Source organism: Mustela lutreola, chromosome 2 (assembly GCF_030435805.1).
Source record: "Mustela lutreola isolate mMusLut2 chromosome 2, mMusLut2.pri, whole genome shotgun sequence".
NCBI classification, from domain to species: Eukaryota; Metazoa; Chordata; class Mammalia; order Carnivora; family Mustelidae; genus Mustela; species Mustela lutreola.
In genome coordinates this window covers 109,691,523-109,745,159 of record NC_081291.1, presented here as the reverse complement: position 1 = coordinate 109,745,159, position 53,637 = coordinate 109,691,523, and the positions used below count along the sequence as shown (strand labels likewise).

The following is a 53,637-nucleotide window of genomic DNA, read 5'->3' as shown; positions in this document are numbered from 1 at the left end:
GATCATGTTTATGGCCTTTAGTGGGCTTTGGCAGCCAGACTGGTTGGTACAGTGTCACAGTTTCTAGGTGGGGATAGCTCTTATTATCAGTCTTTCTTGTATCCCATTCCCTGGAGTTGCCTCTAGCAGCCATATTTACTCCAAGTATTGTTATACATATATATAAGTGGATGTCTAGTTTGGATTGTCTTCTTTTTAGAACTGAGGTGGGATAGATGACCACAGAGTTTTCTAGAAAGAATGATTTTTCTAGGTGTGGCAGTCTCAACCACCTTCCAGTTTGAGAGCTTTTGTAATAGGGTTTCTGCCCATCAGTTTTGCTTGGAACAAAGAAGATGGAGAATTTGAATCAAAGAACTTGGACTTCCTAGTATAGGTCATTTCCATTGTCAATGCCCTATAGTCAAAGACCACTGGAAGCACACCTATAGTTGAACAAGTTGGATTTATCTCTTCAAGTGAGGGAGACCATAGAGAACTGTGAGATATTTCAGTTAGAGGGTGTCAGAAAGGACTTAGAGGACTTGGGCTTTGGGAGAGGGTCCAAGGAAATGTCAGTTTGCTCTGTATTGTGTGCTATCAGAAGTGGGCACAATTCTGTGATTGGGTCTCTTAATAAACTTTATCAAGATGGAGGGATGGCTATAAAGCAAGACTATAGCTATAGTTAGTAAAGAAGCAACATTCATTTGTATTAGCCAGGAGAGGGGGATGTTTGATATTTTGTGGTATGCACAGTGATTTTGCTTTTGTCTGTGCCCAGAAAATATTATGAAGTGGCCATGTTTAGTTGCAGTTGATCATGGTCACAGCATGACCTTGTCTGATGTTGGCATTCCAAGAGATTGTGTCTAAAGGGAGAACACATGGCCTAGCTGTGAGCAGTTAGGCAACTTCTAATAATACTGAGGCCATACTTTGTCAGGCCAAGTCACTGTGTCAAGGGCTGTTTTTCTCTTTCTCACCAGGCTTGTCACAATGTTCCTTTGTTTGCCCTTGTTTGAGTCAGGGAGCATAATTCACTCTGATATTTTCAATGAAGAGACTTTAATGAAAGTACAATCAGAGATATGGCCAGGTTAAAGAAAAAATAAAGTCAAAATTAGGCACTTGGAGGGGTGCCTGAGTGACTCAGTCAGTTAAGTGTCTGATTCTTGGTTTTCGGCCCAGGTCCTAATCTCATGGGTTGTGAGATCGAGCCCTATGTCTGCTCGATCATGCTCAGTGTGGAGTCTACTTGAGATTCTCTGTCTCTCTGCCCCTCCCCCTGCTCACACAAACACACACTTTCTCTCTTTCTCAAATAAATAAATACAATCTTAAAGAAACCTATTATATACCTGGATATCAGCAACAATGGCAATCCATTACCACCAGTAGCACCCCTCTCCAGAGTTGACAGATAAGGAGAGTAATCACTTAAAGTGAAACCCAGTGAGAACTGGAACCCCAGAGGAGAGGCTGCCTTCTAAAAGACAGAGTTTTGGAGACATGAAGCCACTTTCAGAAATGCTTTGGTGAAGCAGGAGTATTGGGGGAAGAAATATCCAACTTTTTCTCTCCTGCTGGTGATTATCACTGCACGAACAAGAGCTGGTCTGCAGAGGAGCCTAGATTATGAAGTCAGAACTTCCTAGGGCATATGGCAGGGCAGAAAAGAACAGACAATCACTAAGGAGATGGGGATGGAAAGTAGAAAATAACTGGAAATGTTTTCATATCAAGAGAGAGCAAGGTGGATTGGGGTGAGCAAGGAATGATCAATTCATAAGTCAATTTATAAACTATGGCTGTAGAGGGGCACCTGGGTGGCTCAGTGTGTTAAAGCCTTTGCCTTTGGCTCAGGTCACTATCCCAGGGTCCTAGGATCAAGCCCCGCATCGGGCTTTCTACTCAGCAGGGAAACTGCTTCCCCCCCATCTCTCTGCCTGCCTCTCTGCCTACTTGTGATCTTTCTCTGTCAAATAAATAAATAAAAATCTTAAAAAGGCTGTATTCCCCACTTTTAAAAAATAAAATAAAATAAACTATGGCTGTAGATACTGTGGAAGAACAACAGCGTGTGTCCTGGGTTGTCATAAAGGGATTAAGATATACAGAGAGTTGATGGCCTGGTAAATGTCAATTTTTCAGGTTCAAATATATGACTAGCATTGCCTTGCCAACTCAATGGAATTTTTAAAACATAAGCTCTGGGGTGAGTGTGAAGTCTGAATACTACCTCCACAAAGTTCTTTCTTTTGCAAAGCTAGGCCACTGGAACAATTTGTTGATTATATTTGAAAGGTGTAGGGGATGGAGACTTCAATATGGCTTCAAGATGGAAAAAGAGTACGGTTAGGCCTTAGAGAAAGAAGCACATAGTGGTTGGTTTTGCCCTTGTATTGGGGGTACCTGTATTTCAGGTACCACTGTGTTGCTAGTTAAAGATACGAGAGGCTCAAGGGTAAGAGTTCACACATGAGGAGAAGGGGGGATATCTGTTAAGCTATGACAGAAATGATAAGGATTTTTAATTCCAGATCAGAGATTGTTTTCGAGGAACAAAACTTTCACTATGGGAAAAATAACAGAACATCTTACTCAGTGATGTTTTACGGATGGCTGGGATTTGTTTTTAATCAGATATGGTAAGAAACACAGACATGGAAATGACAATAATGAAGGAGGAAATGTATTACATTTATAGATCCCTAGAACAGAACATTCAGCATGCTATGCAGGGGGACCACATGGAGAAGCGTCGGGGTCAATCAGGAGGCAGAGGGAGTGAGGGGAAAATGCAGGCAAGAGATTTCTGTGGGAGTGAGGGTAAGCAGGCTTAAGTTTGGCTAGTTTGAGTAAATTCAGTGGGCTCTGGGGTTTAGGGGCTGTTTCTAGTCATCTGGTACCTCACTGGGACAGTTAATTTTGGGGGTCAACTTAGCTAGGTCAGAATATCCAGGTATTTGCTCCAACATTATTCTGGATATTTTTGTGGAGGTGTTTTTTGTTTTTTGTTTTTGTTTTTGGTGAGATTGACTTTTACATCCCTGGATCTTGTGTATAGCAGATTATCCTCCATCTAACTAGTTGAAGCCTTGACTAACACAAAGATTAACCTCCCCTGCATAAGAAGGAATTTTGCCGGAAGACTCCTTTGGGAATAAAACTGCAACCCTCCCTAAATGTTCAGCTTGCCAGCCTGCCCTGCAAATTTGGATTACTAAGTCTCCGTGATCACATGAGCCAATACTTTAAAGCAAAATCTCCTTCTCTCTCTCTATCTCTATCTCTATCTCTAACACACACACACATCCATCATTTTGTTTCTCTCTCTGGAGAAGTCTAATTCCCTGGACCTTGGGTGATTGGGGCAGATGCGCAGTGGCCAGGAGTGTGAGAGCTCAGTAAAGGTAGGCAGGGATGTGGGCTCTGGGATGAATGGTTTGCGTTTGAAAGTATGGATGTGAGTGGTTGACTTTCTCTAAGAATTGACTAACTCTAAATAACTTCCCTCCAGTATCAGGAAGGTCTTAAATGTCACAAAACACCAAAATACAGTGGGTGTGGGAGACATATGGTTAATACAAGTGAGAAAGGAGGAAGCTGTGGGAACTGATGGAATAGCTTGGGGACCATTCGTATCTCCAAACAAAAATGCTACAGTAGCGGGGACTGAGAAACTTCCATGATGCATGAAGACAGGCAAGGCTCCTGCTCTCAATGTTCTTACATTAGAATGGAATGAATGCCTGGAGATAAGCTGTGGGCATTTTCAAATGTAAGAAGCCTCCTAAAAGGGTGGCAAAGAAATAAAGTGTCTGGTCATGGATTGAGGTTGGTAATTAAAGTAGAGGGAGGTTTGGCTGGAAGAATCAGAGCTCTCAAGAACTCCAGGCTTAGACCATTTATTTAGAACAGATCCCTTTGGAACAGAAAGATACAGAGCACTCTTGGGCAACTCCCTCACCACCACACTCAGCCAGACATTCTCTAAATAAACAGAGAAGCACAGTGAAAAAGAATCAGTTGAGGTAACGCTACCAGAAGCATTGTCAGGTTGTAGCCCTAGGAGGAGGGAGACAGAGGGGTTGGGAGGCTGCACCAGTGACTGGAAAAGTGATGAGTTTAAAAAGGCACTGCCTTTTAATGAATTTATCTATAGGTCCCATAATTTCATATTGCTTTGTCTAATCTCTGTGGTATAGGTGGCTAACTGTTCAGCACATTAATTTCTTCTAGCAATTAATATTCCAGGGCAGATTTTTCAGACGCTTGAAGGTCCATGTGGCCCAGTGTCTGAATCAATGGGCTGTGAGCACAAGTAAAGGGTATTGTTTCCAAGCTAAGGCTTTTAAGAAACAAGAGTGTTTTCTCCCTGCTCTTTTCCCTTTATAGCTAATTGGGATAGCAACCTCACTGGGTGATCTTATAAATCATAACTTACAGAGGGCAAATGCATTGGTGGCATGGCTCCTTGGATGACTGGGGGGCCGATAGCAGACTGGCAGAGCAGGAACACCCACTTTGGACTCTTACGTGAAACAGAAACAAACTTCCACTGGTTTGGAGCCATTGCTTATATTAGGTCTATTTCACAATCCTAATATAAAGGTAAATGAAAATTATTTTCTCCATTTATAAAGGGCAAAGAGACCATTTTCCCTTTTCTTAGTATTTCCTTGGAGACATAATAAATCTGAGGTTTTGATAAGATAAATCTTGCTAGGGATTAAGCATAGTCTCCAGATTTATAATATAGACCTATTTCTGAAGGCAAGAGCCAAATAACCTCTATTTATGTAAAATGGTGCCTTTCGAATGGGCTCAGAAGCCTCACGAGATGAACGGAGACTGTCACAAGCTTCAGCCCCTTTGTCTCTCAAGGAGATAAAATAAGTCTTAATTGCTCTTCCTACCACTTTACTGCATAAATTTGAGTAAAATGCTTCCCAGATTTGGTAGTCATTCTTCTCTAGCTCATGCAAGTGTAAATCTATTAATGGTTACTCAATAATGAATTGTGTTTTCCCTCTCTCTTCTATATTGATATAGAAAGGTCTGTTTGTTGACAGGGTTGGATTATTTCTCCATCAGATAAAAATGAAAAGAAAAGAATGGCTTTTAGAAAAAGCCAGTTGTTTGCATGTTTGCACATGCACTATGACTGTTGGTGTAGTTAGCAAGATATTATAAAGAAGAAATAAGCATACAAGGACTGGCTGATTTGAAATTAGAAATAACGGTGATAACAATCTAGAAATTTGGGTCTGAGAAGCCCACTGTTTCCAGATTCTGAAGAGCAGGAAATATAAAGGCCTTTAGCAAAGAGGTTATGTAAGAATTTACCAATTTAATGAAGAAACTCAGTCCTGCAGCGCAGGTCAGATTAAGAATGTTCCCTTCCTGCCAATGCCTATTGTTTTAGAATGCTATTATGTTGGGTGAACCCAGAATGGCTTTGAGGAAGTAACATACCATGGAGGGGAAAATTTTGGGGTATGGTCCTGGGAACATAGAATTGACAGGAAATAAACAGATCAGAAAGAAACTTTCTGTTTTTTAGGGAAACGCTTTGCTATAAGAAATGATGAACCTGGCTTTAAAAGCTCTTGGCTAGAAATCTTTGAGCCTGCAACTTCCCAGACAGCAAAGCTAGGACATAGAAACAATAGACTAGAGAGTTCCTCCCTAAAACCAGGTCCAAGATTTATTAAGAATTTCCTCTACTAAAGAACAAGAGTTTGGGGTGCCTGGCTGGCTTAGTCAGTTAAGCATCTGCCTTTGGCTCAGGGCATGATCCTGCAGTCCTGGGATCACATCTGGCTCCCTGCTCAGCAGGGAGTCTGCTTCTTTCTCTCCCTCTGCCTCTCTGCTCCTGTACTCACTCTCTCTCTCTCATCACTCACTCTCTCTCTCTCAAATAAATAAAATCTTAAAAAAAAAAACAAACAACCAACCAACCAACCAAACAAACAAACAAAAAACAGAGTTCTTCACAAGACCCATCAGTATCTCATCCTTCCCTTGGACCACTGCCTTAGACCACTGCCTCTGGAGTTGGCAAAGGGGAGCTTTAGTCTGGATGTCCTGTCCAGGCCTGTCCCTGACTGGTGGCAGGAATTTATCTTTCCCATATTCCCAACCATAAGTTGCCATATCCAGAATCGATGGAAAAAACGTATCACCAAGTGATCCTGGCCTTGGAGATGGTAAGATGGGACTTTGGATTGTCTCCCTTTGGGAAGAAGGCAAGTGGAAATTTGGGGAACAGATGGGGAAGAGTTTAGGAAGTTTTGCTTCATATATCCCATTCATTCCTACTTTTTCTCTTCTTCAGGTCTTCAGCACACACTTAGAATATTTTTCAAAACTTTCAGAGATAAATTTATTTTTATTTTCTTCCCAAACACAGGTAGATTTTAAGGCGGGAGCAAAAGTTTGAGATAAACTGTGATAAGCACATCACTACTCTTTTGGCAGGGGAGGCGCTAATGAAGCACAGCCTAAGAAAGACAGCATTAGTAAAACAATCTTCTTAAATGAGTATTATGCTCTAATATCTTACAATTTGGATTTGACTCTGAACCCTAATAGTAACTGATTTATTTTCCTGCCTCCATGAAGGAATCCAGTTTAATCGGTATATACATAGGTTGTCATTTATATTTAATTCTGGGGTATTTATGCCATGAGCTACAAAGCCAAAGAAAGCTACAGTGTCCTTACAGAAAATGCATGCTCCTCTTCCACTGTGGGGATGAGGTGGTCCACAGTTGTGCTGGCTTGATCATGCCTGCACCTGGCAATCAATCACTCTTCTGGAGACTGCAGCCCATTAGGCATCAGCACAAAAAGGACTCTTGCCAGGTAGAAACAGGAGCAAAAAATGCAATTCCAATATCTGACAGTGATTGAACATAGATAGACCAAAGCTTTGCCCAGAATCCCTGGACTCGAAATATGCACAGAAAAGTTGCTCAATGCGTGGCTCATGCTTCCTTCAGAACAAGACTGCCCTGATTTTTTTTTTTTTTTTAAATTATACAACTTATCTACAGCAAGTACATGGAATACAAAACTAGATCTGTATGTTCTCTGGAAAATGTGTATTATGGTATTAGAGGTATACTCCAAGTAGACAGTTCAGTGACAAAGAATTGGGTCCTGAATGCCCCACCCATGTATAAGACTTTTCTAAGAAGATAAGAATCTTACAAACTTAACCCTCTCCTCCTGCACATCATGCCTGAACTGCCTACTTCATTTAGTCCCTTTCCCCAAAGGGTTCATTTAAACCTTGGCCCAATCTAGATCTTTCCTGGAATCACAAAAACCACACAGTGCTAGCACAGGAAAGCTGCATAAGCAATTTTCCTTCATCCCCTTATTGTAAGTACTGGAAAACTAAGCCCAAGAATGATGAAGCAATTTATCCACATTCAAATAGCTAATAAACACAGGACTCAGAATTAGGTCTCCAGGCTCCCATCTCCTGGGCCAGAGTTTTTCTCTTGTTTACAAACACTTTTCCATTCACATTCAGATTTCTGAATGTTGGTAGACATCAACTGAATAAAAGACATTTTTATCCGTTACTATTAGATAATCAAGTACAATTCTAAATTTTAACACTGGTGAAAAGACACATAAGAGGCAACCTCCATGCTCTGTTTGAAGAGAAGCAAACAGTGCTCCTGAATTCCATTATGAATTGCATCCTTTATAATCACAGATCTTCCTCAAACAAAGATTTATTGCTTGATAATCTGGAGTGAGAAGTATTAGCTTGTCAAAAGAAGAGATTTATCCTGGAGAGAGGGATGTAGTAATTATAGAGCAACACATAAATGACAGTGAAGACGATTAAGGTTGATAATTATTCAGTTAGTTATCTCATTCTTCACTCTTTCTGTATGTATATATTTAGTGCCTGTGATGTTTGCAAGATATTGTGCTAAGGTCCATGGGGAATATAAAAGCAAATAAGACCTATGTCTACTATCAGTGAACTAGCTACTGGTCTGTTAAGGAGAACTAAGTAATGGTATTAGACATGGTATTTTGATTCTGTAGGAGGAGCGAAAACTCTGATGTTTCTGGAGAAAAAGTTCAGCTGGCATGTTTTCCCCATGTATCCATTTAAAAACAAAAGCTTTATTATAGTATGATTATCAGGAAAAAACACATATTTTTACAGCAAACAATTTGATATACTTTGACACATTTTGCATTTTCACTAGCAATGTATGAGAGTTTTAGTTGCTCCACATACTTGCCAACACTTGATATGGTCAGTCTTTTTAATTTCAGCTTTTCTAAAATTATCCATTTACATTCACTGACTTACAGAAAGGCTGGTAACCTCTATTAAAAAAAAAAAAAAAAAAAAAAACCTTGAATCCATTCTACCATTTGTTTTCAGAAATACATGCCTGATCCTGCAGAGAGAAACAAAATGCACCATTGAGGGGAAAAGAAACTTATTATGAAGAGGAAAAAGACTGTTTCACAGGATACCAGATTTAGCAACAAAGATAGAAGAGACTAGCAATCTTGAAAACTATGGTTGGTGAGAGCAGAACTCATCTTATTTCAGTTTTGCTAGCATTATGCATATGCACAGGGGGGAGAGTTATTACATCCCTGAAGCCTGTAGTAACAAAGTATGCAAGAAACCTTGCTAAGGGTCTCTCCTCTGCACAAGTATCACAAAAGATGTGTTGTCTTTTTCACTTCATAAGAGTAATGCGGGGACCTCTGTAGTTGAGTTGTTCCCATTCCACCAAGATTAGGTATGGCAGCTTACCATTTTTGCCAGGTTCCATGTGATGGCAGTGGTGTTGGTAGGTGCAGAGTTCCAACTCCAGGAGACACCACTGAGGAACTATTGGGCTCAGGCTAGTTAAGGGCTTGAGGGCAATTGAAAAGGGACTGAATTTCTGGTTGTGTCTCTGAAACAATCAAGTTGAGGGTCAGAGTCATTGATACTTGGTGGAATAGATGGGACAACACTTATACTCACTGAATGCTGAAGCCTGAGACATTCAGGTAACAGACTTAAGTAAAAGCCAGAATTAAAAAGAGCTATAAGAAATGGATAACGATAGCAGACATTTACTGAGAACTTAATGATGTGTCAGGTAGTATTCAGAGTGCTTTAAATGGATGAATTCATTTGGTCTCATAACACAGGGCTTTTACATTATGGGTTGCAACAGTAAAAAAAAAAAAAAAGCACTAAAATGTCCTCATAGAAACTACATGTTTTTCTTCTTTAATAAAGGTATGTGTTGGGTCCGCGGCTCTGGGAATGCAGGAGAAACAATAAAAATGACCACCGGGCCGCCATCTTCTAGCCCCTCCCCCTTTCCTTAACTCTTTACTCTCCCACCATAAGGATGTATGCCCAGGTCACATTTCCACAAGTAACCTGATACTTATGCAGGAAACAGGAGCATCAAGACTTTCCCAAACCTCCGATCACCAAATACCTTACCAGATATGGATGTGAACCCATGCCCTGCCTTGGCCCCATAAAAGACCCCACCAACTCCCTCCCAATGCGACTTTCCTGACTCTTCTCTCCAGAGTCACTGAACATCACCTGAGGGCACCTTTAATAAATCTACCTCGCCTGGTGTTGTGTTTATCTCGCCTGTAAAACCTTACAGTACCTAACTTCTAGTTTCATATAGTAATATGGAATCTAAATAAAGTAGAACAATGTCTCCTCTATTCTTACAGTATAGTTGAAAGCAAAACAAATAATATTTGGGGATTCAGGAACTAAAAACTACTACTTAAATGTAGGGTACTCCTTTGCTGTTATTCTTCAATAAGAATAGTGTCAATTATTAGCACACTACTTAAGTTTAGTAAAAGGCAACATCCATTATTCTTAAGAATGGAATGCTTTTCTCTTTACCTACCTATAAAAGATTCTGATATTTATTAAGTAGAGATATTTATTTTGGCATATTACAGTTGGTTGAATTTCTTCATGCAAATTTTCATACTACCTTCTCTTTTGAATACTTATTTAATTTTTCCCACTGTTCAAAAAGCAATGAAAACAAAACATTTTATATCGGCATTTTAATGATCTTTGCTTTAATGATGAACTCAATGTGAAGTTAGTCACACTTAATTGAGTTACAAAAATAGAAAATATTCAGATGCTTGAGTTAAGGGTACAATGGTATTCAGGTACAACAAAATCCTATTTGACTAAACTTACCAGATGGTAACTTTCAATTAAGTTTCATTTTAATTGTTTGTTTTGGAAAATCAGAGGAGGGAAGAAGGGACTATTATCAGGTGAGAAAAATAAAACATTTTGTTTCAACATTTATCCTCTGTCCTGAGAAATTCAACTAGTGACTTTTATATATATTGTATATATATAGTTGAGGAAGGCCCAGAATATACATATACTTATACACACACATATACATATACACATACTTTGATATTTTAGGTACACCACGAAATGGTCTCATTGGTACCATATTCCAAAATAGACAATCCTAACTCACCTAAATTTCATATATCTAATAAGGAGAAAACAAATTCTCTATTTTTCTCCTTAAAAAAAAAAAATCCAATCAGTTAACATACTACGTTATATTAGTTTCAGCTGTAGAATTTAGTAATGCATCACCTGGTGCTCATCACCGCAAATGCACTCCTTCATCTGTATCACTTATTTCACCTATCCCCTCTGGTAACCATCATATTGTTCTCTGTAAATAAGAGTGTGGGGGTGTCTGGGTGGCTCAGTGGGTTAAAGCCTCTGCCTTCAGCTCAGGACATGATCCCAGGATCTCTGCTCACCAGGGAGCCTGCTTCCCCTTCTCTCCCTACCTGCCTCTCTGCCTACTTGTGATCTCTGTCTGTCAAATAAATAAATAAAATCTTAAAAAAAAAAAAGAGTGTGTTTCATGATTTTTCTCTATCTTCCCCCCCCTTTGCTCATTTTGTTTCTTAAATTCCATATGAGTGAAATAATATAGTATTTGTCTTTCTCTGACTTATTTTGCTTAGCATTATACTCTCTAGCTCTATCCAGGTCTTTGCAAATGCTACGACTTCATTCTTTTTTATTACTGAGTGATATTCCACTGTATATACATACCACATCTAATTTGCCCATTCATTAGTCAATGGACACTTGGGCTGCTTCAATATTTTGACTATTGTAAATAACACTGCTGTAAACATAGGGGTGCCTATGTCCCTTTGAATTAGTGTTTTGTATTCTTTGGGTAAATACCTACTAGTGTGATTGCTGGATCCTAGGGTAGTTCTATTTTCAACTTTTTGAGAAACCTCCATGCTGTTTTCCGCAGTGGCTTTACCAGGTTGCATTTCCACCAACAATACACAAATTTCCTTTTTCTCCACATCTTTACCAACAGCTGTTGTTTCTTGTGTTGTTGATTTTAGCCTTTCTGACAGATGTGAGGTGATATTTCACTATGATTTTGATTTGCATTTTCCTCATGAGCAGTAATGATGAAAAGACTTTCATGTGTCTGTTAGCCATCTGTACATCTTTGGAGAAATGTATATTCATGTCTTCAGTTCATTTTTAAATTGGATTATTTATTTTATAAGTTCTTTATATATTTTGGATATTACTCCTTTATCAGTTACATCATTTGCAAATATCTTCTCTTATTCTGTAGGTTGCCTTTTAGTTTTGTTGATTGTTTCCTTCACTGTGCAGAAGCTTTTTATTTTGATGCAGTCTTGTTGGTTTAAATTTGCTTTTGTTTCCCTTACCTCATGAGACATATCTAGAAAGAAGTTGTTAATGGCCAATGTCATAAAAGTTACTGCTTGTGTTCTTCTCTAGGATTTTTACGGTTTCAGGTCTCACATTTAGGTCTTTAAACAATTTTGAATTTATTTTTTGTGTGTGCATAAGAAAGTGGTCCAGTTTCTTTCTTTTCCGTGTAGCTGTCAAATTTTCCTAACAGCATGTGTTAAGAGACTGTCTTTTTCCCATGGATATTCTTTCCTGCTTTGTTGAAGATTAATTGACCATATAATTGTGGGTTTATTTCTGAGTTTTCTATTCTGTTCCAATGATCTACATGCCTTTTTTGGTGCTAGTACCATTTTGTTTTGATTACTATAACTTTGTAATATAACTTAAAGCCCAGAATTGAGCCATCTCCAGCTTTGCTCTTCTTTTTCAAGATTGCTTTGGCTATTTAGAGTCTTTTGTGGTTTCATACAAATTGTAGAATTATTTGTTCTAATTCTATGAAAAATGCTGTTGGCATTTTGATAAAGATTGCATTAAATGTGTAGATTGCTTTGCTTATTATAGACATTTTAATAACATTTGTTTTTCTAATCCATAAACACGGAATGTCTTTCCATTTATTTATGTCAGTGTTTTATAGTTTTCAGAGTACAGATCTTTCACTTCTTTGGTTAGGATTCTTCCTAAGTATCTTACTATCCTTGGTGCAATTGTAAATGGGATAGCTTTCTTAATTTCTCTTTTTGCTGCTTCATTATTAGTGTATAAAAATGCAACAGATTTATGTACATTGATTTTGTATTGCACTACTCACCTGATTTTGTTTTAGGCTCTAGCAGCTTTTTAGTGGAGTCTTAGGTTTTCTATATAGAGTATCATGTCATTTGCGAATAATGGATGTTTTACTTCTTTCTGACCAATTTGGATGGCTTTTATTTCTTTTTGAGGTCTGATTGTTCTGGCTAGGGTTTCTAGTACTATGCTGAATAAAAGTGGTGAAAAGTGGACACCTTTGTCTTATTCCTGACCTTGGGGGAAAATTTCTCAGTTTTTCACCATTGAATAATATCATGTTAGCTGTGGTTTTTCATATATGGCCTTTATTATGTTGAAGTATGTTTCTTGTAAATCTACTTTGTTGAGGGTTTTTATCATGAATTCATATCATATTTTGTCAAATGCTTTTTCTGCATCTATTGAAATGATCATGCGGTTCTTATCCTTTCTCTTACTAATGTGACATATCACATTGATTGATTTGCAAATATAGAATCATTCTTGTAACCCAGGAATAAATCCCAAGTGATTGTGGTGAATGGTTTTTTTTTTAATGTATTGTTCCATTTGGTTTGCTGACATATTGTTGAGCATTTTTGCATCTATATTCATCAGGGATATTGGCCTGTAATTCTCTTTTTATTCATATCTTTATCTGGTTGTGGTATCAGCATAATATTACTGGCCTCAGGGAATAAATTTGGAAATTTTCCTTCCTTATTTATTTATTTATTTATTTGGGGAGCATAGTTTGGGAAGAATAGATATTAACTATTCTTTAAATGTCTGATAGAATTTGCCTGTGAATCCATCTGACCCAGGAATTTTGTTTGCTGGGAGTTTTTTGATTACTGATTCAATTTGTTTGCTGGGTATGCTCAAATTTTCTATTCCTTCCTGTTTCAGTTTTGGTAATTTGGATGTTTCTAGGAATTTATCTATTTCTTCTAGGTTGTCCAACTTTCTCACATGGTTTTTTTTCATAATATTCTCTTATAATTGTTTGTATTTTTCTGATATTGATTGTTATATGTCCTTTCTCACTTATTATTTTATTTATTTGAGTCCTTTCTCTTTTTTCTTGCTAAGTTTTGCTACAGGTTTATCAATTTTATTGATTTTTTTCAAAGAACTAGTTCCTGGTTTCATCAATCTGTTTTGTTTTGTTTTTTTTCTTTTCTTCCCATATCTTTTATTTCTGCTCTAATCTTTATTATTTCCTACCTTCTGCTGGCTTTAGACTTTGTTGTTCTTTTTCTAGCTCCTTTAGATATAAGCTTAGGTTGCTTATTTGAGATTTTTCTTGCTTTTAGAGGGAGGCCTTTATTGCTATAAACTTCCCTCTTACCCACCTTTCTTCTTTTAACAGGGAGCTGAAAATCACTCTAAGGCTTAATAGACAAACCTAATGTAATTGTCTGGGAATAAAAGGAGCAAAAAGGTGGACATTTGCAGCCATCACACTTGACAGCTATAAGCGGTAAGAACACATTTGAGCTCCTTAGCAAAGTGATCATAACTTTTGGTAGTTAATTGCAGATTTCTGTAGTAGTCCTCAATGAAATTATTTAACTATATTTAACTACTTCTTAAAGGATTTAGGAAATTTTCAGTTTACACACAAACACAGAAAGACAAACACAAGCACTCACATGTATGAACATGTACACACCAATAACATGGAGAAGCTAAAAACAAATTCAGATGAAAGTTCCAGGTAGAAGAGGGCAAAGGTGAGGTGTCAAGAACCTGAGTGATGGTGGAGGTGATAATGATGGTGTATTCTCATGGGAATGGTGGCTATTATTTTTTTAGTTGCTTATAATGGCTAGTCATGGTGTCAGGAATTTTACCTCAAAGGGACTTACTACATTTAAACATTACATTTATTAAGCTCTAAAATTTTTGTATCCAGGTCAAAAGAAGGAAGCCAAAGGTGAATATAATTTAGAAATTTAAAAGCAGAATTGGAATTTGTGGCAAGAAACAATCTGCCTAAATGTAATTCAAATATCACAAACTCTCACTTTTATTACCGAATTTTCATAGATATTCTTAAATAGATATTTCTTCATTTCCTTTTTGCTCTTACAATCATTTCTAGGAGCTTTAATTTTTTTTGTCTTTTAAGGATTTTTACAAGTTTCACTGGGAAATGTATCACTGGAGTTTCTCATGCTGTCATGCCAGAAGTCAGTCTCCTCAGAACACTTTTTAATGGATATACAACTGACCCTTAAACAATGCAGGGGTTAGGGCCACCAAACCCCCATGCATATAACTTTTGACTCCCTCAGAACTTAACTACTAATAGACTACTGTTGACCAGTAGGTTACTGATAACATGTACAGTCAATTAACACATATTTTTTCATGTGATATGTATTATATACTATATTCTTATAATGAAATAAACCAGAGAAAAGAAAATGCTATAAGAAAATCATAAGGAAGAGAAAATACATTTACAGTACTGCATTTATTAGAAAAATATTGCACATATGTAGACCCAAGCAGTTTAAACCAGTGTTGTTCAAGGGTCAACTATATTTTACAATGTTCTGAGACATACAAAAGTTGAAGGTGTTTAAGGAATACGCTAGGGTTTTGTAAATTTCATGATTTATTTCAAACATAGACAAATCCCAGTTGGACTTTTTGATCTTCAGTAATCAATCTACACAATCAGGCTCAGTGTGGGTGATTCAGGTAATTTATTACATACAATAACATAAAGCCCCACTGTGTGCCTATCTTGGAGAGCACTGAAACTTAAAATAGGTTTCTTCTCTTTCTTTTTTGTTGGATTCAAATCCAATTAGATCTAGAAAAAAATTAAATCTCCAGATTTCATTTTAATCAATAAATTCAGCTTTTTTTCTACTTAAAATTTCTTTTTTTGAGTTTTATTAAAATTTGAGCAAAATGAGGGCTGCCTGGGTGACTCAGTCTGTTGACATCTGTCTCTTGAGTTTGGTTCACGTTATGATTTCAAGGTCGTGAGCTTGAACCCAGTGCTGGGCTTTGTGCTGGGCATGGGACTGCTTTAAGATTCTCTCTCTCCCTCTCCCTCTGCCCCTCCTCGCCACCTCCCCCCACCCCCCACTCTCATGCACATGTGCTCTCTCTCTGTCTCAAGATAAATAAATAAAAATTTCTAAAAATGAAGCAGAGTGAATACAATTTATAATACAATTTTCTGCAGTTGGGGCACTGATCTAGAGTGAAAGGTCTATGAAACACAGATGAAACCAAAAAATTTCCAAGTAATCTTCATATTGCTTAGGATTAGTTTTGGCTGCATGTAAGAGAAAAACTAAAATAACTTCTACTTAAACACTGAGGATTTATCTTTTTCTAATATAAAAGGAGGTAGAGGAGGCTACCTGGTGTTGACAAAATGCTCCAAAAAAGAACTGGAATCTCAGGTTCCTTCTCTCTCTCTTTCTGTCTCTGCATATGGTTTTCATCCTCAAGGCCATTCATGATCCAGCACAACTACTGGAGCTCCAAACATATCTAAAACTCATATAAGGGAAAGAAAAAAACAAGTGAAAGAAAGGTACACTGCCAGCTCTGTGAACTCCCTTTTCTGGAACTACCACAAACTATGATAGGGTACTACTTCCATTACTACAATATTGCACGTAACAGTTACATAGCTACACATAGCATCGGGGAGGCTGGGAAATATAAGTTTCAGATGAACATATTACCAGTTCAAATAGAAGTTGGATTCTTTTATTGAGCAAGAAGCAAAAGTTTTTGGATAGGATCTTAACCACTGTACAACAATCTGAAAAAATAGACAATCATCCATACTTTGGAATTTCCTCCCATTTGAATTTATTGAAGTTAACTATACAGACAAACCATACAGAATATTTACGCCTCAGACTTTTTAGGCAAAAAGAGAGAGCGTTTGCCTCAAGGAAATTTTAGCTGCTGGTGGTCCTCACATACGTAAGCCAGGCCCCACAGAGAGTTAAGCTTCCAGGTTGCCGAGTCAGGTGGAGTTGGGTTTGTGTCCTTTGTCTACACTCTGTAGGTGTGTGAGTTAATTTTCCTCAGTGTAAAATAAGGTTATCAAAGGAACCTGCCTCTCAAAGAACTGTTGTGTGGGTGAAAGTAATATAGGATAATCCCTGAGGACTGTGCCTAGTACTAGTTGAGCGTGCTGGAAGTGTTTGCTACTGTTATTGTCTGCTACAGTTTTCTTCATCATTTATCTCACCTGGCTTTTAATAACTTTAATCAAAGTAGATGTAAAATCCTAATCTAAGCAGAACAAGACTGTCCTATTCTGTGTCTGATGACATAGAACCACTATATTGCTCAAGGGATATAACCAGAAATGTCCATGCAAGCTAGTTAATCACTTCTCAGGGACGTGTACACACATTTCTAGGACATGGTTTTTATTTGTCCTATAATCAATCCTCCATAATTCTCATGTAGCTAAATGGAGCCAGATATCTGGTGTTACTTTTAAGTGGTACCAAAGGTGACAACCGGTCAATCTGTTTTGCAGAGTAGCTTGGAGATGTCCCAGGTTACTGGTGTAGAGTTTGGTCTTTCACCTGGATAACAAAATATGTTTCAGCCATTGTATTTAGTTTGAGTTTCCTGAAGAAATAAATGCCTCTATTTTAGGCATTGTGTTTAATTTGATCTTCCTGAAGAAAAAACAGAAAAACCTCAGATGGCCAATATTAAGGAATAAATAATGCTAAATCACTACCCTCCATCTCCCCAGTGAATTTTCTATTTTGTAAAGTGATTTCAAATTCTTTACAGCCTCTGAACTTCATAAAAATCCAACAAGGTCAGCAGGCTGGGCAAAGGATCATTTTCCTTGTTTTTTTGCACATGAGGAAACAGACCCAGCTCTATGTGGCCTACATTAAGTCATATGGATTTCAAGCTACAGAGCCAAGACCAGAATTCAGGCCTTCTGACTACAAGCCAGTGCTTTCTCAGCTCTGCCGAAAGCAAGTCAGTGGGGAGGCTGCTGAACAGCTTCTGAGTTGTCGGAAATCAGAATTTGCAAGTGGTTTCAGTAGCAGTCCTGGTGACAGCAGGTGACAAAGGGCAGCTGTTTTTACCAGGTTATAATTTTGTGTGATAAGTATCCATAGAACATCCTTCATTTACCCTCGAGGAGTTAGGGAGATGCACCTTCCTGCCATTCGTTTCTGAGGTCTTACAGGGATGCTGGTATCAGAACAGCAAGAATTGGCACTTAGGATTAGCAAAATGACTCCCTGATGAGAAGGGCCAAATGACTGTAAGGAGACAGAAAATAAAGCAAAGGCTGTTGGGCTGGCAGGAAGGGGGCTACCAAAGATGGCGAAAGTTCCCGCCACAAGACCTGAGCTCGGACAGGAGAACAAAGGCCCAAGCAGGAATCTGAGACCCCCGCCCCGGGCTCCTGTGGACCAATGGGATCCCGATGAGCAGGCGGGATATCCAAATAAGGGAAACTTCCAAAAGACCCCTGAGCTTCCTCCGAGACCCCTTAAAAGCCCCCTCCTCCCTGCCTTGGGTGCGACTTCCACTACTCTGCTTTCCAGAGTGGCGGAACCTTGCCCGAGGGTGCCCACCTCCTCCCGGCGCAACTTTCCTGGCTCCCCTTCTCCTGAGCCCTGAAACTTCGCCGGAGAGCGTTTTTAATAAATCTTGCCTTGCACCCACTTTGCCTGGTATTGTGTTTATCTCGCCGGAAAAAAACTTTACATTTGGTGCCGAGACCCGGGAAGGAGATTGAGCCCCCACACAGTGGGGAGGCTCTCTCCTTTCCCTGGCTGAACCGGACCTGCCTTTCCGAACGCCACTTCCGAAGCTGTGGTGAGTTTCCCCGATTCCGCGCCTCCTTCCGGAAAGCCCTGCCCTAATCGCGGCCGCGTCAGGGTGGACCCCGCCGGTCACCAGGTGACCTCCGTGACTCCGAGAGGCTGGGAGACATCCTAACCTCTATGGCAGTCGACACAGTTTTTCTGCAACCCAGTGGTGGACGAGGGGACGCCTTCCTCCAGCCCTCGGGTTGCCCGGCAACGAATCGTGGGGACCTCCCAATCCAAATTCGACCCTAAAACATCCCGGGGGTGTTTTAGGCCTGCTGGCCAATCTTAAAACCCTGGAACTGGACCAGGACCTGCGAAAACGACGTTACTGTACTGTCGCTTGGCCACAATACCGATTAGACAATCAGTCCCAATGGCCTCCGGAAGGCACGTTTATCAGACTTTCATGGACCTAAATAACCTCGGCAGGCACCAAGGCAGATGGGCCAAGGTCCCTTATGTCCAGCTTTCTGGACTCTGCACTCTCGCCCCTTCCTCTGCTCTCACTGCTCCACCTCACAGGTCCTCTTGGCTCGCTCCCCTCCCCCTACCCTGCCACCCACTGCTCCCAAAGACTCGGACCTCTCCTCCCCATCTCCTCTCTCTGAACCCCCGGAGAGCTTCACCCATCCACTGACAAGAGGGCCTCTGGTTCCTCCTCCTCCTCCTCTTTACCGCGATCCTTCACCCCAAGGTCCCTTAAATTCAGGAAAGAAGGCTGAGGAGGACCCTCAGACCCCCATTTCTGACTTGGTGAAAATGGCATTTAAGGTCTTTAATTCCCGTGAGGAGGCGGCTGAGCTTAAACAACAAGCCAGACTCCAGCAAAAGGTTCAGTTACAGACCCAAGCCTTGGTAGCAGCCCTGCGGCCGGCCGGCTCTGGGAGCCAGCAGAGAGGGGAAACCAATCGCACCCCGTCGGGGGGGCCTGTTTCAAATGCAGGGCCGAGGGACACTGGGCTCGCCAGTGCCCCAATCCAAAGCCGCCAACTCGGCCTTGCCCTCAATGCCATTTGATGGGCCACTGGAAATCCGACTGCCCTAACCTCGGGGTATCTTCGGCGCCTCAACGTGGGGGACCCCCCGAGATAGTAAGTCTGGCCTTTCAACTGCTTGGATTGGAGGACGACTGATGAAGCCCAGACTCAGCCACCCCTCTCACCCAGGCCGAGCCCAGGGTTATGCTCCAGGTAGCGGGTAAGTCCATCTCTTTTTTGCTGGACACGGGGGCTACCTACTCTGTTCTGCCTTCCTACTCGGGACTTACTCGAACCTCACCAATTACTGTTATGGGGATCGATGGGGCCTCCTCCAATCCTAGGGTGACCCTTCCCCTTACCTGTAGCCTGGATGGGTTTCCCTTCCCCCACTCGTTCCTATGATTCCTTCCTGCCTGGTCCCTCTACTGGGCAGGGACATTCTCCAGAAACTAAGGGCAACTATCTGCCTCTCCCCTTCCTTCCCTCTATCCACCTCAACCCGTCTCATCCTACACCTCTCCACTCCCTCGACCCTCACTCCAGATGACCTACCTACTGTAGATCCTCAGGTATGGGACATCTCAGAGCCCATCATTGCTTCCCACCTTACCCCGGTTCAAGTACAGCTTAAGGATAACTCTAAGTTTCCCTCAAGCTCAGTTCCGTATTTCCTTAGCCCACCGCTGGGGCCTGAAACCTATCATAGAACGGCTTTAACGTCAGGGACTCCTGATCCCCATCATTTCCCCCTGTAACACCCCATCCTCCCAGTACGCAGGCCCTCAGGGGCTTATCGACTGGTACAAGACCTTAGGCTTATCAACGAGGTCGTGGTCCCCCTCCACCCAGTCGTTCCTAACCCTACTGTCTCGCGTTCCCCCAAACACCTATGACTTTACTGTACTGGAACTAAAGGACGCTTTTTTCACCGTCCCCTTGCACCCTGATTCCTATTTTCTTTTTGCCTTCACCTGGGAGGATCCTGACACGCATGCTTCTGGACAATTAACTTGGACTGTTCTACCCCAGGGGTTCAGGGACAGCCCTCACATTTTCGGCCAGGCCTACAGACTTAACAGCAGTGCGTCCTTAAGGCCAGTACTCTACTACATATGTGGATGACCTCCTCCTCTGTAGCCCCTCCCTCTCGGTCTCCCAAGACCACACCTCCACCCTACTTAGCTTTCTGGGGGCCAAGGGATATCAAGTACCCCCCTCTAAGGCCCTCAACATGACCTTAGGGCAGCCCATCATGGTCTACTCTCCTGCTGACTCACAGAGCTCCTTAGCCACCGATCCCTGGCCCATCTGACTCCGTCTCCAGCTATTCCATCTGCTATTCCTAGAGAACCCGCATCTCTCTCTCTCTACCTCCCCCCGCTTAAACCCTGCAACTTTACTGCCTAAACCCTTGCCAGATAAGGGGTGGATCCAGGACAGGATTGCCCTGCCAGGCAATCTGGTGCACACCTTGATTACTGACATCCACCAATCCCTCCATCGTGGCCCATAGGCTCTCCACTAATTTCTTCAGCCATTGTTCTATCATCCTTCCTTATCTAAGGTAATCGAAGTTGTCCACAGGGCTTGCAAAACCTGTTCTGCCGTGAATTCACAAGGAGGAATCTGCAGACCAGGGCCTAACCAACAGCTCCGAGGTCATCAGCCGGGGGAAGACTGACACCTGGACTTCACTCCCATGCCTTGCCATAAAATTCATTCACAGGCTGGATCGAAGCATACCTCATCGCCCAGGAAACAGCAGACGTAGTGGCTACAATACTCATCGAGCGCATCATCCCGAGGTTCGGATTGCCCCAGACCCTCCAGTCGGACAACGGACCTGCCTTCATCTCCAGTGTAACCCAACAGGTAGCTGAGAGCCTCAACATAACCTGGAAACTTCACATCCCATACCACCCACAGTCATTGGTAAGGTAGAAAAGGCCAATGGGCTGCTCAAAGCCCAACTCACCAAACCTACTCTAGAAACCCGTCTTTCCTGGCCTACACTTCTGCCTATGGCTCTCACCAGACTCCTGGCTACGCCCCGCGGGTCTTCAGGCTTAAGCCCATTTGAATTACTATACGTCCGGCCCTTTCTTAGAAATCACAGCCCTCCAGCCATTTCCCCGCCTCTTTTATCCTATCTACCTTACCTCACTCCTTGTCCTAGGGATACCCCTCCCTATTGACTGGCCACTCCCCAACTTCAGGGCCACAAATAATACGGTCCATATGGGCCCCATCGGGGGAAACATACCTATTATTAATGTGTCCTCCCTTACCACCGCAGCTGCCATATCACTAATTCCTCCCTCCTGTACTGTACTCCCTCGGGAATATTTCTCTTGTGCCCTCAGGGAATCTATCGCTGCCTGACCACTAATGACTCCCTGGGCTGTATATTCATTCTACTATCTCCTACCACCATCTACTCTGAATCCCAGCTGCTGTCCATCCTATTTCCCCAACACCATGGAGGAAGGGCTGCCCACCTCCCATTCATAACAGGGGCAGGAATAGCCACAGGGGTGGCAACTGGAACAGCGGGGATAGGAACCTCCATAGACTTTTTCTTACAAACTCTCCCAAGCCCTGAATGATGACACGGAACGGGTTGCTGACTCCCTCACAGCCCTACAGACGCAAGTCACCAGCCTGGCAGCCTTAGCTCTACAGAACCGACGGGCCTTAGACCTTCTGACCACCGAAAAAGGGGGGACCTGCCTATTATTAAATGAAGAATGTTGTTACTTTGTTAACCAATCATATAGTTACCTCCAGGATCAAAGAACTCAGGGATCGGATCCAAGCACAGTGGCGAGACACATCCTCCTGGGGCCTGGACCCCTACAACTGGGTAACCTGGCTGCTCCCTCTGGCGGGACCTGTAAGCATAATCCTCCTCCTAATCTCAGTTGCTCCCTGTCTTTTCCGGTACTTGCAGGGTCGCCTACAAGAACTTGCCTGAGTATCTGTCAATCAACTCCTCCTCCAGCCCTACTCTCGCCTGCCCACTTCCGACTACCCCTACGACGACGCCCCCTGTCAGCAGGAAGTAGCCAGAACCGAGTCGACGCCCCTGACACCATTATATTAAGCAAAAGGTCGGAATGTTGGGCTGGCAGGAAGGGGGCTACCAAAGATGGCGAAAGTTCCCGCCACAAGACCTGAGCTCGGACAGGAGAACAAAGGCCCAAGCAGGAATCTGAGACCCCCGCCCCGGGCTCCTGTGGACCAATGGGATCCCGATGAGCAGGCGGGATATCCAAATAAGGGAAACTTCCAAAAGACCCCTGAGCTTCCTCCGAGACCCCTTAAAAGCCCCCTCCTCCCTGCCTTGGGTGCGACTTCCACTACTCTGCTTTCCAGAGTGGCGGAACCTCGCCCGAGGGTGCCCACCTCCTCCCGGCGCAACTTTCCTGGCTCCCCTTCTCCTGAGCCCTGAAACTTCGCCGGAGAGCGTTTTTAATAAATCTTGCCTTGCACCCACTTTGCCTGGTATTGTGTTTATCTCGCCGGAAAAAAACCTTACAAAGGCAATGTTCATTTTTTCATTCTTCTAATATCATTTAACCACCCTAACACCTGCAATCCTGAGTTAGCTATTAGGGACACAAATGTGAATAACAGGTCACAAAACCATCAATACTTTTGATGCTGAGGAGGTCAGAGAAGAGAGGAAAGCACCTATGTCAGGCATTGTTCCAGAAAGTTACAAATGAAATGCAATGGAAGAAGGGAAAATGCTGTTCATTTTCAGAGTGGTAACACTGGCAACCGGGCCTTGAGATCTGAGGAGTTTTTCCATTGAAACAGGAGGCAAAAGGGCGTAATGGACATGGAGATAAGATGACACATGTCATGGTCATGGAATTTTAAATAGTTCAAATGCAGGGAGGACATATGGTGTAGGACTGGAGGTGGCTGGGTGGGAGATGGAGGTAGAAACGGGAGGTGAAGTCTGAACGGTGTAATGGGATAATATCAAGACCGAAAGGAAGGGCTGAGGAATTTACACTTTATCCTGCAGGTGGTGGAGAAGGATTTAATCAGCAGAGGAACGTGATCACATCTATGTCAGGAGGTTAAACTGAGGTGGGTGGTCCGGGGTGGGCAGGAAAAGTAACGGCAAAAAAAGTGGATGCTTCCTTGGTAGTGGAACTCTTTGTATTTCTTTTCCCTTCAGTTTTCTTCTACTTGTTCACTTATATTTTTCCAGTAGTTTCCAGGCATTCTGGAGATACTAGTGCTCTTTCTAACCAGTCCAGGAAGTATGTCTAATGGTTAACCTGGATATTCATAAGAGACTATGCCCATTAAATATCAGTGCGAAGAGTACTGGGTTGTGCTTTACAGAGTCGCTCTTGTGTGCATGGGGGGACTGCTTTGCACCTGCAACGTCATGGAGACCCAGCACTCTCAAGTGTGTGTTCGCCCCTGGACCCACCACCAGCCAATTTACCATGGATAATCTTGCTGTACTTTATATGCAAAATGCTAGGCCCTGGCCTCTAAGCCGACAGTATTAGCTGGGTTAAGACAGATATTGAGAATCAGAAGCCCAAGGATTCTTGACATTTCTTATAGCAATAAGCCACAGAGAATCACGATTTAAAGTTTAACATTAACAAGCTATGCTTCACATTGCCCTGGGAAGAGTAAAGATTATTTATCTGCTAAAAACAAAAACAAAAACAAAACAAAACAAAAAGGCAGTTCCAAGTAGCCTAGAGGATAGAAGAGATACCTGTTCAGCTGGTTCTACCACCCAATGGAATCCATCCGTTTGGGCAGAGAAAGAAAACAAGGTCAGTCTGAGCTAAAAACTTGTTTTCAATGATTTAGTGTCCTGGATTGAATGATTAATTTCTGACCCAATTTTTCAGCCAGTTTGGTGATGAGTCGAGTTTTATGTACAGTCCAAACCAGATAAAAATGGGCATATATGATCCATTTTATGCAAGACAATGTCTTTTATATCTTTTGAAATAAACAACATCCTACAATGTCTTATTAATGGATTTTGCCATTCTTTTTTACTTAGAAAATACTTATGTTTCTTCTGTCCTTGAATCTACTTTTTCAAAGTTTCACTTCCACCATATTCATTCAAGTGTCCACTCACTGACCACATATCTATTTTGGGTAACAACAACAATAAGAATAGCTGACACCTACATAACATTTATCAAGCATTATTCCACATTTTTATTACTTATTAATTTGTTCAATCCTTGCATTAACCAGAAAAAGTAGGTTCTCAGAGAAAATAGGAAATCTGGGGACAGGGAGGTAAAGTGATCTGCCACGGTCAGTCACAGGGCTATGCATGGGTAAACTACCATAGAAAATCTGGGAATATGTCCTTTTGACCTCTAACAGCACAGCCCGGTTAAGGTGTCATATATGACAAGCACTAAAAATTGGTGGAAAATCAATGATCTCAAGGGCAATGTGTTCACCTTTATTGTCCAGTCTCTTTTTATTTTCTTTCAACTGAAAGCCAGTTTTTAATAGATTAGAGAAAGCGCCAATTTGATCCCAAGATGCACCATGTGTGAACAGAGGGCAACGAGCCTGTGTCCTTATCCCAGACATCAGATTTGACAAAAGATTTCACAGTCAGCAGTGATTTCCATTAAGTCCATTTTACCTGTTTCTCATCCGTGCTTTGTTGCAAAAGATATCTAAGTGACTAGGCATTCATATGTCATTTATTTTAAAATGTCTGCCTCGCATGTCATCCTAAATATCATGACAAAACGTGAAAAGTTCTCCTTCCTCCTTGAATGGCTACAGGCAGAAAGAGCAGGATCACATAATGTCTGCCTGCCCACAGCAGGCGGGGTTGATGTGAAACTCTGATAGTGCTGGCACTGGCACCTGTACATTTCAGACCTTCTGATTCCAGGGTTCTGGGACTCTGAACCATTATTTTCCTCTGTGTCAAAATGCTTGAGGTGAAAAGGTGAGGAGGCTCTCCTGGCCTCTTCTGTCATGATCTAGAGTCCTGTACAGGTTGCTTTCTCATCTACTGCCCCACACGTTAGACCTGAACTTCACGTCTTCACCTTGCAGTTGAGATATTAAGCCATTGGTAGCTCATGAAAGACATGAAGAGAGAACAGCAATCCTAGCGTCTCTTCCAGATTCCCTTAGAACTAGGAGGATTGTGTCATGTGCCACAGCATCAACCTGCCCAGAACTGAGCTTTGGGAAGTTCCTTAAAAGGAAAAATGAAGGTGTTGGCAAGGATGTGGAGAAAGGAGAACCCTTCTACAGTGTTGGTGGGAACGCAAGCTGGTGCAGCCACTGTGGAAAACAGAGCGGAGGTTCCTCAGAAAGTTGAAAATAGAGCTAACCTACGGCCCAGCAACTGCACTACTGGGTATTTACCCTAAAGATACAAATGTAGTGATCCAAAGTGCACCCGAATGTTTATAGCAGCAATGTGTACAATAGCCAAACTATGGAAAGAACCCAGATGTCCATCAACAGATGAATGGATAAAGAAGAAGTGGTATATAAAAACAATGGAATACTATGCAGCCATCAAAGCCCCCCCGAAATCTTGCCATTTGCAATGACATGGATGGACCTAGAGCATATTAGGCTAAGTGAAATAAATCAATCAGAAAAAGACAATTATCATATGATCTCACTGATATGAGGAATTTGAGAAACAGGACAGAGGATCATAGGGGAAGGGAAGGAGAAATGAAACAAGATGAAACCAGAGAGGGAGACAAACCATAAGAGACTCCTAATCTCAGGAAACAAACTGAAGGTTGCTGGAGGGGAGGGGTGTTAGAGGGTTGGGGTGGTCAGGTGAAGGACATAGGGGAGGGTATGTGCTATGGTGAATGCTGTCTGATGAATCACAGCTCTGTACCCCTGAAACAAATGAATCATTATATGCTAATAAAAAATAAAAATTTAATAAAAAGGAAAAATGAATTCCTATGCAGCGTTCTAAGTGTGTGATTTACAATGTTACTTAAAAAGCTGGTCTTGGTTCTTTTGCAAAATGTGAATAAGGATGTGAAATCAAGTAGGAAAGTATGGTCTCTGGCTCCTGTCTTCAACCCCCAATCTCATCCTCTAGCTCCTTTACCAATATGATTGTGTCAATCTCTCAGCAGAGCGAACTTTCCTTAGCTTTTCCCGTTTTAAAAAAATTTTATTTATTTATTTGATAGAGAGGGCCATCACAAGTAGGCAGAGAGGCAGGCAGAGAGAGAGGGGGAAGCAGGCTCCCTGTTGAGCAGAGAGCCCGATGCGGGACTCGATCCCAGGACCCTGAGATCATGACCTGAGTTGAAGGCAGAGGCTTAACCCACCGAGTCACCCAGGTGCCCCAGCTTTTCTCCTTTTGTCTTGTTCTGAGATATGCATGCTTTTGGTCATTTTCCTTCATCTGTTTATCCAGCTCTCTCCTCAATATATTTTTCTATCAACTCATCTAGTGGGTTTACATATGTATTTTTTCCCATGTAATTATTTGAAAATGTTTTTGTTTAATGAAACAGTAATTAAATTGGAAAGATAAGTCATATAAATGGCTATACTTTCAAGATGTGAAGGGTGGAAAAAGCAGGAGCATTACAGGGTGAAAGCACTCTATTGATTGCCTCTGGATCTCATGGTTTATCAATCAGCCACGTGATATAACTGGGGTAATAGAAAGCATAACATTTTATTGACCTGGTGATTTTATTAATCATAGTTTTCTCCCTTGCCTGTCTCTCTCTCTTTCTCTCTCAAGGCCAAATACTTTCTCACCTCTCTTTCAGACTGAGGTAGCCCTTGAGCCAGTTCTAGTCAGTAAAAGTTAAATGGAAGTCTCCTGGAAGATTCTAGGGGAGGTATTCGTCTTTCTGTTAAAAGAGAAGTGCAGAAAGAAAAGGTTCTGTCCCCAGTGCATCCTACTTCTAAAGGTGGTTGCGTGAGGACATGGTGGTTGGGGCAGCTGCAGCCATCTTGCCCCAAGGAGGAGAACACCAAGGGAGTTGCAAAGACACCAACAGAGGGCCTTCGTATCATTCAGTTGCTCAAGTACTTATTCAGCCACCATATAATGAATGCTTATTTTGTACCAAACTGTACTAGTGCTGGGAATTCACATGTCCATTTGTACAAAATAAACCAAGTCCCTGTTTACAGGAAACTTACATTTAATAGAAGGAAAGACAGCCAAAAATAAATATATACCAGGTAGAGTCAGGAGCTATGTAAAATGTTAAGAAAAATAGGAGAACTGGAGAGTGACAGGGTGACATTTTATATAGCTTGATAAAGGGAAGTCTGGTAAAGTGACATTTGAGAGACACAAACGAAGTGAGGGAGTTAGTTATGCAGATATTTGGGGTGTAGGAAGAAGTGTTTCAGGAAAAGGGAGCAGCATATGCAAAGATCCTGCACCAGGAAGGCCAGGGAGGCCAGAACTGAGCAAGCAACAGGGAGAATGGAGGAATGAGATAAGAGAGATAGCAGGCATCCAGATAATTTAAAGGCTGGAAAAGCATGGTAAGACTTTTCAATTTCATTCTGAAAGACATAAGAAATCTTTGGAAGATTTTGTGTAAGAAAACAACACGATACTTTAATCTTACCTTTCTGATACTTAAAAAAAAAAAAGCCTTTGGCCATTGGATACAGAAATGTTAAAAAAAAAAAAAAAGAGCAAGGGAGGAAACTGGGAGACAGAAAAATACTGTGAGAGATGATGATGGTGGCTGGCTACAGGTAGGGGTGGTGAGGAAGAGAGAAAAGTTAGATTCTAGGTATGTTTTGAATTTCCTGATGGGGTTCCATGCAAGGTATTAGTCCATTGAGGGTCTATCTTCAGATTTCTTAATACATGAGAAATATTAAATTCCTCCTGTCTAAGCCACTAACTATTGATGGGCTGTTCTCCTACTTAAGGCTGAAAGTATTACTGATAGAGTTGGAAGCAAAACTGCTGTTTCTTCAGATGTTCTTTTCTTCCCATTTTACAAATTCGAACAGAGTCATTAGAGTCCTGAACCATTTTGTACCCTTAGCCTAAGGTTTACCTTTAACATTTACTTAATTATTAAAGCCCATTAGAAATAGAATAGAATAAAAGAAACCTGAGGACTGGAGAGCTTATGTGACTTGACAAAAGTCACATAGCCAATTCACAAGGTATTGATATTACAGCTCAGGTTGTAATCCATGTTCAGATTACAATAAGAAAAGATGATAATACAAAAGTACTTCAACTATTTTTCCAGAACAGCTGGAAGTGGCCGAGCCAATTTCAACATGGAGCAGCCCTCTCTTGTGAGGTACTTAACAGATTTTGTCTCGTGTCCTGTGTGCTTTCCCTGGCGAACTGTACATCAGGCAAGGGCAGGGTTTCCTGCGTCTCCCAGGGCAGGTACTCTCCTCATTGCCTCTCTTGAAGCAAAGAAAAAGGAACTGGGTTGATTCTCTTAGTGGGATTTTGTCAGGGAGACTTGGATGGGAGAAAAGGAGAAAAACCTCGCCCAGAAAAAAAGCAAATATAAAGCACTTTTTTTTTTTTTTTTTTTTTTTTTTTTTTAGGTGAAAGCGATTAGTGCTGTTAATCTCTTTATTCTGGTGAAAAGTATGGCAGGTTAATTACAGGAATGAGCCAATCTGGTACACTGGGAATGATGAGAAAAAGACCCCTTTTAAAGGCTGGGGACAGCTTCATGAGAACAGAGCTGTCCAGTAGAAAATAGAATGCTAGCCACATATGTAATTTTAAATATTTTAGTAAACATATTTAAAAAGTAAGAAGAAACAGGTGAATTAGAGTCATATAGTTAATTTACCTCAATATATTCAAATATTATCATTTCAAAATGAGTCAAGCCACATTTCAAATGCTCATCAGTCGCCTGCAGCTAATGGCTACCACATTGCACAGCACATTTTCGGAGAACTAAACATGAAAATATCTTTAATGTGAAAACTTCCGTGAGGATAAAACACAGTCTTTTTCCTTTTGTAATATTTTATTTATCTATTTATTTATTTATTGAGAGCGTATGAATTGGGGAGGGGCAGAGGAAGAGGGAGAGAGAGAATCTTAAGAAGACTCCATGCTGAGTACCCAGGGTCTGACGTGGGGCTTGATCTCTTGACCCAGAGATACTACCCTAGTTGAAATCAAGAGTCACATGCCGGGCACCTGGGTGGCTCAGTGGGTTAAAGCGTTTGCCTTCGGCTCGGGTCGTGATCCTGGGGTCCTGGGATCGAGCCCCACATCGGGCTCTCTGCTCGGCGGAGAGTCCGCTTCCTCCTCTCTCTCTGCCTGCCTCGCTACCTACTTGTGATCTCTGTCTGTCAAATAAATAAAATATTAAGAAAAAAAAAAGAGTCAGATGCCTAACCTACTGAGGTGTCCCCAAACAACATCTTTTTAAGAACTCAGCAGTGTTACCTGTTTCAATGTATTTCAACCAAAACACAGACCATTTCTAAGTCATTAAAATCTAGAATAACATTTGAGAATGAATCCAGGACTAGGTAATGAAGGGTAAAATGGGGATAGTAATACTCATAAAGACTGATATTGCCCCTAAATGAGATGATATGTATGTTTGAAAAAATAGAACACTATATGAATATACCTCTATGAGCAACATTCCTTTTATTTTATCAGAATATTGGTCCTTGGCTATGTAAACACTTCAAATATCTGTAGCATTTATAGAATTATCTGTAAATGATTCTTTCCTTCCGATGTTTTTATGCTCTTTACCTTTAAACCAATTATACATTTGGAAGCACTGACCAGGAACACATTCAAATTCCCAGAAATAATCAGTCTGATAAAGACTTGCGGCATTTTCTCCAGCCAGTCAGGAAATATCTGAATGTGCACACATGGAAAATCTAAAGTCTTTCTCAATGTAGCTAAAAATGTTGGGGGAAGGCCAGTGTTGGGGGGAGAAAAACACTGATGGTTTCTCAAGCCTTTTCTGGTCAAATATCTGATTTAAGGATACCGTAGATAGAAGTACCTACAAATATATAAACACGCTTTTTTTTTTCTGCATCATGTCTGAGATTTCTGAATTTCTCTGTAATTACATTTAGCAGGAGCAGCTCCCAGCAATCTGTCAGCTTTTCACAGCGTAGTAACCTACTGATCGCTGCCTCAGCCCTTCAATAAATACGTAGGCTGCGTGCGTGTGCGCTTAGAGAACTTCACAGGTTTCCATGGATACAGGAATTTTAGTGCTGAGGCACATTTACTATTGCTTTTCTTGTCACCGAGAGTCCTGTAAACACTTGTGTTGTAAGATTTTGTGCAGAAATTTAGCATTTTACAGAGAACCAAGTCAGAATTACCTTTTCCCAGATGCATTGTAGGATTTTCCCTTACGGCAAAGTCCCTGAAATCATTTATATTTGTGGCCTCTTTTTAGTGATGTGCTTTCATTTATTAGAGTAATAAAAGACAATAAAGGCTTAACTACATTGTCAGTATCACTTTTAAGTGGCAGATATTTACACTATGTAAATGTTACAATTAATAAATAAGACTACTGGCCCTGAATTTAAAATGGGAAGAGGCAAATAGGAAAAGTAGGAATAGGAATATTGTGTATATATTGAGCCATTTTTCTGCCTGAATATGGTGAAATTCAAGTATCATTTCCAAGGATATCTCAGTGTATCTATTGACTGAGCATAATTTGAATTTATTCTCTCTTACTCATATTAAGCTTTTTGAATATTTTAAAGACCTTTCCACAGATCTATGAGAATGGCAGGATATGTGTTATTTTTCCTATTTCACACATGTGTAACTGAGGCTTAGAAGGCTTAAGGAACGTGCGCTAGCAAGTGGTAAAACTGGGATTAGAACCCAAGACTCTTGACTCACTGTTCAGGGCTTTTCCATTGTCTTTTTTCTTGGGGGGTGTGGAATGCAAGCAACTTCTATAGAAAGCGTACCCCTTTCCTTCTTTCTTTGTTTCTGTGTGCCTCTGACCTGGGGCCTCATTAAATCACTCTTTTCTCCACCGATCCTCTTGGTGGCCCCAGAGACTTTGTTCAACCTGATTTACCGAGTTTAGTAATTTCAAAAGCACATGATGATTCAGAAGTAGTAATCCTAGAGAGATCACATAGCCTGGATGCGCACAGCATGAGGACTCTTCAGGGAAAGAGATTTCTAGATCCGATCATGCTGACTGAGGATGTACAAAGCAGACAGAATGAGAGGCTTGAGCATTTTGTAGAAAAATTTAGTCTGAATAGACATGAGCCCAGATATTGCAGTCAAGAAAAAAGCTTTTACTTTAATAACATGGATTTTGTGGTACAGGGGTGGACTATTCGAGTGACTGTCTCAACTCTCACTTAACTATGCTCATGTAGCCAGCAAACTCTGTCACCTCAGCAAATACCCCAGCTAAGACTGGGAAATCTTCTTAAGACTGTTTTTAGCTTGAGGCCTCATTCACCTCATTTTGTACAGGCCTTTTGTTTTTTTGGTGTTTTGCATGTGGGTGTCTTCCTGGTTTTGTTTCATTTTTGTTTTGCTTGATTGTTTAATCTGGAAGGAAGGCTTCGCTTTCACTGTCCAATACAAGAGAGAGTTTGGGTAGAGGAAGAATTCTCCAGTAAGAGGCCTGATCTTGGTCCAATCCTCATAGGCATGGAGTAAGACGCTTTGAGGCTCAGGCCTCAAGGGCAACTTTCCAGGACCTGAGGAGTCATGGGTTTGTTGTGAGGATCAAATGAGACTATGGATATGAAAGTATTTACTGATGTGTGTGTGTGTGTGTGTGTGTGTATGTGTAAATAACCGCACACCAAAACGTTGTGTTGAGCACTCTGTCTGACATCACACAATACAAACTGGTTTTAGTCTTCATGTATTAATATGGCAAATAGTGGTTTGTTACATCACAGGCTTTTGCTAGAATGTGGACTTTATTCATTTAGCAACAAACATGACTAAATCATCTCCATTATAGTTATTTCAACGTGTTTCAACCAGCCCAGTTAGGCAACAACTGAGGGGGCCATGCACGTGGTGCTTCAGTTAACAGAATAACCAAAGTAATAGAAAATGGTGATTTGGCTATAAGCTGACATCTGCTCCCATTCCATACCACGTGAAGCCCATGAGATCCCGGGATCACAGCTCTGGACTCAGATCAGCTTTGGTTATAACTGCCCAAGGTTCACTCCTCATTCCTTCCGCCTGGAAATTTGAATTCTGTGCTGCTCCTCCATAGAGAACCACTGAGTGATTAACTATTACTCCTTCCTGTAAAAACGAAGAGAGAACTCAGGGTTCTCCTGGACTACAAGGTTCTCTCTGTTTCCCCTGCAAATTTCACTCGGGCATCAAATTGAATTTACTCTGAACTGAATGCATTTTATCTATACCTGGCAGGGATCAAGAAGTAAAATTATAAGATTTATCTCATCTTAATTCTATTATGATGCATTTAATCACAAATACCCCCAAAAAGAAATGATAATTTATCATGAATCCATAATACAGAGAGGAGAAGGGATGATTAAGTGTCCGATTAGAGAAAACAGATTAACCTGGCAAACATAATAAATTTAACTCATAATTGGGATGTCTTTATAAATGCTCACAATAACTCTCTTGTAGAAAATCATGAGCCACTTCCTTCAGTGATGACTCAATGGAAATAGTTGGGGAACATAAAGCAATTCCATGTTTATGGCTTTCTCTTACAGACATTCAATGGGTATTGAAAGGCATATCTGATTCAGCTTAGAACTCTAAAAATATATCAAAAAGGAAACATATAATAAAAATATAAGCTAAAAAAAAAATAAAAGCTACCCAAAGCTACAGCCTGTCAAGTGTTCTAGTTTCCTTTCCACTTTGCCAGTGATTATATCTAGATCCCTCATGCTTTCCATGTCTTTCTATGTTCTCTCTCTGTCTTGAAAGTTGCCAAAGCCAGACCTAGTTTCACACCATACAGATTCACCCTTAATTTTCATAACAGAACCTGATTCCTTTATAAAGGCAGCTGCATCTTTACATAATTCTTATCCTACTGTGGCAAAACACATAAAATTAGCAAGCTATTTCAGCCCTTGACTCCTCCCTTTTAGCTGTGATTCCATTTAAATCAGAGTAAAAATCTAGGTTATGACTTGTTTGAAGGAAAGTCCTGTACAGAGCTCCAAAAGGTTCATTTAGCAGTCCACCAGGCTTTCCTTACTTAGCTGGCTAGTCTTCCTGGCCTTCCTTTTTTAGCAGTAAGAAAAGGGATACTCTTCATGCCCAGCTTTATTTTTAAACCTGCATGGCTTTATTCCTGGAAACCTCTGTTGACCCACCTGGCCTGAAAGAGAGTCAGTTAGGCCCTGCTCTGTCACATGCACCCAATTCATGCTGAATAAAGGACCTGCAGAACCAGAACTTTGGCAGGGAAGGGCAGAAGAGGTGAGGGAGGGGCACACCGGCTGCTGGAGAAGGAGAGTGGCTTGTCTTTAAGGAAAGCCCCATCCCATCAAGAGCCAGGTAAACTTGCACTGGGAGAAACTAGTACCCGGCTGCGGAGGCAGGCCCTTCCTCTCTCCTTTCTCCTTCCTCTCCTTTTCCCAATCTGAAGCTGATCTTAGGTTAGAGGGTGGTGATACGTAGGAGTCCAAAGGGTGCAGGGTCCATGGGTGTCCTCATAGCCTTAGGCTCTGGATCAGGCTCACAAGCTCTCATCGAGTAGGGGTGTGTGTCTTTGGAAAAAGGGAAATTTTCTAAGGCCACGCTCTCCTTCTACTTTTGCTGAGTTAAAGAACCGAGCTGCTTTCCTGGGGGCACAGACACTAAGGGTCCTTTCCTGGGTAAAGGAATCTGCGCAACTCTAGCGGTGCAGTGTGCATGCATAACGAGTGTACACGAACATTTCCAGGTTCAACAAGACATTAATTTAGCAATTGCTGTGCCTAGCACAATCCTTGATACCATAAAAAATCTGATGCAAGAGTATCCCAGTGGCTAGGGGCCGGGGTGGGGAGGGCGGGGGCCCTCCCGGGAGAGTGGGCGGGGGGAGGGGGTGGGGGTGGCTCCCTCATTGTTCAGGTTCCGCGCTAGGGCTGCGCTTTGACCGCTGGGTGTGCGCGTGTGTGCGTGCACGCGCACAGGGCAGGTGCCTTGTCAGGGCTCCTCTGAGCGAGGAGTGTAAACCCCGGCAGCGCGGGCCAGTGCGGGAGCCCGCAAGAGTGCGCGGCAGCGTCAGGGGGCGCCGGGGCGCGCGGGGGAGCTGGCGTTGGGCTGGAGGGCGGCTGGTGGGCGGCTGCGCCTTGACCTCTCCCGAGGGTAGATGGAGTGGGCCGGTGTCCGCTAGCCAGAGGGTCGGCAGCTGTGAGTCCAGGGCGACCCCAGGACCCCAACAGCTGCCACCGGCGGAAAAGACGCCCCCGGGCTTGAGCGAGGTGGGCTGGGGATGGTGGGGAGGACCTCTTGGTTCCCAGATAACCTTGTTTGCACCACCTGTCAGATGTGAAAAACTCGAAGGACCAGTAGAGAGCATCCGTGCCCTTATTTGTTACAAATGGAAGCACCGACTCCACAAGGAGAGACTCAGTCCCCAAGTCACACAGCTATTAAGTAGCAGAACCAGGACTAGAAACTGGTCTTTCATAACAAGTTTTTTGAAGCTATCGTCCTCACTGAACGAATACGGATAATAATACAAGTAATTGGTATTGCAAAATATTAGATTTGGGGGATGGTGATATTACTTTGGCATTTGGGACTATTAATATGATTTATGTGTTGGAAAAACCCAACCACTCTGTCCTCCCTGGGCTGGGGCTTCTCATTCCCTCATTCATTAAATATTTGCTCAGCAGTTATTTGTGCCAGGCGCTCGGCTAGAAACTGAAGGTATAGGGACAAACAAGAACCAGCCCTCCATACTGAGTAGAAGGGATTATTCCCTGGACACCAGTAACTGACGCAGGTGTGGGAAATGCAATAGGCGTTAGATAACGCAAGGTGGAAACTACCAAGGAGATGTCATTTCTGGCTGACTGCCACCAGACCTTGGGAAGGAGGCGGCATCTGACCTGGATCTCTAAAAGTGGGACTTTGGGGGGGGCATTTGGAAAGGGGCAGCGCATACCAGGTAGAAGGCTCAGTGTTAGCAACAAAATTCCAGGTGAGTGTGAGGAATAATGAATAGTTTGGTTTTCCTAGAACATAGGGATGAACATATGCGGGCAAGATGGGAAGTCAGTAGTGGGGAGCCTTGAAGGGATTCCAAGCAGTGGTTGAGTGAGGGTGGTTTATCTGGTGGGGAGGATGGTTCATCTCCTCAGCGATAGAGTGAAGATGTGGGACCAAAGTGCCTTGCAGCTCTGAGAGGTTGCGAAGGAGCTGTTCTGGGAATGTGGGGCTTCGTGGAACCATCTCAGTGTACTGGGACCATGGATGAAAAATTCAGCTGAAGTGGGAAAGGGTCCAGATCAAATTGGAAGATTGTTGGACTAGGGATGATCTGTGGCGGTGTTTCAGATTTCCCACAGCTTTGGATTTTGGGGAGGAGTTTGTGAAAAAAGTGTTCTTAGTATTCCTGTAACACAGGTGGCCTCATGGACATGAGCAGCAGGTAATCAGCCTGTCTCTATCTGTTCAGGGGACAGTTATATCTTTAGATGCACTGGGAGGGACCAACAAGGAGCTGTAAACAAGGTAGTCTGTTTTGGCAGTTGAAACGAGAAATTTCTTGTATAAAGATTGCAGATTTACCTTCATGCCACTCTTTGTTATGAGCTAGACAAACAATTCTGTGCAGATGAACTGTTAAAGTCTTTTTTATCTTAAAGGAGACTCACAGAGATTGTAGTAGAGGACTTTATAAATGCATATTTCCTTGGTTCTGTGTTATCTCCTGTTTATGAAGCACACTATTATTTTCGTGTGCCCAAATGAAATGGGTAGAGGTGGTCCATGTAAATCAAGTTACCCAAGCAGACAGGTTATAGCCATTTGTCTAAGGTCTGAGTCTAGGTGCCTTTTAGATGCTTCTAGCCCCACCTTGACACCCCTCCTGCAGGAGAAGATTAGGGATTCCCCGAGTTCCATTTCCCATTACTCTCTGGTTCTGCGTATAAATGTTTAAAGACTTTCTGTGTTGTTAGATGAAATATATATTCTATGTGCTTTGGTGGCTTCTCCATGTGATGGGTTTTTGAGAAGAGGGAAAATAAGAAAGGTTTAGTAGCAGTTCCTTTGGTTAACGGTGTTAATCAATGATATAAAGAAGGAGGCAGGCTGAAATAAGAAGACGGACATGGAATTGAATTCTCTCTCTGCCACTTACTACCTTTGTGACTTTATGTCTGACAGATAACTCATCGGAGCCTCAGGTTCCTCATCTGTAAAATGGTGATCATAATAAGCAGCTCACAATGGCTAACTGGCCCAAGAGTGTGCTAGAAGGACTGCTAAAATGCCAGCAATGGAGGCAGTACAATGTGAATGAGCAGAGGCAGTTAGGATAAGGAGCCTGATCTTAGAAGGAGGCTAATCTGAGTCCAGGTTGTGGGTTCTGCCCTTTCCCACTGTGTGACTTTCAGTAGGTTCCTGAACTGCTTGTGGACACCATAAGCCTCATCTTTAAAATGGGGGCAATAATTCTCTCTCATTGATGGTGTTGATTTGAGGATTCCCCCTAGCACCGTGTTGGGGAAACAGAAGGAGAGAACATCAGAGCTGAAAGGGACCTTACAAGGCCTCCTAGCCCTAATCACTCTCGCCTTCCACCCCTACTGTGGAAATGTCATTTTTATCAACCCTGACTGTATTTAAACATTCCCAGTGACAGACTGCTACCTGCACAAGGTGCTCTATGCCATTGCTGGACCACTTTCGATGAAGTTTTCCTCCTACACAGCTGAAATCTGCCTCGATATAACTTCCACATATCTGTCCTCTCTTATGTCCTATATTTTTAAAAAAGCATTGGTCTCTTTTCTCACTAATATTTTTGTTTTTAGGTAATTCTCGATCCATATGTAATTCTAAGAAATAACACAGAGTGATCTCTTGCACCTTTCCCCAGTTTCCCCAGTGATAACATCTGGCATGCTCCAGTGTGATATCACAGAGAGGTTATTTCATTGATGTGATCAAGATGCAAAACATTTCCATCATCTCTAGAACCTCTCATGTTGCCCTTTTATAGCGACACTCTCCTCCCTCTCACCACTTCCTTAACCCCTGGCAACCATTATTTGTTCTCTCTTTCTCTGATTTTGTCATTTCAAGAATATTCTATAGATAGAATCATACGGTATCACACTTTCTGGCATTGGTTTTTTTCACTCAGCATAATTCTGTGAAGATTCACTCAGGTTGCTGCACCTATCAATGGTTTGTTTCTTTTTCTTCCTTAGCAGTATTTCATGGTATGGCTGTCCCACAATTTATTTACCCATTGAAGGTCTCCTGGGCTGTTTCCAGTTTTGGGCTATTATGAATAAGCTGCTCTAAATACTCATGTATAGGTTTTTGTGTAAATATAAGTCTTCACTCTCTTCAGTCTCTGGGGTAAATGTCTAGCAGTACATCTCTGGATTGTATGGAAGTTACAAGTTTTTAAAGAAATTGCTTCAATTGCCGTTTTATGTTCTCACCAGCAAATGAGTGATATAGTTGCTGTGCATCCTTGCCGGCATTTTCTGTTGTCAGTATTTTTAATTTTTGTTATTGGGGTAAGTGTGTGATGTTATCCCATAGTGGTTTTAATCTGCATTTCCCAAATGGCTAATGATGTTTAACGTGGCTTACTTGACATCCTTGTCTCTTCTTTGGAGAAATGTCTTTGTGTCTTGTAGTCAGGTTCTAATTGCATTCTGTGCTCTTTCACTCTTGAGTTTTGAGAGTTCTTTCTATGTTCTCAGTGCTCGTCCTTTCTTAGTTATGGGGTTTGCAAATATTTTCTCCCATTCTGTAGCTTGTCTTCTTGAGCTTTTAACAGGGTCTTCTTTAGTGCAAAAGTTCTAAATTTTAAGGACGTCAATTTGCCAAATTTTCCTTTTATGGATAGTACTTTTGGTATCAAGGCTAAGAACCCGTCTACCCTAGATCCTGGAGAATTTCTTTTATGTGCTTTCTCCTCTATGTTTTATAGTTTTACATTTAATTCCATGATCCATTTTGAAATATTTTTTGTATAAGATGTGAGACTTGGGTAGAGGTTTGTATTTACTTTTGTTTTGTTTTCTGTCTTTTTTTTTTTTAATGAGTATTCAATTGTTCTCCCACCATTTGTTGAAAATCTTTTGTAAAATGGCATATGACCTTTGCAAAGCGAGTCAAAGTATCCACCTATTACTAGTTACCCTATCTTGAAAACGAGGGGCTGTACTAGAACTAGATGGGTGTTATTCAAGCTCCATTCCTAGAATTTCTGGGGCCCCAGAGAACCTCAGTAGCAGCAGCAATGAGAAGCAGATGGGACTCTCATGCTCCTTCCTGACTTCATCCAGGATAGAGGTACTTTTGTGTTTTATATTTTTGTGGGTCCCTCTGATATTTGATTTAATTCAGGGCCCTGCTGCTAAAAACAAGTTTGGAGAGCAGTGGATTGGATAATGTCTGATGTACCTTTCTGCAGTAAATTGCTGTGTTTCTAAGCACTTACTGTTGGAACTCACTTTCCCCTTACATATTAGCTTCCAATCTCCTCCCTGTTTCTTCAGTGGCTACTCATATGAAATGTTTTCCTTGTTATTCCACCATCCTTCAATATATATAAATGATAGGGTTCATGAAATCAATTAACTTACATTTCATAAATCAGTTTACAAACTATGTGTCAGAATTGAAAATGTGTTAAATATATTAAAATTGTGCAGTGGAATCATCCATTTCATGGAATTATTGTGGCTGAAAGGATCAGGAGCTCAAATCACACAAAAGCCATGAGCTACTTACTCAACATTTATGCACAGCCACCTCTGTGGCTTACCATCTACCTGTCTAGCTTTGGCTAGTTCACAAAGCCTGGTTACAGTAGCTCACCACCACTGCCCCAGCATTGGGAACCATTTTGTACCCATATAGCTATACAATCACATTTTTCATTTTCAGTACAATTCTCAATAAATTACATGAGGTGTTCAACTCTTGATTATAAAATAAGCTTTGTAGTAGATGATTTTGCCAACTGTAGGCTTATGGAAGTGTTCTGAGCATGTAGAAGGTAGGCTAGGCTAAGTTATGATGTTTGGTGGGTTAGAAGAAGAAAATGCATTTTGACCTGTGATATTTTCAGCTAACAATGGCTTTCCTGGGATATAACCCCAATGTAAGTGATCTGTACGAAGGTTTCAATGAGTATTTTCCAGAAGTTGGCATTAGCTATTGTATATTTTTTTTTCTACAAAATGTAATGGCAACATAATAAGCTCAAATAGTTGTTTAAAAAGTTAAATAGGGTTAATTGAGATAGTGCATTTGAAAAAAAAAAATGTTACACTACAAAGTGCTCTCTGTTCAAAGGATGATTATTATTGTAGGCTTGGCTAGGTCCCTGAATTCTAGTAGGCAGCTGTGTGTGTTTGCTGAATCCTATTCATGGGAAATGTGTTTGTTTATTTCATAGTATATTATCTATTTTTCCTTTTAGTGCCCATGTGGCCAAATTCTGAACTCCATCTTAATAAGACTCAAACATATTTGACAGAGTGGTTAGACTTAATGGTTTCCATAAAGTTGTTTTAATAGTTATTTTTCAACAGATGGACAGCTTACATTTGGCTGGATTTCTGTGACAGTGTGATGATTGAAGTTTTCAACAGATGGCACACAAATACTTGGGAAAACACCCTCCCAATATTAAGTGTTGTAAAAAAGACTTTTAGAGTGCCAGAAAAATGATAGTCTGTATTCCCAAGTCCTTAGCCTATGCTATTATGATTATAACTTAGATGGTTTGGAAATTTCCCTTTCTGGCACTTGGATTTATTTTGTTAATGAGCATACATATCTATATTAGAGTGAGAGATGATGAGAAACTGCTGTCAATTAGAGATTCAACACGGATATAGCACTAAATCTCCTTTTGAGTATTGATGAATGTCTCTAACTTCCGCCTGCTGAGTCATTCTACGTCCATGCCATACATACATAGGAAACCTCCTATGTAACCTCCCATAAAAATCAACCATCAGGGATTTCTATGTTCTTTCTGAAAAGTTTTGACTTAAAAAAAAAAAAAAATTTCACCAACTCAGAATTTTCAGACATATTCACCAACATGGTGAACTCCCCAACCTTTCAAGTTGTCTCACTTCTACAATGGCTACTTTACACTGTTTTTGGAATCAGTAAGTAAGTGAAGCGGTAGGGGAGTGGTGGAAATCTGTGGGGATGTTCGTGGTTGTCATATGACACAGAGCATTTACTGATTATTTAGTGGGTAGAGACTGAAGTGCCTAGTCCTGCACGATACAGTTTGGCACAAGGAAGCAATGTCCTGTTTCTTACAGTATGACTGAATATCTGGCTGGCCACTCATCTGAGCCTGGAACTTATCTCTGGTTAAGTTAAATGATAGATTAAGTTTTGCACTATAAGGTATTTTTTTGCACAGAATATCAGTATCCACCCATGCCCTGTTCTTTGATTTTACTAGGCTGGTATATGAAAGGCGGAAAGACTTCTCATCTTCTGCTTCTGAATGTTGACCTTTTTCATGCTAAGTAAGTACAAGCATATGGACACTTTATTATGGGTTTTGGTACAGTCACAGACTGAGTGTTTACATAAAACAGATGTTATTATAAATTAAATTCCTCTCTCTATTCCCAATAGGACATCCTATTAATACTTTGGAAATTTTGTATGCAGGCAAATTATCCTATCTATGAATTTCTGGATTTAAAGTGAGAACTATAAAATGCTTACTATTGTAAAGGAGCCCTGGGATTGACCAGGATGAGAAGCATTACTATAGAAAATTAAGCAATTAACAAACAAAATTCTTTCTCACATCTTTTTCAACTGTATGCACATAATACAGTGTTGGAATCATTCAAAGAAAAGGACAGTGGCATGAGTTTTGATAAGTCTTTAATAAGGAATGCAATCCCAATAATTTCTGTGTGTCTATACTTCTATGGAAGTCTTAAACAGATTTTCTTTTGTCAAGTCATGTCAGCTAGATCTTCTTTGTGTCTATCATTTCAGATGGCGTTTAATGATTGCTTTAGTTTGAGCTATCCTGGTAACCCCCAGCCAGGGGACTTGATTGAAGTATTTCGTTCTGGCTATCAGCACTGGGCACTGTACTTGGGTGATGGTTATGTTATCAACATAGCACCTCTAGGTAAGGTTTGTTTACAGCAACTCCTACGAGCTTTTGAGTTTTCTTGTTATGAGGAGGAATCATGAATGAAATCATGAAATAAAATAGAAACAAAATATAGAAAGTAGATAAACCTATCTGAAACAGGTTTAGAGAAGGACATACTAAGACCAAACTGGCATTGGATAAATCACAAAGACCAATTAACATTAAGATTTAAAACCTCTGGATTGGAAAAAAAAAATGAAGAAGTAAATAATCCACTGGGGAAAATATTTGTCACAAACATGGTAAGAATTATTGTCTTTATATATCACACAAATTATATCAATACATTCAACATTTATTTATAGATTACTCAGCATATGCCAAATGCTATTCTAGATGCTGTGGATACATAAACATCAAAATCCCAACAAACAACTGGGTAAGGACCTATGAACAGTTTTTAGGAAAAGAATATCAGAAGCCAATACCTATCTTTAAAGGTAGTAATCTAGAAATTGTATAATAAAATAATAGATTTTATGACTATCACATTAGCAAAGATTTTAAAATGATAATAGTGTGGATAAGGCTATAAGGAAATAAAATCAAGGTTATTGTTTAAAGAAATGAAACATCGTTCTTGAAAGCAATTTAACAGTATGTATTAAAAGTCTATTTTAAAAGATTTTATTTATTTGACAGAGAGAGACATAGCGAGAAAAGGAACACAAGTGGTGGGGGGTGGAGGGGAGGTGGGTGGGAGAGGGAGAAGCAGGCTTCCTGTGCATCAGGGAGCCCAGTGTGAGCATCTGGATCCCAGGACCCTGGGATCATGACCTGAGCTGAAGGCAGAGGCTTAACCACTGAGCCACCCAGGTGTTCATATATATTAAAAGTTTTAAAAGAGTTCATATATTCTGACTCTGTAATTGTACTTCCATGATTTTATTCTTCAGAAATATTTATAGAAATGTGGACTAACATTCCTTATAAGAGTGTTTACTTCTACCTCATTTATAACAGTTTAAAAAATAGACAATAGCAAAATAACAAATATTGGTGAGGATTTGGAGAAAAAGGGAACCCTCTAGCACTGTTGATGAAAATGCAAACTGGTGAAGCCACTTTGTAGAAAACAATATGGAGGTTCCTCAAAAAATTAAAAATGGAAAGTCCTATGATCCAGTAATTCCACTATTGGGTATTTACCTAAAGAAAATGAAAACATTAATTTGAAACGATATATGTACCCCTATGTTTATTGCAGCATTATTTACGATGGCTAACATGTGGGAAACAACCTAGGTGTCCATCCATAGATGAATGGATAAAGAAGATGTGGTATATAAATAATGGAATATTACTCAGCCATGAAAAAGAATGAGTTCTCACCATTTGCAACAACATGAATGCACCTAGAGGGTATTATATTAAGTGAAATAAGTCAGACAGAGAGAGACAAATACCACATGATTTCACTTACATATGGAATCTAAAACACACACACACACACACACAAATGAACAAACAAGCCAGAAACAGACTCGTAAATATAGAGAGCAAATGGGTGGTTACCAGAGGGGAGAGGATAGGGGAATGGATTAAATATGTGGAGGAGACTAAGAGATACAAAAATAGAAATTCTCAGTTGCTTAATGTTCAATAGGGAACTAGTAAAATGAATTATGACTTAGCCACAGAATATCAGATATATGACATATCTAATATTTGACATATTAGATATGTCAAACATATTCTATGTTTGACAGAATTCTTAATTGCAAGTAACAGAAAACAAACAAATTAGGTTGAGCAAAAAGGCAAATTCATTGCTTCACTGAGGGGAACTACCAAAAGGGTGAAGATGGTACTGGACTCAGGCAGGGATGCTTGGATGAAAGGGATTGAACATGACTATCAAGCCTCATATCTGCATTTTCTTTCTGTATATTGTCTTAATACTCCCAGACTGTGTGTCTCTAGGAAGCTGAACTAATTAACTGTCAGTATCCTTAGGCTCTCATTCTTACAGTCCTGTGACCCAATAGAAGAGAGCTAATCCCTTCCTGTTCTAGTAAGAACTAGCATGGAGAACAATCCTAGTTCGTATAGTGTGGATCCCATGCCCATCACTGGACCATCCCTGTGCCCAGGAGAATGAGCTGCTATAACTGACCCATACAAAACCTTTTCCAGAAAGAAAGAGTCAGTTGTGGGATGGGGTGCTAGATAGGCCAAAACAATAGCTACTATAATAGCCATTAAAAAAATTCTGGCCACGTTTAATTGCATGAGATAATCTTGCATGATATTTACTTGAAAATTCCAGATTAAAAATGTAGTATGTAATATGAAACCTAATTTGCAAAGAAATAATATATACACATGTGAATGCACACATATACACACATCTGTATTCATGTGTTAATAAGACATAATTGAAGTACATCAAAATAATAACAGTTATTTCTGGGTGGGTAGATAATGGGTGATTTATATTTACATGTTTATGTAGTTTTTTCTGTATTTCCTAAATGCTTAGAAATAAGCACAAATCATTTCTTAAGAAAAAATATATGCAATTAAATAGACTGGGACACAATACCTTTAGAAAAAGTGTCAGAGAATTTTTAATGAAGTGGTTTTTTCAACATTTTGAGATATTTGCCTCTTCTTCTAGAGTATTGGAAATAGAAATGGCAAATAAAATAACATATATGATAAAGAGCCATTAGTTTCTGCAGAGTCTGGTGATTACCATTAAGCAATGTTACATTATTTCTGCAGTTTTCACATCTGGAAAATAATAAAGAGATTTTCCTGTTCTTTCCTTATTTTCACACATTAAGCTCCATATTACTGTGGTTGTAGCATGGAGCTTTGATCATGGATACTGAAATCCAGTTCCTGGTTCTGTTGTTAACTACTCACATCATATTTTGCAAGCCAGTTTATCTCTCCACACTTCAATATCCTCACCTGTAAATTAATTGCAACAGACTAGTCTTTAAAAATTTTAGGAATTCTAACTAGGAGATACAGGCTTTAAGAACTTATAATGTATAAGGACTTTCAACGTGTAAGACAGTAACTGGAAATGCTGCTTGAAGAAAAGGAGCTTGGAAGGTAGGAAAAAAGAGAAGTAGAAAAAGGAAGAGTGTCTAACCACTAGTTATATGGAGACCCCCCACCCCACCCCATGATTTACTTGAACAAATAGCCAAGCATAGCAGTCTCAGGCAGATGGAGAGGGACCAGGGCCTGGCGTTAGAGCTGAACACTGAACAATCATCTGTCCAGGCTCAGATACTGACAGTTATGGTCCCTGGCAGTCTAGGCAGATGCTTGCCAAATAAGGCAGCTGAAATGGAGTGGCAGGGGATGGGGCATATAACAGGTGGGTGGGTAGGGCATAGCCTAGGGCCACATCTATTGGACCGCACCTACTAGGTTAGGTTCAGTTTCAGGACCTAGTTTCTTGGTCAAAAGAAACTGGCAAGACAAAAGCAGGGCCCCAGTTGACCCTATCTGACCCTTTAGAGGACTGAAGTACCATGCAGGTTTCAAATTGTATCAGGCAGATTTCAAGCCAAATTGAAAGGACAAGTGTAAAAGGCAGAGGAAGGGGTAAGGAGCACAGCTTCGAGACTAGGATGAACTCACTGATCCTAATGCACAACTGCTGAGCTCCAGAGATACTAGTCTGGAAGGTTCAGATGCTGAAAAAGAGCATGTTTTATAGAAAAAAGTAGACAGTGGTCTTAGATGTACTGTGCTAAGAACATATACCAAGATCTCTAACAATAATGCCAACTTATAGAAATCTTATTCCTCAAGAATGGGTAGTTTTCTCACCCAGTTTGCTCTATGGGCAGATACAAATATTCATAGTTTCCTTATATTCCCACTCATATTTTACTAAGTGTTACTGATAAACTTACAGAATGAGTTGTTCAGTCTGGCAAGATTAAGTGGCCTCTGGTTTGGTGGTAAGTTAGGAACAGAGCTTCCTTCCTTCAGGGGCCTCAGTGACTCCATCAATTCCAAAGGTGTGGCACTGTAATTATATGGCATTGGGTTTCACTGGGTTGTGTCCCTTGATCTTGCTAACTAGAATTCTCCTTATAGAGGATGGCATTTCTTCCTCATTTACGAGCGCCAAGTCTATATTCAGCAGGAAAGCCCTGGTGAAGATGCAGCTGCTGAGGGATGTTGTGGGAAAGGACACATACAGAATAAACAATAAATATGATGGGACCTACTCCCCTCTCCCCATGGAAGAAGTCATGCAACGGTCAGAGATGGTTATTGGACAGGAGGTGGAATACGACATACTTGTCAACAACTGTGAGCATTTTGTGACTTTGCTTCGTTATGGAGAAGGAGTTTCAGAGCAGGTGAGTTTCCTTTAGAAGATACATAAAAAGGTTCTTACATTGGAAAAATAGTAACTACTGACTGTAAGACTCCCAGGCAGCAAACAAAAGGAAAAGGACAAGAAAATATGAGAATTCCGAAGGATAAAGGAAGGAATCTAGCTGACCAAGGTCATGTAGCAAGTTAATGGCCAAATTAAAGCTTGAATGTGGACATCATGAATTTGGGGCTGGAAGGAACTTGAAGCGGAACCAAGACCATAGCTTTTCTGTCTGTCCTATTACTCTCTGTCCTTCAGAGTTTTGTTTTGTTCTATTTTCCCATTTCCCTGTCATACAGCAGTTTCAAATCAGTAACCTCATGCACTGAAAAGAACATTCTGAAAAGAATGTTGCCATTTTTAAGTGGGAGATCCATTTGCCAAAAACATAGATGGTAACTCCGGGATTCTTTTCCCTTAGCTGAGAGAGGCCAACTAATGACAGACATATTTTGGTGGATTTGAAAATGGTTTCTGTCTCCTTGCAATGCCAGTTTCAGAGGAATTGTGTGCTTTTAAGCAGCTCCTTTGATTCATTGAGCTTTTGGATGATTTTTAAAAAATGGATCGATTATTTTTAAAATAGCATGCAATGTTGCCATTTCTCACACTATTTTGTAGCATAGCAGATTCCTAACTAAAAGCATGCTTGATTCATTTGCCTTCTTTTTCCCTATCATATCACCAATCCAATTCCAACATGGCTGTTTTAAGCTAAAGATTTATTAAAGTGATGTAAGAGAATGAATAAGGTTTCCCAGTATCTTGAAACTGTTGAATGTGTTATATAAAAGTCTATTTTAAGGAATGAGTTTACAATTCTTCTCATGGAAGCTTGGGAAGATAGGAGAGGGAACATTATGAAAGGATACATTTGTTTTCATTAGGAAATAATTTAATTGGAAACTCATTTTTATTAGGAAATACATTAACATAATGAATGTTCTATTCACATGTAACAATAAATTGCTTCTGAACCAGAACACAGAGGCTATCCACATAAATTCCTGCTCGTCTTCGCATTGAAAACTAGTGATACAGCTGGAAATGCAGTCCATCCCTCTCCTTTGCAAATGATAAAGTTGTCTGCTGTGTTCAACAAGCAATTTTTTTAATGTGGTTTTTTAAAAAAAGGGATTAATACCACCTTTTTGCTTTGACTCTAATTTACAGTCCCTCATCTTTTAGCCTTTCATACTCAGAATCAACTCAGGAAAATTAATCATTCCTCAACAACTAGAATGGTTCTCTAACAGGTTCTGTTGAAGACAGTGCTGTGACAGCTTTAAGGAGCCATCTAAACTTTGGAATTCTGCTGACCGGAGCTAGACCAATTTCTTCCCCAGGGGTTAGCTGGGTGGTTTTGGGAACATTGTTTATCAGTTTCCTAATCTATAAACTGAGGTTGTTTGGAGGATTATAGGAGATATTTGAAGTCTGTTAGCACATTGTATTACATATTATCCATCACCAAACCAGCAAAACTTGGATGAATATTTTTAATTGCAATATTTAAAAAATTTTATATATCTTTGTTGGTACTCTTCAATAAAATGTTGACCTGATAGAAACTATAGTACTTGTATTATTATTTTCATTACTATCAATAATTAATAGTATTATTACTAATAATAGCTAATATTGGATTCATTTTTGGATCTCCTCAGGGCTTTGGGGTCTTGGGCTTAGAACTGTTTTTTTTGGGGGGAATGGCTGTGTGTTTATCCCAATTTAAAAAACTGCAAATACATTTAAAAAGATTAGAAAAGTGGAAGGATTGTAGCTCCATCTTTTTCTTCTTTGTGTTTTTCTGTATTCAAAAAAACAATAATAGACTTTATTTTTTAGAGCAGTATATAGTTCACAGCAAAACTGAACTGGAAGTTTAGAGAGTTCCCTCAAAGCCCTCCCCATTAGTCATGTACACAGCCTCCCAACTATTAACAGTCCACATCAGTGTAGTATACTTGTTACAAAAGATGAACCAACACTGACATGTTACCCACCAGAGTACATAGTGATGAAAGCTGGAATATGTCACCTCAAAATATGTGGCATAAGGATTATTTTGAGCTGAAGGCAGTTGAGAAGCAAAGCCTAAAATTGGGACATATATTTTCAAAGGTGTCCCTCTGCCCTTCTCTAGCAGGAAGGACAAAAGTTAATCATCCAGGACAACTGGTGGTTATCATTAAGACTCTTACCAGCCTGGAGAGGACACCAGAAAAATCTAAATGACAACCTTAACTAACTAGATTTTGTCATAAGTTTCTCATATATTTACCTTCCCATGGTCTGCTGCTCTGGGAAGCCTAAAAGTGCTTTCTTTTGTCCTGTCTTTACTCTACAAACCTACTATTCTTTTTTGAACATGCCATATAAGCCTGAATTCTACTCCACCTCTTTGAGATACTCTTCCCTGAGTTTCTCCCATGTATATATGAAATGAATATGTTAGTAAACTTGTTGGTTTTCTTTTATAAAGTTGTCTTTTATTAATAAGGTTCAGCTGAGAAACTAATGGGGATACAGGAAAAAGTTTTGCCTCTCCTAAAATAGTTTACATTAGGGTTCACTCTCAGTGTTGTATATTCTATAAATTTTGACAGATGTATAGTGACATATATATACATCACTATAGTTTCATACAGAATAATTTTCCTCCCTTAAAATTCCTCTATCTTCTGCTTGAGGATTCATCTTTCCTTCACTCTAAACCTCTGGCAACAATTGAGCAGTATGCATACTACGCAATATGCATGTAAAATTCCTCCATCTATTTTCATGGTTTGGTAGCTCACTTTTCTTTATCGCTCAATAACATTCCATTGCCTGGATGTACATTCACCTACTAAAAAACATCTTGATTGATTTCAGGTCTTGGTAATTGTGACTAAAACTTCTAGAAACATTTGTGGGCAGGTTTTCATGTGGATATGAATTTTTAGCTCCTTTCAGTAAATAACAAGGAGCATGCTTACTGCATTGTATGGTAAGAGTATGTTTAGTTTTATAAGAAACCACCAAAGTGTCTTACAAAGTGGCTCTACCCTTTTGCATTTCCACCAACAGTAAATGAGAGTTTCTGTTTTTCCACATCTTCTTTAGGATTTGGTGTTGTGATCATTTTGGGTTTTAGCCATTCTGCTATGTATAGAGTGGTATCTCATTGTCTTCTTTGCAATTCCCTAAGTCTGTGAAGTTAAGCATCATTTCATGTGCTTCTTTGTCATCTGCATATCATATTTGATGATGTGTCCTTTGAGAGCTTTTGTCAATTATAGATTTTTAAATTGGGTTCCTTGCTCATTTTCTTTTTGTTGAGTTTTAAGAGCTTTTCGCATATTTTAAATAACAGTTCTTTACCAGATCTGTCTGTTGGTAATGTTTTTTTTTTCTAGTCTGTGGCTTTTCTTTAAAAAAAAATTTAAAATAGACATTTGCCACTGTTCCAGTCTTAAAAGGTATTAAAATGTGCCTGCCTTTGTGGAAGATGGCAACACCCTTGAATAGGCCTGGACAAGCTGAACTGTGATACACTCTGACTGTGCTTCAGTGCATAGCACTGTGGCCTTAGTCTCAGGGGAAGAGGAATTTTGATAAGCCCTGCAGTCATCTGTGACCCAGCTACACTATGTGAGGACACAGCACTCCAGATTCAGCTAATGTTTCATTGGTCATGTATAGATCCTTGGAATGCGGCCTTTATTCTTTATGAACCCTGTAAAGGATAAAATGTGAAGAGTCAGCTTAAGTGATTTTGTAATCCTAAATTATAAAATAAAAGCTCTTGTTCATAATAGTTCACTGAGAAGATTCTGGGATGTTATATTCTTGCAGGTCAAATCCCATTACACATAACTCCCAAGAGATTATCCGAATTACTCAGAATTTTGCCATCTAGACTATAATTTGAAATAAGTTTTTGGGATTTGGGAAACTGCCTACACTGTAGGAAGTAGCTTCCTTGTCATGGTATCTGGCATATGTGCTCTCAGGGGTTTTTGGTTTAGGATCACATTGCTTTCCCCAGACCTCTTAGATCTGTGGGATTTCTCTCACCTCTTATGTTTCGAGCCGCTGAAGGAGACACAGTGAATTAGGTCTGCATTTAGCTGGGACCACCCTACCCATAGGCCTCTGCCACCTCCCCAGGCTATCTTTTGACTCCTCTTTCTAAAGGCACCAATTGCACCTTCTTATTTGTTTATTACCTTCCACACTTCCCCTTCTCAGAACTTCCTGGGATCTCAGTCTCTGCCTGAAATTAAATGAGGGTTAGGCTTGATTTATAATCCTTGATTCTTGTCTGATTACTGATTTTGCCCCTCTTTGGAATGTTGTCCTGTATCTTGTATCTTCCTGTCCCTTTGGCTTTTCATGCGCCAAGTGGGTAGTTCTATGCTGCGGCAAATTCTGACTCTTCCTTGGGAAATAAACTTAGACAGTGACTCATTAAAATGTATGAATAAAATAATCAACCAAACAGAATTAGAATTGTAAACTAAATTGGATTTGTCAGTTGTTTGCCAATGCCGTTCTCCCTGGCAACTGAGGATGGTGGCAGAGCAGGGAGCTACAATGACAGGCCTTGTCCCTAGAGACCACAGGATGGTATAACATTGTGTTTCTTTCTTGGCGAGGCCCTTGTGGTCTATTTCCAACAGGGAAGCTACAGTTGGGGAGTAGCACTGTGTAGCAGTCCTGTGGGGATGGCAACCTATGTGGGGAAGGCCTGTGGGTTAGACAGAAGATATGCTCAAATGTGAGCTGGGTCAGGATTTCCAGTATTTGGGTTGGTCCCTAGAGTCATTTGGGAGAAATGTTTTGCTTTATTTGAAAGCCTGATTCTTAAATCCCAGAGAACAACTGTTGTTTTCAGAATACCTGATGACTCTAAAGCATCTGAATGTGACCTTTGGGTCATAAAATTGCACTCAAACTCATACAGATGGAAGGCAATATTAGCTGAGTGCCATGAAAACCATGAATATTCATTAGATCCCTCATCATGATGATGATTAATATCCTTAAAGCTATAAATGTCTGAACTCCTTTATGGACAATTGAGCTTGAGAGTGGTTTATTTTAGTTTGTCTACATGAGAAATTAATTTTTGACACAATAGTTAACATCATTATTGACTTCTTTGGAAGTTTGTTTATCAAAATAGAAATTGTATCTACCAAATAAGAGCTTATAGATATTTAGCTTAGATGACACCTCTGAATTATTTTGCTAGTAAACATTCTCAAGTCAGAAACACACACACACACACACACACACACACACACACACACACAGACTTTCACCCTGGTATAGACCCAACCAAACCTGTATATGTTTAGGAGATAATGATTGTTTAGAGGGAATTGGCTCATGACTCAACCTGTACCTAAACATCATGGTGGTATGACCTCAGGCAAATCACTTAACTTACGAAGCTTTGCAAAACAGGAGTACTACCTCCCAGATGTACTACCATGCTTATAAGGAATTGTGCCATAATGAGTTATAAATTTTGGGGGACCACAAAAATATGAAGAATATATACATATGTGTATTTAACTATATCTTTGTCATAATTGTAAAAATCATAAATTTATTTGTTCATACACAGTTAAATTTTACATGAAGCTTTAAATTTATCCTTTGTACATTAAAAAGGTCTTCGTTTTAAGAAACAAGCTAAAGTTTGGATTTAAGACAGAGATGCCTTTAGAATAAGATTTGTTTTTTGTTTGTTTCTCATTTCTTTATAGGCCAACCAAGCAATAAGTACCATTGGGTTTGTGGCAGCTGCTGCTGGTGCCTTCTCACTCCTGGGCTTGTTTCCAAAAAGACAAAGAGCAAAATACTATTAACAATTTACTGAAGAGATATTGGAACTGAAGGAATTTGTGAGGAGGGGAAAAAAAAAAAACTGGGATGAATACTTATTTTCAATGCATCATTATTGTTCCAAATTCCAGTGATGGATGGCAGGCTCTTTAATAAATTGCTTACTGATACTATCTCATCATTGAGCCATGGAAATTTTTCTTCCTACTAGCAAAGATTTGCTGTGGCAGCTTGAACAAGAAGCAGTAGCCTTTTGAGCAAGCCAGCAGCGAATCTTAACAAAATCACATCATATTTTATCTTCTTCCATAAATGTTGTTTTCCTTTTTCCTGAGGGTGGCTATTTTCTACTTTCCAAAGGAATAGAGAACAGTTTATATGTGATTTTAAAGGAAATGTTAAGAGCCCCAAATTGTTGAGATTGACATCTAACTTCATATTCCCTTTCTGGTCAGAAAAGAAACTGGGAGATTTGAACATTTCATTCAGCAGTTTGAGGAGCTCTGATTAACAATCTATTTGAGAGTGCACGCCCATCTCTTAGTTCCCGTGTCGATGCAGGTGGAGTAGACAGGAGACAAAATTCTGTGCTCCAGCATTTTAGATCCAGTGATTTCCCTGGAAGTGACTCATTTGTCAGGAGTATGTGACAAGCAAGAGTGGGCTGTTACTTCCCTTTGGATTTTGAAGTATTTCAAGGATTTGACCCTCTTAACCTTAGCAAGAGATCATTAAATGCAGGTTTAAAGTGCCATATTTAGAAAACAATATCTTGTGTTACTATATAAGACTTTTACTGTAAGTCAAGGAGTGTCATGATTTTATTCTTGCGTTTTATTGATTATGTGTTGAATGAAACAAATTACCTTTTAATAACTTCCCAGTGGAATTCTTGTTGGCAGCAGGTGGAGAAAAGTGAATGCAGGTCTCTAAGCCCTAGGGTTGTATCAGACATTACAACATTACCCTACAAACCACACTACCAGCCAATGATATCCTTCTCATGCCATAATTAGAAGCATGGCATTAAATAAAGGAAAAGTTCAAGCAGGTGGAGGGTGGAAGGGGATGATCAGGGAACTAGAAACGTGGTAGATAAAGTAAACAGAAGACTCAATGAAAGTCTTGGACCTTTTAAGCTGATGTAGATTTTACCCCAGAGTCAGAAATACTTTATGGTTTAATTGCAGCGTTAAGAGTAATGATGACAGCAGGGGTAATGTGCTACACTCAGGGCCAGTAGAGATCCTGTCTTTCTTCTTTGTTCCCTGACCAATCTCTTTTCTTTCTTATGATACCAATTCTATCTCCTGATAACCCCCAAAGTGGTCCTCTGGGAGGTGTGAATATCTTCTACCAGGTATCATGATCAAAAATGACCCCTTCAGTTTTCTTCTAAATTAAATTTCCCTTCCCTTTTATGTTTTGCATTCAAGTAAGAGTAAAAAACAAACAACCCCCCCAAAAAAAAACAAAAAGTTTTTTTTTAAGATTGTCAAATAGGGATGAGATTGGCAGCAGTTTAATATGTTACTTTTCCCAAGGTGTACTTACTTTTTAATAAAGGATGACTACAGAGGGCAAATCTTACCCAAGGCAGGAGACTTGAGTGTGGTGGGATTACCATGCTAACCAATGGGAGAGGAGAGGGAGTCGAACTGGAGAAGGAGAGGACCTCCTGAGGACCCTCAAGTCAAACATTTCT

General features: G+C 40.4%; 1 protein-coding gene and 1 long non-coding RNA gene across 3 annotated transcripts; both read left to right on the top strand.

The window, feature by feature from the left end:
- The first annotated feature begins 18,128 nt into the window (after nt 1–18,128).
- Nucleotides 18,129–22,339, top strand: LOC131824719 (uncharacterized). Its single transcript, XR_009350956.1, has 2 exons — nt 18,129–18,382; nt 21,085–22,339. It is a non-coding gene; the product is annotated as an uncharacterized LOC131824719 (long non-coding RNA).
- An 11,388-nt stretch (nt 22,340–33,727) lies between these two features.
- PLAAT1 (phospholipase A and acyltransferase 1) lies at nt 33,728–52,104 on the top strand. Of its 2 annotated transcripts, none has more exons than XM_059165212.1 (5): nt 33,728–33,891; nt 41,015–41,081; nt 41,569–41,707; nt 45,803–46,071; nt 51,854–52,104. In XM_059165212.1, exons 3-5 carry the CDS (start codon nt 41,569–41,571, stop codon nt 51,953–51,955), a joined length of 510 nt encoding a protein of 169 aa, XP_059021195.1. In that variant the 5' UTR covers nt 33,728–33,891; nt 41,015–41,081; the 3' UTR covers nt 51,956–52,104. The 2 variants fall into 2 exon arrangements, with proteins under 2 accessions (XP_059021195.1, XP_059021196.1); XM_059165213.1 differs by lacking the exon at nt 33,728–33,891 and adding an exon at nt 34,619–34,802.
- The last annotated feature ends 1,533 nt before the right edge of the window (nt 52,105–53,637 follow it).

Excerpts from the sequence above, each read along its gene's own strand:
- PLAAT1 (XM_059165212.1), top strand. The coding sequence starts at position 41,569 with ATGGCGTTTAATGATTGCTTTAGTTTGAGCTATCCTGGTAACCCCCAG. Across the intron at positions 41,708-45,802 it reads TATCAACATAGCACCTCTAG|AGGATGGCATTTCTTCCTCA; the intron begins GTAAGGTTTGTT and ends TTCTCCTTATAG. Across the intron at positions 46,072-51,853 it reads GAGAAGGAGTTTCAGAGCAG|GCCAACCAAGCAATAAGTAC; the intron begins GTGAGTTTCCTT and ends ATTTCTTTATAG.